The 54,668-nt window shown below is 44.2% G+C and overlaps 3 protein-coding genes and 1 pseudogene across 3 annotated transcripts; 3 read left to right on the top strand and 1 right to left on the bottom strand.

Moving 5' to 3' along the window:
* Positions 1-13,297: 13,297 nt before the first annotated feature.
* Positions 13,298-13,939, bottom strand: LOC124664374 (ubiquitin recognition factor in ER-associated degradation protein 1-like). The gene has a single exon (XM_047201909.1). The coding sequence runs from the start codon at positions 13,937-13,939 to the stop codon at positions 13,298-13,300; it is 642 nt and encodes a 213-aa protein (XP_047057865.1).
* Positions 13,940-14,697: 758 nt separating this feature from the next.
* On the top strand, positions 14,698-17,154 carry LOC124666063. The gene is made up of 5 exons (XM_047203408.1): positions 14,698-14,834; positions 14,913-15,052; positions 15,834-15,915; positions 16,002-16,084; positions 16,622-17,154. Exons 1-5 carry the CDS (start codon positions 14,790-14,792, stop codon positions 16,836-16,838), a joined length of 567 nt encoding a protein of 188 aa, XP_047059364.1. The 5' UTR covers positions 14,698-14,789; the 3' UTR covers positions 16,839-17,154.
* An 8,394-nt stretch (positions 17,155-25,548) lies between these two features.
* Positions 25,549-30,877, top strand: LOC124667488 (annotated as a pseudogene).
* Positions 30,878-35,959: 5,082 nt separating this feature from the next.
* Positions 35,960-43,777, top strand: LOC124664373. The gene is made up of 5 exons (XM_047201908.1): positions 35,960-37,060; positions 37,411-37,932; positions 38,198-38,890; positions 39,720-40,361; positions 41,534-43,777. The coding sequence occupies exons 1-5, from the start codon at positions 35,960-35,962 to the stop codon at positions 43,667-43,669; spliced, it is 5,094 nt and encodes a 1,697-aa protein (XP_047057864.1). The 3' UTR covers positions 43,670-43,777.
* The last annotated feature ends 10,891 nt before the right edge of the window (positions 43,778-54,668 follow it).

Genomic DNA, 54,668 nt, shown 5'->3' with positions numbered 1-54,668 from the left:
ATTCCCGCATGGCTTCCGCGCGCATATGGCATGTGATAGGTGGTGCGTAGGAGGTATCCTACCGCTGCGCGGAGGTCCCGCGCGATACTCGAAATGCGCACCATGTAGCTGCTTCACAAAAAAAAGCCCTTCCGGCACCCCGAAAATGGAAAAACCGTCGCCCGTGGTTCGGATTGGAAATCCGCGACCGGGGCCTTGCTTCCCATCCTAGGGCCCACGCACGTGCCAAATATGGCCTCGTTCCGACAAACTATGTGGTGAAACGGGCCGTTTCCTACTCATTTCCCCTAAAAGCCATAGAACTCCGGACGAGATAGCCCCTGTTCGTGAAGGGTTCTCCAAGATAATTGCCGTATCCCGAGTTCCGTCTTTGCAGTGGTTACTAGGACACATAAAATGACGCCACGCGGCTCCGCTCGATTTTTTGGCTCCGTTTGCTTTGCCAACCGCGCAAAACGGGGCCGCCGGGACATGCGGTATGGCCGCATCGGCGCGCGGTTGCACCCGTCCGCCAACGCGCGAAACGGAAAACATTTAGCACATAAAATGACACGTCCTAGACCTAAAACCATTTTTCCCTCCATTTATTGAGCGAAGGAAAGTGTCGCCCCAGCTCAAATCCGGCCGCTTCCGACGGATTCGGCGGGGCACCGCAGAAGCGGGTGGGATTCCCGCATGGCTTCCGCGCGCATATGGCATGTGATAGGTGGTGCGTAGGAGGTATCCTACCGCTGCGCGGAGGTCCCGCGCGATACCGAAATGCGCACCATGTAGCCGCTTCACAAAAAAGCCCTTCCGAGCACCCCGAAAATGGAAAAACCGTCGCCCGTGGTTCGGATTGGAAATCCGCGACCGGGGCCTTGCTTCCCATCCTAGGGCCCACGCACGTGCCAAATATGGCCTCGTTCCGACAAACTATGTGGTGAAACGGGCCGTTTCCTACTCATTTCCCCTAAAAGCCGTAGAACTCCGGACGAGATAGCCCTGTTCGTGAAGGGTTCTCCAAGATAATTGCCGTATCCCAGTTCCGTCTTTTGCAGTGGTTACTAGGACACATAAAATGACGCCACGCGGCTCCGCTCGATTTTTTGGCTCCGTTTGCTTTGCCAACTGCGCAAAACGGGGCCGTCGGGACATGCGGTATGGCCGTACCGGGCGCGCGGTTGCACCCGTCCGCCAACGCGCGAAACGGAAAACATTTAGCACATAAAATGACGCGTCCTAGACCTAAAACCATTTTTCCCTCCATTTATTGAGCGAAGGAAAGTGTCGCCCCAGTTCAAATCCGGTCAGTCTCCAGCGGATTCGGCGGGGCACCGCAGGAAGCGGGTGGGATTCCCAGATGGCTTCCGCACGCATATGGCATGTGATAGGTGGTGCGTAGGAGGTATCCTACCGCTGCGCGGAGGTCCCACGCGATACTGAAATGCGCACCATGTAGCTGCTTCACAAAAAAAAGCCCTTACGGCACCCCGAAAATGGAAAAACCGTCGCCCGTGGTTCGGATTGGAAATCCGCGACCGGGGCCTTGCTTCCCATCCTAGGGCCCACGCACGTGCCAAATATGGCCTCGTTCCGACAAACTATGTGGTGAAACGGGCCGTTTCCTACTCATTTCCCCTAAAAGCCATAGAACTCCGGACGAGATAGCCCTGTTCGTGAAGGGTTCTCCAAGATAATTGTCGTATCCCAGTTCCGTCTTTTGCAGTGGTTACTAGGACACATAAAATGACGCCACGCGGCTCCGCTCGATTTTTTGGCTCCGTTTGCTTTGCCAACTGCGCAAAACGGGGCCGCCGGGACATGCGGTATGGCCGCACGGGCGCGCGGTTGCACCCGTCCGCCAACGCGCGAAACGGAAAACATTTAGCACATAAAATGACGCGTCCTAGACCTAAAACCATTTTTCCCGCCATTTATTGAGCGAAGGAAAGTGTCGCCCCAGTTCAAATCCGGTCAGTTTCCAGCGGATTCGGCCGGGCACCGCAGGAAGCGGGTGGGATTCCCAGATGGCTTCCGCGTGCATATGGCATGTGATAGGTGGTGCGTAGGAGGTATCCTACCGCTGCGCGGAGGTCCCGCGCGATACCGAAATGCGCACCATGTAGCCGCTTCACAAAAAAAGCCCTTCCGGCACCCCGAAAATGGAAAAACCGTCGCCCGTGGTTCGGATTGGAAATCCGCGACCGGGGCCTTGCTTCCCATCCTAGGGCCCACGCACGTGCCAAATATGGCCTCGTTCCGACAAACTATGTGGTGAAACGGGCCGTTTCCTACTCATTTCCCCTAAAAGCCATAGAACTCCGGACGAGATAGCCCAGTTCGTGAAGGGTTCTCCAAGATAATTGCCATATCCCAGTTCCGTCTTTTGCAGTGGTTACTAGGACACATAAAATGACGTCACGCGGCTCCGCTCGATTTTCCGACGCTCCGCTGATCTGTATCTTCGGAAACCCTAGGGCGGGGACCCCGCAGATCTACCCCTGTAGCTTTCTCCGTGTGACGGTGTAACAATGGATTTTTTTATTTGCTTTGGTTTGTTTAGGACATATGTACATGGGAAGCCATAGGTTGGGCTTACTTTACCATATAATAGGCTCCATTTTAGCCGTACCAGGAGTTTCCATATACAGATCCTGGATTTTCACCAAGTGCTCGGCCCATGTCCGCGAAAATCGTCAATGCCGGTACATGCAAGGTTAGCCAAACCCTACATCACACTTGTGCACATATGCTACGGACATATGCAAGTTTTTAAGCGGTTCCGACGCTCCGCTGATCCGTATCTTCGGAAACCCTAGGGCGGGGACCCCGCGGATCTACCCCTATAGCTTTCTCCGTGTGACGGTGTAACAATGGATTTTTTTATTTGCTTTGGTTTGTTTAGGACATATGTACATGGGAAACTATAGGTTGGGCTTACTTTACCATAAAATAGGCTCCATTTTAGCCGTACTGAGAGTTTGCACATACAGCATCCCGGATTTTCACCAAGTGCTGGCCTATGTCTCGCGAAAATCGTCAACGCCGGTACATGCAAGGTTAGCCAAACCCTACATCACACTTGTGCACATATGCTACGGACATATGCAAGTTTTTAAGCGGTTCCGACGCTCCGCTGATCCGTATCTTCGGAAACCCTAGGGCGGGGACCCCGCAGATCTACCCCTATAGCTTTCTCCGTGTGACGGTGTAACAATGGATTTTTTTATTTGCTTTGGTTTGTTTAGGACATATGTACATGGGAAACCATAGGTTGGGCTTACCAGGAGTTTCCACATACAGATCCTGGATTTTACCCCTACAGTCTATAATCTGCCTGAGTTTTGGGACCATTCCCACCCTCGGATGCTCGATTTCTGACGACACACAATAATGATACACTTAAGAACTTGAGACCCACACACGTTACAAAGCACTTAAATAACTAGACCCACACACAAACCAAAACACTTAAAGAACTAGACCACACACAAACCAAAGCACTTAAAGAACTACACCCACACACGAAGCAAAGCACTTAAAAACTACACTACTAACACACAAACCAAAACACTTAAAAAAATAAACCCACACACGAACAAAGCACTTAACACTGGGTCGACACATGACCCGTTAGACACACGGACTCGACACACACACATACTAATCAGTTCTCGAAATCTTCGTCCTCGCTAGGGGTGTCCTCTCGAAGCGGTACTTGAGAGGTACGAAAACCACCGTTCATCATTTTCCCCCATGTCGACGCCTCTCCTTTGGCGTACTCCGCGTCATATTCGGCCCTCCTCTCGCCGCTTTCCCGCCCTCCTCTCTCTCCCCGTACGCCTCGCTTCTCCTTCCGGAATGCGCGCGTGGCCGCGACGTCTCCGGGATGGTCTCCGCGCCACCGTGCCATGAACCGCTCGTCCGCCTCGGTGGTATCAATCCGCCGCTGGCCATCTCCGAACCGCTGCGCTTCACCCTCCGAGCGAAGTAGCGGCTCGCAGAGAGACTCTCGGCTTCCGTCGAGACCCGACCTCCGGGAAGTTCAATTCGTGGCGCGACCGGCCAAACCTCCAAGCCGCAACGTCGTATGCGCGGGCAGCAGCCTCCTTCGTGTAGAAGGTGCCGAGCCACACACGCACACCACCGGCGGAGATTTCGGACGCGAAATGGCCCGCAGCCCGCCGGGCGAACGCCGATGAAGCCCGTGTTGCTACGGCGACGAGGAGCCATCTCGACGGCAGACTGAGCTCGGAGGATTCTGTGGTGTTTTTTGGATGAGAGAGTTGATGAGGAGAGAAATGTTGCTGGTGATGTTAGTGTTGAGAAGACATGGCTATATATAGGACGACGAGGGCTGAAACGGCGGAAATAATTGGCGGGAGAGAATGGGTGCGAGAAGAATGGCGGGAGGGAAGGAGCGGGGAAAAATGGCGGGAACCTGTGCCGACGGCCTGGCCGTCGGCCTACATAGGAAGTGGCGCGAAAAGAATGGCGCGAATAAGGGCGGGAAGAAGGAAAATTTGGCGGGGAAGCTGTGCCGACGGCCTGGCCGTCGGCCCACATCACGCCGTTTGCCACCTGCTGACGCCGTTGTCGGTGGCTGTCTGTGGCCCCACCATCTGTCCATGTGCCGACGGCTAGGCTACGTGCCGTCGGCACAGACTGGGTTTGTGCCGACGGCCAAAGTGTGCCGACGGCGGCCGTCGGTTCTGGTGGTTCTGTGCCGACGGCCAGGCTGTGCCGACGGCTACTTTGCTGGGCTGACGGCGAGCGAGGCTGTGCCGACGGCGACCGTCGGCACAGATTCTGGCCGTCGGCACGTCGGCGGGTTCCCGTAGTGGACCCAGCAAAGCGATAAGTCGGGACGAACGATCTATAGGTACGATGTCAGTACGTGATGATGCGACTTCTGCTGCAGCGACGCGCCGACGACGACGGCAGGCTCGCGTGGCCGATGAGCCACGAAGGAGGCGCGAAGCACAGGAGCTATGGACTGAACGCCATAGGCAGCGCTGAAGGGACGCCGTCGATCTCCTCGTGGCGCCATGAGCGGCAAAGTGCGGCACGCCGGCAGCTGCAAGCCCCAGCTCGCGAGAGCCCGGGCTCTTCCTGGTCGGCTTCCCTGGTGATCTCTCCGACTGACATCTCGGACCTCTCGTGGGCGGCCAGCTAGAAGCAGCTGCGAGATTGTAAACCATGACATCCGAAGACTTCACACTGAAAATTTCGGCGACGGCGGGAGCGGCGGCAGGCGCGGGTCGCGGTCCTCCGGCTTGCAGTGAAGACGGAAGGAAGCAGAACCACCTGGTTTTCATGCACTTAGTGCTGAAGCAGTAGCGAATGTTTTCAGCTGCCTCCAGCACAGTGAACGGCCGTCTGCCATCGATGCCGAGGTGGTTAATCACTTTGTGGCAAAGCCTTACTACTGACCTACCGTGTACTGTATGCTGGTTTTCTCATCTAGCATATAGTGCCCGATCCGCGGCGAGGAATCAAGGAGGAATACAGGCTTTGTTTTGATCGGTCGTGTGCACCCAACCTTCTGGTTTTCTCGTTTTTTAATCCCCTGGAAATCTCAGAGACATAAGTCAATCCACAACAGTAACATGAGCAACCTATCTAGATGTGCGAGGAATCTACAACGCACATGACGAGAGGATTAGCCGGACAGAAGTTGTTCCTGCAAATCATATTTAGTGATACTGATGATTTTGTGGAGTTCTGCAATTCTGCAGCAGTGATTCTGATGGTAGCTACAATAATGACAGATTAAAGTATGTATGAACTTTACCCGTAGAGTTGACTTTCCGCATGTTGACACAAGACTTGATTATATACATCTACATTTTTTTTAGAAATTTTTAATACTTTTGATGTTTTTTACTATTAGATATGTGTACATTTAGCGAAAAGTGTATTTGACACATGCCCACACACATATAAACATTTTGAAGGTACGGTAGAAATTTTAGAGAAAAATATGTTATATTTTAAGCTATACAAAAAAGACAAATTTCTGACAAATATATACATCTATACGTAGCCACAAATTTGTTTTTTTTCCTGTAGCTCAAAATACAATGCAATTTCTACCGAAACTTTGTATAAATATTCAGAACATGTGTATGTATTTATGGAATAAATATGTTGATTTTTTGAAACGCAGAAATACAGTTTTTAAATATTTTAAAAACTGAGAGCACTAGTGCTCATGTGCACCAAATTTGCTTCCTACATTTAGGATCTTATTTGGCCACACATAGGAACCAGTGGCCGGACCTAGCAATTTTTCAGAGCCTGGGCACACTACAAATAAAAGACTTCAGTTTGGTCGAGCTAGGAACTAGCGCAGTCGCTGGCTAGCCCAGACTTCTCTCGCGAGATGAGGAACCGATCAATGATTCAAGTTCGATCTACATTCATGAAACTGAGAAATGACCCAAAATTTTGTTATTTTGACAACCACAAATGTTCTATGGAATGAAGTGGGTCAAGTTGAGCTGCCAAGGAACATGCGAACAGGCATATGCTGACCATTTAATGTGAAACACATGTTTTTTAGCAAAATTTTACAGTTCCATTTAGATACTTCACACCGAGACCTTGCCGGAGTGCCCGCAAGCGCCGGCGTTGCTCATACGGTAAATCTTCCCCGGAACCAAACAAGTTTAATTTAGATGCGTAGAAGAATTATGTTTTTATCGATCATTAGCATTTAATAAAAATAAAATATAATTGTTTTGCTACAAAGATATGGTAAACTTTGGTGTATCCGTAGGTATTGTGCTAGTAAAATATGTAGTATGATATCAGGTTTCCATTTAATCATGGGCAGTAGTGGATGTGCTGAGAAGAATGAATGGGGGCGTCGGTGGAGTCGTAGGCAATTAGTATGAGATCTAAAAGATCATTGTGGGAGAGAAACTAATACAGGTGCTCATGAAATAGCCATGTATTACTCTAGTTCTCGTGATTTTTGTAACTATGTCGAGCCCCTGGCATTATTTTGCAAACTCTCCTAAACGAAGGAACTATTATTTAATCTTTATGAAGCTAGTCATGTCCTCCCCCAAAAAATAGCATATACACGAGTATCATTTTTTTAAATGGTGTATCATATACAATATAGTAGTAGATGATACTGCCCATTGTGGTCAGCCTGGGGAGGTCATCATTAAAATATGGGCAGCCTGGGGAGGTCGTTATCATTAAAATTCCACCTAAGTCTAGATATCACGAAACATGCAGCTAATCAGCTTCAGGCATGAGCATACGTAAAAAAAAAAAGCTTCAGGCCTGTGCAGCCAACCGTGTCACCCGAACAAGACGATTCAATTTCCCATTTTAGTAGAAAGGACATTAACTTACTTGTTTTTTCATGCAGATGGTCCAGTTGAAGAAGCTCACATGTGAGTGCGTGCGAGATCATTGCCGAATTTGGTTTCCTTTTATAAAGTAGTTACATAGTATGATATGATCTTGTAGTCATGGGAAGTAGTGGTTTTTTTTTTTTTTTTTTTTTTTTTGAACACACTGATTATATTAGAACTAAAGATCACAGTACATCATTACATGGCTCTCAAGAACAGAGCAAGAAATAGAAGTGCCTAGCTGCACGAAGTAAGTTAAAGATGGTCTACAGTGAGAAAGAACATGAAGAAACCGAAGATTGCCAATGGAGCCAATCAGCCATCGAGCATCCGTTGACAACTCGGATTCGAATATGCCGCATCCGCAATCTCCAAGGGCCTCTGTGCTCCATACCAGTTGATGCCCCGTGGGTGGCTCTCCCAACGGTCTATCTGGCGTATGCACTTGAGGTTGGATAGAGTTGAGCTGTAGATATTTGTGAACCATCACCGAGCTCAACCATAACATGTCCCTGCTGTTGAATCTGGGGATCAGCAACAGGCGTGTTGTCATCCACATCTGGTGAAAGAACCCGAACAGCAAGAGGACGGCTTCTTCAACATGAGCACCATCCGTCAAAGATAACATTGTGCAGCAATAAGTTGTAGAATAATCTTGCTCCATGGGACCATAGATCCTTTTCAGATTGATTGGATATAGATCAAAATGAACCAGCGAGCATTCCAGGATCCGTAAGGTTGAACTTGTCACTCTCCATAGATTTGCATTTTACTTGAGCTACTAGGAGAACACGATAAGAGCTGATTGAACTGGCAGAAGGTTGTGTAATAATCCTGCAATTCGACTTTTCTAGCCAGCTTTTCAACAAAAACAGATCCAAGTTGGTGCCCTGCTTCTCAATCTTAGCAACGTGATACTGGATTTGCAGCAACAAAAACAAGGTGCTACCAATTGCTACAAGCCCAATACCAATCTGAATGCTTGACAGAGGAGAAGGAACATCAAACCATGGAGTGATGCCTGACTTAATCCAATTATTGTTGTCCATGTGGTGAAGCTGGCTACTTTCTGCACTAGAAGGTGTCTTTCTTGAGACCTGGGCAGAGGTAGCAGAACGAGTGCAACTGCCACACTTGCCGCAACACAGAAATCCAGCAGCGTAGGGCCGCGAACACCACTCTCCGAGCTCCGGGACATGGGCCACCAGCCTCGTCACATGACACCAGCTGAGAAGGCAACAGCAGTGAAACAATGGGGCATCATCAGCACAGCGACGGTCACAGCAGTCCGGCATAGTAAGCACGCAGTTGAATCCGTCGGGAGTGGAGAATACCAAGGAGCCGGTGCAGGTCTCAACAGGAGACCGCAACAACATCGCTTCCTCCGACGAAATCCGATGGCAGCAGCTCTTAAAAATTCCCAAAATTGGCGCCATCTGGAGGATAAGCGAAAGATCCGGAGAGAGCACATCAGATCCGGGGATTAGAACTCCTTTCCAGACCTCCAAACCGGCCACCATGGCCAGAACAAGAAAGGGGATATGAGAAGGCCTGCAGACCCGATCTGGATTATTTAGAAACAGGATCGTACCTAAATAGCTACCTATACACATCCGGACCTCCCTCCCACTCGCCGCCGGCCACCTTGGCCGCCGGGGACGGGGGGGAGAGAGGCCGGAGCGGGGCAAGAAGAAGGGGGTCAAGGGTTTGTCGCCACAGGAGGGCAAGTCGCCACAGGGGCAAAGTCTAGACTTGGGGAAGTAGTGGTTGTTAGTCAGAAGGATGAATGAAGCACCAGAGCGTGGAATCCGCAGAAAATTAATATGAGATCCCTACTTGGTAACTTCCTCGCTACATGGTTGGGTAGCACATGATCCAAATTCTGCTAGCTGGTGACCTTGAGATGTGAGGGGTGAGGACTACGCACATGAAAATGCGCGGTAACACGGGTGAAGGCCAACAATTCCACGAAGCAGGGTGAAACACGTTGTAGACTGTCGGTCCGCGAGCTAGGTAGTGCACGAAGGGATTAAGAAAGGTGAGGGAGAAGTGGCCCCTGAAAAAAAAAGGTGAGAGTATGGCAGCGCAGACGAGCAAAAACGGGAACGCTACAGTGCATTGGTGAACGGTAAAGTGCAGGAATGCGGCACACAGATACACCGGGTGATGCTATGTGAAATGTAGAAACATATGAGCATATTTAATATGTTATTATTTCACAGCAATCGTGCGGGCATGCTGCTAGTAAACTAATAGTATAGTTTGTGAAAAACTACTCGGGATTTTTGTTAGAGGTTGCTTTAATCCTCGGAATTTTTGTAACTAGATCGATGAGCCCCCCGCTTTATTTTGGAAACTCTGTAACCAATGTAACTATTACTACTTGATTTAATAAAGCTAGCCATAGCCACCCTAAAAAAAATAGCACGTGGGATCGTGGTGGATGCGTGCTTGAGAGGTAGTTGTGTTCAACATTCAACAATACGCATTAGTCTAGATATCACGAAACTTACAGCTCATCAGAGCAAGAACAATAGTGTAGCTTGCAACTGGCTATAATAATTTGTCACATCATCTATAGTCAACTTAAAGTTAGCATCTATAATAGTAAGCTATACAAGTGTAGTACTTTTACAATACATGACCCACCTTTTAGTCTCACATAGTGCCTAGGAGCACGTGATAGAGTTGACTATTAGATAAGAGTCCACTTCTCTCTCCTAATCTCTCTCCTCCAACTAAGCAAATTTATAATATTTTATCTCTTATAGCTTATTGTACTTGCTCTCATGTTAAAGCTTGAGCAGCCAACACTATAAGAGCAAGTAGCAAGTACAGTAAGTCCTACTCAGCTGACTATAAGGATTAAAATAGTATATTATTTCTTAGTTGGAGGAGAGAGAGGAGGAGAGAGAATGAGAGTGGGCTCTTATGCAAGAGCCAGCTCTAGCACGTTCTCCTAGGTACTTTGTGAGAGTGAAAGGTGGGTCATACATTGATAAAGTACTACATTTTTATAGCCCACTATTATATAAGTTAGCTCTAAGTTGGCTATAGATGACATGGCACTTGGCTTATAGCCAGCAGCTGGCTATACTAAGAGCAATTCCAATAGTGTAGCCAGCTGCTTACAAGCCAAGTGCCATGTCATCTATAGCCAACTTAGAGCCAACCTATAAAATAGTGAGCTATAAAGATGTACTGTAGTACTTTATCAATATATAGCCCACCTTTCACTCTCACAAAGTGCCTAGGAGCACGTGCTAAAGCTGGCTCTTGCATAAGAGCCCACTCTTCTTCTTTCTCCTCCTCTCTCTCCTTCAACTAAGTAATAATATACTATTTTAATTCTTATAGCTAGCTGAGTAGGACTTGTTGTACTTGCTCTAACCAGAACAAGATGCGCGCTCCAATGCCAATTTGTGTCGAAAGGGACATTAATTTACTTGTTCGTGCATGCAAATGGTCCATTTTAAGAAGCTCACATGTGAGTGCGTACGGTCTTTGCAGAGTATGTACATTACCGGAGAAGTAAAGGTTGGCGTCCGCGTGTATAGCAAGGTGTCATATCCTGGCTAATCTCATGGAGTGGAGCAGACAACGCATTCATTCAAGATTTAAATAGTATTTAGCAGTTAATACAAGATCCCGGACGATCTGGGTGCGCACGTGATCCCGGGCCATCTCTAGTCTAGGCTAGCTATATAAGTTCGACATGGAGGGAAGGAGAGGCAAAGCAAGTAGATCCACCATATCTGCTAGCGGCGATCAAGCATATGGCCACCATGCATGTCAAGCTCGGCTTCCTCATCCTAGTCGTCGCCGCTGTCGCCGGCACCGGCACCGCGATCAGCCAGCAGGAGGAAGAGGGCACCATAATGATAGCAGGCACCGCCAACGGCGAGTGCGACTACAAGTTCAAGATCAATGGAAGATATCCAACAGTAGGTAAGGATGTGATATTCGGCGTGTACGACAAGTTCGGCGGCGGCTGGACCCGAACGGTGATTCTGACCCCTGCCGAGGCAGCGGGCGATTATCTCCCATTCGTTGTCGCCAGAGAGCCTTGCCTAGTAGACCCTTGCCGCCTCACCCTCAAAACTGCGAAGTTTGGGAGCACATTGCTACTTTTCAATGTCAGCATCCAAACCTTCGACTACTCGCAATACTCTGGTGCTGGTGTGCCCACACCTCCAATTTACGACACCACTTTCCGGGTCTATTGGTTCCTTGAGAGTGACAAGCTCTTCGAAGTCAACAAGTGCGGCCAGTAGATGGAGCAGTACTCCTATCTATATGTTTTTCTTCTTTCAGCCAGTAGCACGATACCATATGGTCGAGTATCACATTTTATTTCCATCACTTACCTGTTTTTGTTTCTCGTTGTATCGTTTTATTTCCTTCCAGATCCAGCGGTGTGTCGGTTTGTGTACTGAAAGATGAATAAATGACGCGGCAGCATATATGCAGCTGCTTTTGTCTAGCCAGTGTGTTTCTTCTTGCTCCGAGCAACCGTTACGCAAACGAATCTCATTGCAATGTCTCGTCATTATATTTCTTCTTCTTCACCAGTTGTTGAGAAACACGGCCCAACATTGCATCCATTCATCACTCGCCAAATTAACCCTCAAATTACATGCACCCAACAAGTAAATGTGGCTAATCAACTACCCGTTCAAAACAGGAGACTGCCGTGCCGAAACTGCCACGTCTCTCATGTCATGCATGGACAGCAAGTTTCTTAGAAATCTTAGAAAAATATGTGTACTCTCCAAGGTTGATATTTGAAATCATACCTATTAAGATGCCTAATTCAAATTCGAATAATAGTAAATATTCAAATGTGCCAATACACCTATGAACTTTCTTAATACCTAATAATAGTTCAAGAAATAACTTGGATAGATTCCAGAAGAATTCATATATTTAAAATCACTCAAACTAGATTTGAATTCAAACCAGGAATTTGAAACAGAAAAAAGGAGAAGAAAACAAGAAAGAAAAAGAAATAAAGAGACTTACCAAGCTATGCAAGCCAAAGCCGAACTTGCCCAGCAGCGGCACAACCCACGACTAGAGCCAACCCAGCCAACCATACAGATGCTTTTTTTTTTTTTTTTTTTGAGATCTACCATACAGATGCTTGTTTGTGTGTGTGAAGTACACTGTTTCTTGTTTAGCGTAGCACGAACAAAGGAGCAGCTTCTTCGGCCTGCCAGGATATCTCTTGTCCAAACTGTGTAATGTACACCATGAGGATGAAACTACAAGGATATATAATTTGAGTTTTTCTGTAGTTTCTCATTGGGTAGCTGCATTTGTGTACCCATAATGTTCGTCATCATTTATCTTCCATACATGTTAGTGTCTTTCTAAGCTTTGGAGTTTGGATGGTAACTGTGACATCAACTCGGCAAATTTGAAGCAGTCCTGAGGTTTTCTCTGGCATGTATCCATTATCCATAACTTACTTGAAAGTAAAAATAAGTAAAATACAATCCTCCTTTACAATAACACGAAAATATACAATTTTATACACTTCATTTGAATAAATAATTAAATATCTCATATTTGATTTTTGATTTTCAGCATTTCAGACACGGTAATCTCAACCAAGTGGAAAATACAGATTTCCTAAATGTTGATTATCATATTGGTTCACATTCAGCAAATGAAACTGAATAGTTTTCTCAACCCTTGCGCAATGTAGTAGCTTATCTGTTCCAAAATTTCACCAAAAATTCTCCAAGATTTCACTACATATATAATTCAGGTTGAGTCATCGTAAATAAAACATATAGGTATGTTGGGGGGAGACCTAAAGATCTTGTTACTCTGCATCCCGTTCTCAGAAGGTTCTCAAAGAATCAGTCAAAAATTAAGACAAAACTAGCTCCTCCAAAATTTCAAAGTCAGGCCGGTAGGGCAACTCTTCCATAGCTTCAGTCTCGCAGAGAGTACTTCCGCCCGGTGAACCGTCCGTCCTCCTTGCCCTTGTCGCCGTCACCAGTCTTCTTCCCCACCATGCCGGCGGCCGGCACCGACGCGCCGGCGCCGAACCGAAGCCCATTCTTAGTACCCTTGCCCTTGGCCGCCGCGGGCACGACCGGAGGGGCCGGATCCACGGGCTTGCCGTCCATCCGCACCGCGGCGCCGGAGAACCGCCGGGCGCCGACCATGTCCGCGGGGGGCTCGAAGTCGACGGTGGCGACCTCGCCAGGGCCGACGCTGAACTCCTTGGTGGACATCCACGCGCGCGCCGGCGCCGGGGGCTCCACGTAGTCGAGCGGCGGGAGGAAGTCGACCTCGCAGTCGGTCTCGAGGGTGGACACGGCGAGGGCGGGCCTGGCCTCGACAACATCTAACAGGTACCGCGCGTCGCCCTCGGTGACGGTCACGGTGTCGCCGACGGTCACGCAGCTGTACCTGGCGAAGTTGTACTCGAGGAGCTCCTTGGGGTGCTTGACCGTGAGGAAGGCGGAGGTGTGCGGCCGCAGCTTGAGGTGGGTCGCCTTGGGGAGCGACGTGCAGGTGAGGAGCACGAGGTCGTCGGCGTCGTGGTGGAGGAGGCCGAGGCGCGCCATGGTGTGGGTGGGCACGTGCACGAAGCCCTCGTCGGCGACGAACTCCTGCACGCCGACGTGGGAGGCGAGCTGGGGGTTGGCGGCGTTGCGGATCGCGAAGACCAGCGGGTACTCCACCTCGACCGAGCCGAGGCGGTCCAGCGCCGACTGCGGCATGACGACCCGGTTGCCGTGGTCGTAGTCGGCCGCGGTGCCCCGGCCGAGCAGCGCCATGGGCCGGCACCGCAGGTACTGCGCGTAGACGTTGCGCGAGCGTTGGGACTGGAGGTACGCCTCCCAGTCCATGAAATCGTCATTCTTCTTCAGGTTCGACGATGAATCAACTGCTGCTGCTGGTTCACCCTGCAAACGCGAGTTGAGCGAAGCACGTCAGTTTTCGCCGATCCGAAGCAAGAACACGCGCGCGCGCGCGCCATGGAATCACGAGAGAAGCGAAGCAACCGCGCGTACGTACCATTGCTGTAGATCAACAAGCGCTCAGAAGAAGACGTACAGGAGGCCGATCGATCGTCGACGATGATTTCGATTGATTGATGAAGAATCGATCGATCTGTGCTCTGCTTATATTCACGATGTTCCGTGGGTGCCACGATCGGCTCCGTACGAGTCGGCAACGAACTGTAAACTGCGCCGACTACTTGACTGGGTCGGACTAGCCGGGCCCACCTGGCGGTGACGTGCCTCTATGACGTGCGGGCCCGCTTCGTCAGTCTAGAAACCGGACTCCAGTCTACTCCTCTCCGCGTGCTCCCCTGTTCCGTCCGGTCTCCCCGCCGCCGCCTCCTCTAAACCCTAACCCTAGATTAGGAGAAGAAGAAGGTTGGAACCAGCGGCGACCGGCGGCGGCGCGATGTCGGAGAAGAAGGGGCTCTCGAGCACGCTGCGGAACCTCAAGGTGAGGAATCGATCCCTCCGACCCGGCCGCTTCCTCTCGCGCGGCCTCTGACTGACTGACGGGGTGTTTCTTCTGCAGTTTATGCAGCGGGCGGCGGTCGCGCAGAAGCTCGAGGAGAAGGCGGATGCGGCGGTGGAGATGGAGGAGGCGGAGGTGGTGCTGCCGCCCGCGGCGAACGGCGGTGGGGCCGGGTCGTCGGCCCAGGTCGCCAAGAAGTGGTAAGGGTGTTGAGTTACTCTGTTCCTCTCGGTTGCAGCTGTTCTCTCCGTGTTCGTGTGCTTGACTCTATGCTAGCAATCCAGCCTTTGCAATCCTTGTGGCACCATAGTTTATGGCCCCTGCAACACTGAACGGAAATTAGTCAACTGGTGTAGAGAACATAGATTGACTGTATGACAGCAATGCAGTTTTCGCAATTTTTGTTATATGCTGTGCTATGGCTTAGTTTCTGACCCCTCTGAAGCTCGAAGGATCGATGTAGGTTGCGCTGCTTCTGGTTGAAAAATGTTTGGTAGGCACGAAAAACACACAGAAACTCCCGTGGACAGAAGTTCACTTAGACAAGCACCACACACAGTGTTATAACTTATAAGCAATGTTTTACATACTGGGCTACGGCAAATAGCGGCAACCCCAGAAAACGGCTATTGCGGGGCCAAAACGGAGCTACATGGGGCTATTATGCACTATTGTACATAGATTTCATTTGGTGGCAACATGCTCGAAACGCTATAGCTTCCTATTTAAAACAATTGTTATAAGTGTGACCAGAAAGATGCTTAGCTAATGTATTAGGGTGACTAGAAAGACGCTTACAAGCACCACATGTTTGTTAAAGTGTTGTCTGTCTATCTTTTGAACTACATCCATCTTATGTTGCATTGGTTGTTCTGCCAGAGGGATTTTTTCTTCCAGTTTACTCTGAAAAATATTGTTGAAGAAGTACTAGCTTTGATTAATCAGTTGCTGCAGAGTTGATGAACTAGTTTCTCTTTTCAGTGTAGTGGTCATGGAGGGTAATCCACATCCAGGAGCTGTAAAGGGCCGAATGTCATTCCAAAACTTCAATCCATCCATTGATGTGAGTTCTGTTGGTTCTGTTGCATGTCTTTGTGCCAGTTATTTCCTTTAGATCTCTGTTTTCCTTACACAAGCCTAGACCTGTAGAAACTAAATGACGAGGCAAGTGGCCGCCCAACACAATCAGCTTCACCTAGTAATTCTCATGAAGACATGGAAAATACCAGCAGGTTAGCAATTGAGTCAATTGGCTTAACTCCTTTTATCTATTGAGCTACATTTGCAGTGCAATATGTCACAAGATACCATTTTAGCTATTCTTCAGGATTGATACCTCACAAATATTAAGTAGTTATTTAGTTACCATCCGTTTTCAAAGGAACTGTGTAGAACTGTATATTGTCATGGTGTAGTGAAGGATGATTACATTTTACTTTTTCGTTTCATTAAGTTATGGGTTCATGGAATTAAAAAATGTAGGAGTTTCATACATATTGGGAAAAGTTTTCATTTACTTATGACCTCAGGTCAATTCTTTCGGTTCAAACTACTGATAATTAAGAATTAGATTCAGCTTGATCTCTTGAATCCTGCCAGTACGCCATATAAAGAGCTGTGCCATGGACAGCATATTCACCAGAGCACTTGCATTTACACATATAGCTGTATGCATCTACCTTTCTTTGACATGTAATTTTGATGTTTCTCAACGACTTAAAAGTGTGAAATGAATTTCCATATGACTCCAATTTGTAACGGAACTGCAGAACTGATGACGTATCAGCAGCATCAAGATTCAGAGACTTTAATATTGACACTTCAGAAAGCATATCCCTGAGCGAACTAAAGAGAAAAGAGCCTGAGCTTGAGATGGAAACACCACCATCTCAAAAGCCGCGGAAGACCTCAGTTTTTGGGAATCGCAAGTCGAACAAGCGGGGGAAGCTCGACTATAACCTCCTCAGACAAGGGAAATCGAAATGAGCTGCAAGTTAGCGTAAGCTAGACTAGCTCCTGTACTCTATATGTACTCTGTATCTGATCAGATCTGTTTGATGTTCCCTAGATATTTTCTGTAGTAGCATGTAGCCAGGTTGAACCTGCAGTGCTATATCTGTTATAGAATTTGACCTAGTGAGAAGCCTATTTCTGCATTGCATACCTTGGGAAGGTTATGTCGTTGGCATTTTGGTCTTCTTTTTGGTGGTATTTTTACTACATTATTATTTTGCTGCAAGGTGTAAGCTTCTGTAACAGCTGTGACCATTACATGTTTGGTAATTTGTTTGGTATGTCAGTGCATTATTGGCGGTGCAATTGTGTTTTGTCTGAAATTTCCACTGAATCTTTGTGAGAACGGAAACACTGCTGTCTCGAAAACTGTTGAAGACCACTTGTTAATGGTGGGGCCATGTCCGAAGAGTTGAACACGCGTGAGAAGCTTGACTGGAACCTTTTTCAGACAACGGAAATCGAAATGAGGCTCAAGTTAGCTTGTGTGTTTCCTGTATCTGATCAGCTCTGTGTTATGTTCTCTTATGTATGTTATTAACTTTGTGAGGCGCCTACTGCTGCCTAACATGGCTTACCTGTGGAGGTTATGCGTTGGCCATTTCTCTCTTCCTTTTTCGTGGTATTGTAAATTGTAATCAGGTTGCTGTAAGATGTAAGGTTCTGCCACAGCGGTAAGTATAGTTTAAGTAGCTACCTGCCGGAGTTCTTCTCAGTTCAGCTTTGGTGTATATCCCTGTTTGTACTGCCTTTTACTATTGCGGAATGTTTGATGTCGATGTAGCAGTAATTAAGTGATTTTGTGCACATTCATGCGTTTTTTTTGGCAAGGTTTTTGTTCTCTGGTGGTACTTTAGTTAGTTGCTTCCTTTTAAAAAGAAACATCCGCTTAAGTCAAATAGCCAAACAAAATGTTAGTAACATTTTTTTCCCTTTCATTTTTCTAGAGTTATATTGAAATCTTTTCAAAAACAAAAAGTAAAAAAGAGGGGTTCAATTCGTTAGGTGTGGATATATAGGGCCGCAATCCACCGGCGATCCCAACAAATTTCAGGGAGGGGCGCCCGCGTATTACATGGGTGCTCCTCCCTTTCCACATTTCCCCCTCATCTCGTTGCGCTGTGGCTGGTCGCGCGGGTCGCCTCCTGGTGTTTAGCAGCAGCATCGCTTCGGCTTTGGGTCCGTTCACAGCGGGAGCAGGATGCCCACGAAGGCTAGAGAGCTAGGCCAGCTTAGTTCAGTTTCCTGAAGGAGAACGCTCTCATCGTCACAGCTTAGAGATAATACCATCTCAAAAGCTTCGAGAGTTTTTCTTAAGCTAATCTTTTCTCAAAAGCTTCGAGATTATACCAGCATTCTAGTCAGATGGCAGTGCAAAGTTTACATGTCTAGTAATTGTTTCTAACACGGCTCATGATACGAGTACCATAACACTGGCACTAACCAACAAGGTGGCGGCGAGGAGCGCGTCACCAGCGTTCGATGGACGACAAGCCCGTGGAGCGGTGAAGATAGGCACCGGTGAAAATTTTGTACGTGGTCGACAAAATGTTTTTTGTAATGGGTTCATATACCAATCAGTGAGCATCCGAAAAAACTCAAATTTTTAATAACTCTCCCATTAGCATTTGAGCACCGACCGCGTTGCCTTGCGCTCGCCGGCGGCAAGTCCAGCTTGACAAGGGCCCAAGAGTCTAGGAACTTTGCTCCGGTATTGCATGAAACCTATTGGAATCACCACCAGAAAAACACGAGAAGGATAAAGTGATGGAGATGAGATATCACATGAGAGAAACATGTGAGATAGAAATGAGAACTCGCCAAAAAATCTTAAAAATGACAAGTCAAGAGATCTTAAATGGTAGCAAAACATTGCATTCCGGAAAAGCAAAAAAAAAAAAATCGACTATGTTCATTTAAGCTACACATAGCTAAGATCGAGGGGGTCCTAGGGAATTTTGCAACCAAGTAATATGAATTTCCCGTATTGAGTTAATTACTAATTTATTCCATCTTAGTTTAGTAATTTGTTCAGTAGATCTTTTATCGGCTCTTGGGTCTTTATTTTGCTGGCACTACATACATTATCTCATGTAGGTATAGAAATATCAATCAATTTGACTGATGAAGAAAATGTAGATTTTAAAATAGGATACTTGCAAGTTGATGAAAGTGAATACTCTCAATAACCACCTAATCCGTTAGGCCCGCCAACAGGTTTCTAGTTTTATTACTCGACAGTGTAAACCTAGTTCCAGTTCTCTTCGACTTACTTGTCCAACTAAAATTTGATCCATATTATAAAAACACAATAATTCATAATTTCTCGAATCCTACAACTTAGCTAGGTCTTCCGCCCTTTATGAGTTCACTCTCTTATGCGCATTGGATAGTGCCGATCCAAGCAAAAATTGAATGAAAGACGAACTAAAGTATTTACAATTTATACCAAACTTTTATATATATATTTGAATTTGTTTTTTTAATTATATTTTAGCACAATTTTTCTACCATTTATTAAACATATTCATATAAATAGAAATGTTGCTAAATGTTAGTTGTAGTATTATTCATTATAAATTATAGTGTATGTATTAAAATAAACTTTGCCATACTTTAAATCTAAATATTTATTAATAGGAAAATATATTTCTTGAATTATTTTTAACTATTTCATAAACTATGTAGGGTACTCTTATTTATGGTAAAGATCGCTAGAGCTTACGACCTAATAGATATCTTTCTAATGGTCTCTAGTATATGCCTAGGTTAACCATATTTACGAAAATATGTGAGTGTGGCATTTTGTAGCTTGGGCTACATGTAGCCCGTTTTTTAAATTTTTTGAAAATGGCATTTCATTGTTTAAAGAATTATGAACAAAAAATTTAGAGGCCGACAAACATGTACTTTACCACTCTGAAAAAAAGCAATACGAAAGACTCGGTATTTTGGGCTGTAAAAAATTCACAAATCCGTGGATTTAGAAAAAAGAACAGTACAGATTTTGAAACCTCCAACATTTGTCAGAATTTGTTATTTTTGTGTAGCCTATAATATAATGTATTTCATCCTTAGATTTTGCACAATGGTATAGTGTATCATTGGCTACATCGTGATTTTTTTTTCAGAATTTCCGAAACTCGAAATGTTGAATTCGAAATTTGTAAAAAAACACGATGTATATCTCACGCTACACTTAGGCTTTCCGTGAAATAATTTTGTTTACAACAATAAAAATCATTTTGAAAGTTACGAATATATGCTCACCTGCAGAGCTCGCTCGCCAAGAGGACGACGAAGCCTCCCCAAACCCCTCCCCTCCTACCTACGGTGACGTGACCCCTCTCATTTTAATGTCAAAGAAATGTCCATGTATGTCATTACTAGAGGTCCCCGTCCACCCTCCGGAGGTTGCTACTATTAAGTTCAAGCCCCCACCCTGTGGAGATGGCCAATGGCCGGGGTGAGGGATGGATCTCTAGCGCCATGGTGCGGATGGACGACGCGCGCGTGGAGCCCCTCTGATGGGCCCGTGATGGCGGATGCTTCCACGAAGGGGAGAACATTTAAGAATGGATTCGGTTCATCGTCGGTGTCGAGAAGGACAAGGAGGCCTGACGGTTCACCGGGTGAATGGAAGAGTTTTCCTACTTGTCGGTGAAGTTCTGGCGGAGTGTAGCTTATGAGTTCCTACGACGGTTTGTTACCGAATTTTGATCGATTTTTCAAAATAAAGAGAGCATATGCTCTCATGTGCCAAAACATCGCTCCCAACAATTAAAAAGAGGGGTTCTATTTGTTGGGTGCGGATATATAGGGCCGAAATTTTTGGGAGCAGCGTCCCTATATTTGTTCTGCCATATATAGGGCGAAAAATCCCTGGTCTTTAGCAGCAGCGTCGCTTCAGGCTTTGGCTCCATTCCCAGGGCGAGCAGAAGCCCACGAAGGCTAGAGAGCTAGGCCTGCTTAGTTAATCTTTTTTAGTTTAAAAAGCCTGAGGCAGGACGCTCTCACCATCACGATATAGAGATTAGAGTACCATGCAAGTTGCAAGGTAGACCTTGTAAGTTTGGACGATACCTCATGCTATGCGAGTCCTAAATCTTTCAACTTATGTAGCAGTAATTCTCCAATTTTTTATAAAATATGCAGAGCGCGCAGGTCCTAAGCAGGTTTGAGCAGTCATTGACTGGTGTCATTTTCCAAAATTGAAAGAATTAGGACCCGCATAAGGCATTTTCCAAAATTATAGGAACTCCGGTACATTATACTCCAGAGATTATATATACCAACAGATGGGCAGTGCGGAATTAAAATGAGGGCTCCATGCACTTTCAGATTTCCTTGTTGACATTGCAAAGCTTCTAAGAACAAATAAACTCTATCCTCTGGAATATTAATTGGAACGAGGCTAGACTTGCCATAATTTACCTTGAGACCAATAGGACGATCAAATTTTAGCAACAAGTTTTTTTGGTAAATTGAGTGCAAGTCAAGGGAAAAGGTCTTGTCTGTGACTCATAACTTGATAGATAATAGTATATAGAAAGTCAGCTACTAGCACAAAAAGCAAAGGAGAGAAAGGATCTCATTGCCTAACTCATCTCTTAGAGTGGAAAATACCTAGACACACCATTAAGTAGAACAACATAAGTAGCAGAAGATAGGATTTGTTTGATCCAGTGACACCATTTCTGACCAAAACCCATATGTTGTAGGACTCAAAGAATGCAATTATGCTCTACTTTATCAAAGCCTTTTCAAAGTGACACTGATGCATATATTCATAGCCCCGGTCCTGTATGGTTTTTGATTTGACAAACCCATATTGATTCTCATGGATCAATTACATGATAACTTTTTGAAGCCTATTTGCAAGTAGCTTACTAATAAGCTAATTATTTCTTGAGAAGAGTATATTAGCAAGATGATTTTTTGGTTCATAGCAAAGTGCGTAGTACCACTCGCGTTGCCATATTCTATATCTTCCATGCTTGAGCAGATAAGTTGTTTTGTACACATGCATGATGCTAAGGTTTCAATCCGGGATAGCAAAATCTCCTAGAAGCCACTCAAGTACCCAACCAATGGTTACACAAGTCTTTCTTGTGCAATCGTTGAATTTTACGTACATGACTAAAAGTCTAAAACGTGGTATACCTTGGCAACAAAGGGACGCCCCACATGCACAAAATGGCAACTTACTATTATGAAACAATCGGCAACAGATAAAACACAAATCATTAACCTCTCTCCCATGCATTTGAGAACCGATAGTGTTGCCTTGCGATTGCTGATGACAATTACAACTTGACATGTGGGTCCAAGAGTGTAGGAACATTGCTGTGATGTCACCACCAAGAAAACGCGGGAAGGATCAAGATGAGAGCACATGAGAGACACGTGTGAGATAGAAACAAGAACTCGCCACAAAATCTTTAAGAATGACAAATCAAGAGATGTGTTGTTAATGTTTGCAAAATATTGCATATCAAAAAAAAATTATATCAACTATGCTCATTTGAGTTAAACCGAGACAAGATCGAGAAGGTCCTAGCGGATTTTTTCAAACAAGGGAATTGCATATATTGAGTTAATTAATATTTTAGTCCATTTTAGTTCACTAACTTATTGAGTAGACCTTATCAGCTCTTGGGTCTTGATTTTGTTGGCGCTATATATAGACATTGTCCTATGGAGGTGTAGTTAACTTGGTCAGTTTGACGGATGAAATAAACTAATAAATAATGTTGATTCAAAAATGAGCTTCTTGCAATTGATGAAAGTGAATACGGCCCACCTGGTGTGCAGTCTCGTGAATTGTTGCTATAAACCTAACTCCACTCCTCTTCGACTCGACTTGTCTAACTAAAATTAAATCTATATTATTAAAATGAAGCAAATTATGATTTCTCAAATCCTTAAACTTAGCTGGTTCCACCTCTCCTCTAAAGCGAATTCTCTTCTGCAATGGACATGGTCGGTCCATGCAAAAATTGAACCCAAGACGAACTAATGTAATTACAATTTATATTGAACATTTTTATTTTTTTAGAATATATTTTGCATGCTACGGAGTACAATATTTGAGCATAATTTCTATTATTTGTTAAACATATTTATATACATAGCAGTGTTGTTAAATGTTAGTTGTAATATTCTTAATTATAATTTCGTAGCGTACATATTAAAATAAATTTTGAGTTGCTTTAAACCTCAATCTTTTTTTAATAGGAAGAAGATATTTTTTGAATTATGTTTTAAGCGTTTCATGAACTAGACAGGCACACTTATTGATGGTAAAGATACCTAACGCGTATGAACTAATAGATATATGTCTAATGGTTTCTAGTATATGCCTAGGTTATCCATATTTAGGGAAATTTCTAGTTTAGTGTATACAATGAAATGTTGGCATAATTTTTTGTTGGTTTCTTACCAAATTTAAAGGGCACAATAACAATGAGTTAGCAATGCGTGCATTCTTTGAAGTTGGTATCGAGATAGAAATATTACAATAATAAAAATTAATTAAAAAGTTTTGGTCACCTACAATGTGCATTGCTCACCTGCGCCGCCCTCTCGTCTGCCACTCGCCACTTCCCCTTCCTCGCGCACCACCGCTGCCATGGCCCCCCTTCCGGTTTCGTGGGCGTGTGCGCCCGCCCGAACGGCACATTCTACGCACAGATCCACGCCAATGGCGGTCGCCTCATCGTTGGCACCTTCCCACCATGGAGCAGGCGGCGCGCGCCTACGACGCGGTGGCATGGCGCCTCGGGCTAAACTGCCAGCATCTCAATTACAAGGACTGTGCCTCGCTCGAGGAGACGGAGTTCTTGGCCAGTTTCGACAACCTCATCACCGTCGAGCAGCACCACCACCGCGAGCAGCTTCAACGTCGTCTCGCCTCGCCGTTGTGGAGGCGGATGAACGTGCCATGGAGGCGTGGGCCTCACAATTTTCACAATACAATGAATTTCAACAGCATATGCCAAGTCATCATCATATCCCCGCAAAAATTTCATCATTTCAGAATTTGCACCTTTGAATGTTTAATAAGAACCAACAACTAGGTTTGAAGTCGCGGATGAATATGTGTGAATACAAGGGGTTTTGAGTCAATGACTCTTCCCTTCTCTGCTTCCCACGCACAAACACAAATACAGAGCGAGCTCGCTCGCCAAGAGGACGACGAAGCGCAGACCCAAACCCTCTTGGCGAAGGAGAAACATGTGAGATAGAAAGAAGAACTCGCGAAAATATCTTTAAAACGTCAAATCAAGAGATATGTTGTCAATGGTAGCAAAATGTTGCATTGCGGATAAAGATAAATATATATCGACTATGTTCATTTAACCTATGCAGAGACAAGATCGAGAGGGTTCTAGCGAATTTTCCAACCAAGTAATATGAATTTCATATATTGAATTAATTAATATTTTAGTCCATTTTAGTTCAGTATGTTATTCGTTAAACCTTAGTGACTCTTGGGTCTTGATTTTGTTGGAAGCACAAGCATTATACTATGTAGGTGTAGTTATCTCAATCAAATTGGAGGATGAAAAATGGTTGGTTTCAAAATGAGATACTTACAAGTTGATGAAATTGACTATTCTTAATAACCAGCTAACCCGTTAACCTCACCAATAGATTTGCAACCTAAACCTAACTCCACCTCACTTCGACTTGACTTGCCCAACTAAAATTCAATCCATATTATAAATATTGAGAATCCTACAACTTAGCTAGTTACACCGCACTTTCCTCGAGACCTCTATTCTGCGCATTAGACATTGTGGGTCCAAGCAAGAATTGAACGCAAGGTGAACTAAACTATTTGCAATTTATACCAAACTTTTATATTTTTTAGAATTTTTTTCATGCTAAATTATTTGGGAAAAACTTTTCTATTATTTATTAAACATATTTATATACACAAAAATGTCTCTAAATGTTAGTTGCAGTATTTTTCATTATAAATTATAATGTCTATATTCAAATCAACTTTGCCACGATTTAAATCTCAGTATTTCTTGATAGGAAAAAATATATTTCGTGAATTATGTTTTAACTATTTCATAAACTATGCAGGGTACACTTACTTATGGTAAAGATCGCTAGAGCGACCTAATAGCTAGATATGTCTCCATAGGTTTCTAGTATATGCGTAGGTTAACCATATTTACGAAAACTTCTAGTGTATACATCGAAATGTTGGCACGATTTTTTGTTGGTTTCTTAGGTAGTATATGTCTTAAAATTTAAAGGCTCCAGTAATGAGTTCGCACTACCTGCATTTTCTGAACTAACTTGATAAGTTTGTTTACAACAATACAAATCATTTAAAAAGTTACGGGTGTATGCTCACCTGCAATGTGTTTGTTATCATCTAGAGCATACGAGTGTTTCTGAAATAGAAAGTCTTTCACCAGATGAAACTTGGAAGCTAGGTTCACATGGATATAGATTGAAAACATTTCAAATAATTCTAGAATGGAATCGACAAAAATTCAGGAGAAAATAACGTGGGAATACAAGGGGTTTTCAGTCAATGACCCTTCCTTCTTCGCACAGACACAAATACAGAGCTCGCTCGCGAAGAGGACGACGAAGCCTCCCCAAACCCCTCCCCCTGCGCCGCCGCGAGTCCCTCTCGCCGCCGCCGCCGCCCGGCGAGATGATGCCGGTCCACCGCCCGCCGCGGCAGACCGACTTCGCCCGCTTCCCGGGCTCCACCCCCATCGTCATCGACAACGGCGCCTCCACCTTCCGCATCGGGTACGCTCCCTCTCCCCCCCTCCGCCGCGCGGAACCCTAACCCTAACTCGGCGGCTGGCTGCGTGCAGGTGGGCCGGCGAGGCGGAGCCGCGCCTCGCGTTCCGGAACATCGTGCAGAGGCCCCGCCACCGCAGCTCCGGTACGTCACGCCTATACGAATCTCAACTTGTGTTGCTCTGGTCCGGTGGTTGCGCGATGTGAATGTGTTTGGATTGCTTCATTCGTGTAATGGCGCTGCTTGCTGTGCGGTTTCAGTTCAGGAGTTCGTACTGCCGCCCCGTTGGCAATTGGGTGCTGTCCATGATGCTCCGTTTTGTGGCGATGCAGCTAAAATTAGGCAATATCATCTGAATTCTCTGGCACAGTAGGCTCTTAGTTCTCGGTAGGGCGATAGTGGTGATACTTCGGCTTACTTGCCCGAGTGATTCTGAAAATGTTTTCAAGTCAGATGTCTGTAGAAACATATCCGTCATTCTGCACTGCACTGCAATATTCATTGTTATCTGAATATACAAACAAAATGGGGCAGGGCTTTAATTATTTGAATCCAATCTCTTCTGCTTGCTTCATTTGATGGGCTTGCAAGAGCATTGGAGAAAATTCTCATATTTAAACCGATTGCAACTAAGATGAGGCACAGCAGTTAAATTGTTCGGCGCTATAGATACTTGGTGTTTCTTACAATGATTTTGATTGTACTTCGATTTACTTTGTCTGTGGGGGATTCTGAAATATGTTTCCAAGTCAGATGCCTGTAGAATTATCTTTGTGATTGTAGGAGTGCGCTGCAATGTTCATTGTTATCTGAATATAAAAAAAGGGGCATCGGTATATTTGAATCCCTTGTGCTTTTATGAGTTGATGGACTTGTTTAGAGGACCAGAGAAAATTCTCGTAAGTCAAACTGAATGCAGTTTTGTTTTTGATGCAGCAGGTGAAACTGTGACAGTGGTTGGAGACGCCGATCCAGCTCTAATGAAGTATTTTGACTGCACACGGACATCGATTCGCTCTCCGTTTGATGATGATGTTGTCTTTCAGTTCGAGTACATGGAATATGTACGTCACTCCTGTGAATTCGTCTTAATTTTAATTGCCTGCAAGATCTGCAAATGTTTTATTATGCATTTTTTTAGGCTTCAAATAGATAAACTGGGCGGTCAGTCTGGTGTGGAATCCTTTGTCCAGAATACACTATTATTATTGTTTGCACATTTTAGGCATGGGAAACTCGCAGGTCTTGGCTATTGCTTGATACCAATCATATTATAAAGGGTTAATATGAGTGTAAAAATATTAGAATGGTGCATATTCAACCCGATGTGTGTCCCTTGTGGTTCCGAGTTGATAAGGGACTTCAAGAAGGAGTACTTCAGTAACAAACAAGTCTTTGTACCTTGTTAACCTTTTTTGATCTGGTATTATTTCAATGTTGCAGATTCTCGATTATGGTTTTGATCGTTTGGGTGCCACTTCAGAGGTAAATATGTTTGTAACGACACCTGCCTCTATCATTTGCCTATCATAGTAGTCTCACAGTTCTTGTTCCCAGTGGAATGTGTGAAGTGAACTAATGGTGGGGATTAGGGACTAGGAAATTCTCACCAGAAATATATTTTAGCATAGGAGGTTCTTATATAGTTGGTTGATTTCGTACTCACATGAAGCGCTTTAAGAATAGTTTAGCTCTCGATATTTTCAAATCAAACAGTGTATTTTTCTCGAGAGCGTAAGGCAAACAGCGTCTTAAGCGCTTCAAGAAAGTACTCACTGAGCATATGCGAGGTGAACAGGAAGAGGGTACTACCTAGTGGAATTGAAGCAACTCCATTTTTGGTAGACATCCAGCATGGACTATTGTCTCAACTAATGAAATTATAAAGTAAAATCCTACACATTGGTTCACTACTTCAGTTAGTCTCGTAGTTTTAAATCTGACACTTCTTGGCTTGACACATGTGTAACATATATTTGCATGTATCTTTGAACTTCACAACTTTGTGCCTTTTTCATAGAAACTATTATTTTGTTTAAATAACCTTACAGTGGTGCTCTTCAGGTGGACCATCCTATTCTTATGACAGAGTGTGAGTGCAATCCATCCTTTTCTCGAGCACGGATGTCAGAACTTCTTTTCGAGACATATGGTGTTCCATCTGTTGGTAATGTGTTTGATGACCTTTATGTGCCATTGTTGTGAACTGCATATGTTAGTATATTACTAACAATCTTGATGTAAAAACGTAATGCTAATGCTTTCTTTTACTATCTCTGTTTCAGCTTTTGGTATCGATGATGCTTTTAGTTACAAGTACAATCAGAAGCTTGGAAACTGTGGAGAAGATGGGTTGGCTATTTCGTGTGAATTTGGAACATGCCATGTTGTTCCAGTAAGTTTGTGTCCTCAAGACATGCTTTTGTTCAACTCTGCTTTATACAAATGATTTTGACATTCTATTTCGCTCATTTTGTTGGATACCACCAAATGAGTACAGTTGCATCTGTTTAGGAGGAAACACCATTGACTGTTTAAATACTGAATTTCTAATAGGATAACATTAACCTTGCTAAAAAGAAAAAGATACCATCTATAGATTATTTGTTGATCTTGCTGTCCCCTTTTCTGCTCCATCCCCATATCTTATTTGTTGATCTGTTTTCAGTTCTTAAAAGGTCAGCCTGTGTTGGGGGCATGCTGCCGAACAAATGTTGGTGGATCTCACATTACTGATTTCCTGAGGCAGCTTCTCTCTCTTAAATATCCCTATCATGCGTACGTATGAGCACATTTTTCTGAAGCACTTTGTATTGTTTCTTTTCCCTACTATGTCCATTTCTAAGAGTACCAATTTTGCCTTTGCAGGGCAAGCGTTTCATGGGATAAGGCTGAAGAGCTGAAGAAGGAACATTGTTATGTAGCTCATGATTATATGTCAGAGTTGCAGATATTCAAAGTAAATATACTGTATCATTTATTTGTTTTCTTATCAGTTTTCAAAATTATCAGATTTCAGCTTCCATTGTGTTTTATAGAATGGACAATGCATTTATCTCAGTTGATAATCTTTGTTTCTAAAAGTATATTTATAACAGTTATATGAACATTGTTGCAACACCATAACTGATCACTTAAGTTTGCAGAACAACAAGGAAGAAGCTGAAGAGAAGACTAGGTATTGGCAGCTACCATGGGTACCCCCACCCAAAGATGAACCGCCATCTGAGGAAGAACTTGCAAGGAAAGCAGCTATTAAGGAAAAGTCTGGTCAACGTTTGCGAGACATGGCTGCTGCAAAGAGGTCTCAGAAGATAGAGGGTCTGGAAAAAAACTTTCTGAACTGGAGGATATAATGGAACAACTTGATGATTCTGATGAAATTGAAGAAACGGCTATTCTGTCTAGAACTGGGTATCTTTCCCAGCAGGAAGTCAAGTCTAATATTCTGAAAGTAACACAGTCCCTAAGAAAAGCAAAGGGGGAGTCCAATGGCAACGAGGAGAACGCAGATGCTTCAGGAGCTGATAAGTACCCACTTGTATCTGTCCCTGATGAGATGCTGACACCAGAGCAGGTGCGTATTTTTGATAAACTGTCATCTGTCTCTATTATGTGGTCAACTATGGGATTCCGTTTAATGTGCCATTGGGATCATCTTTCACCTTTGTTCTGTTAGGATAAACTGAATCTCCTAATGTGAGAGACTTTCAACCACTAACCATTCCCGTGTTCCACTTTTGTATATTTTACCAGTTAAAGGAAAAGAAGAAACAGATACTGCTTAAAACCACAACAGAGGGCCGGATACGTGCCAAGCAGAGGCGTGCTGAGGAGGCAGCATTGAGGGAGAAGCAAGAAGAAGAGAGGCGAACGTAAGTTGTGACATTCTCAATGTGGAAATTTTCAGCACATATGCTTCTCATACTTGAGTCTTGTTCACTACAGTATAAATTCTAGGAGAAAAGTATATTCCGCATTTTGTAATACAAACTAGTCGTACCATTTTGAAGGGAATAATAGTGTTTACCATAATAGCAAACTTGTAGGCACATATAAAAGATGAGACTAAGGGGTGAGAAAACCCCTAGCTACAATATGCTCTTCCTCCAAATTTGTATGGCTTCTCTGCAACCTGTCTGTTACAGAAGATCAATTTACGGGCTGATAGGTTCTACTTGTACAATCTGGTTAATACTATGGATATGGTACTCTCTAGTTTCTATAGCCTGGGGCAGTCTTGTATGCTGCTTTTGTGATCTGTTTCCACTCTTAACTATACAGGGAGAACCCAGAGTTATACTTCGACGAGCTCCGTGCCCGATACTTGGAACTTTCCGAGAAAGTCGACCAGAGGAAGCGACAGAAGGTTAATGGCAACAACAACAATTCATCTGGTGCTGTAGGCCGCGGTGAGCGTCTAAATGCGGCCCAGAAAGAAAGAATGCGGCTGCTCACCACCGCTGCATTTGACAGAGGGAAAGGCGAGGACACTTTTGGAATGAGAGACGAAGATTGGTTGGTCTACAATAAGATGAGCAAAGAGAATGAGGAAGACAATGATGGGGACGACGACGAATCAGAACTCGCTCGAATCGCATCGAAGATCCAGGTAAGGCCCCACTCTCGAGCTTTCCTATTCATGATGCTGTCCATTTTGTCGAATTAAGTGTGAAGTAAAGCTAGTTATGTCTTAAATAATCACATGGCGCTTCCCCATGCAGGAGGTGGATCCTACATTCGTGAACCAGCATGAAGCAGCCGAACCTGCTGCAGACCCTCACAAAGTTCGGCCCCTCACGGCGGAAGACTTCAAGATTGCCATTGGCACCGAGCGGTTCCGCTGCCCTGAGGTGCTGTTCCAGCCAGGCATGATCGGGGTCGACCAGGCGGGTATCGATGAGATGGTCAGCATCTCCCTGAGGAGGCTGGCGGAGGACGAGTCTGTGAAGGAGCGCCTCTGCCAGTCCATCCTCGTCACTGGCGGCAGCTCCCTGTTCCCCGGCATGATCCCTCGGCTCGAGGCGGGGATCCGGCAGTTCCGGCCCTACCTCGCCCCGCTGAAGCTCGTCAGGGCCTCCGACCCCATCCTGGACGCGTGGCGCGGCGCCGCCGCCTTTGCGGCCTCCCGCGAGTTCGCGAGGCAGACGTTCACGTTGGAGGATTACAGAGAGCACGGCGAGAGCCTGTTCCATCGGTACAATATTGTGTACACGTTGTAGCAGCGTTCTGTCTGCTGTGACGCGCTAACGTAGAGATGCTTGCTCTTGCATGTGAACGCACGTGTTTTTACTGTGGAATTGTTATTATCATACAATCTTCTGAAGATGGCAGTTTTATAGAAATACTGATACTGATCACTATTACAGTTAGTATCTTGGTCAATATGCTTAATGAATTAAAGTGCAATTTTACATGTATATGTTGTTTTAACGGAGAACTATCTCATGTTCTAGAGCCAGTGCGTACTACTCATTCTCGACAACCAAGCTCCTCCATCGAGATATGGGGTTAATAAGTGTTTATCTGTCTCCATCAACCTAATAATGAACGGCGGCCGGGGAGAGATCTTCTCCCCCAACCTAATCCATGCCATGTTTTGTTGCCTGACCTGGGATTGCAACTCTTTGCGCTTATCAGTTTTTTTTTCGTCGCATCCTTCATTAGCAAATCCATTGCGAACTCGGGGTAACTCGGGGTTTAAGGGAAAAGTGTGTCGAACCCACTGTGTAGGTAGCTGCTGCAGCAACGTAGAAAGACAGAAACAGTATCGTAAATTTTCTGTGCATATATCCCATTGAAATGTACCCACAAAACGTAAAGAAGTAAAGTTTCAGCTGCTCTTGTGCCACATGTGAAGCCACTACTCTCCGGGACCGCGAAGCACGCTCATCGTGCTAGATTCTTCAAGTCGTAATGTTTAATATTTTGCAATGTGAATGCACACCATCTTATGTTACTACCAGTAATTGCACAATTTTCTATACGGTAATGCACACCATCTTATGTTACTACCAGTAATTGCACAATTTTCTATACGGTAGTACTACCTACATCCATAAAAAGATGTCAAGGTTTTGTCTAAATTTAGATAAATTTACTACATCATTTGAATTTAGATAAATCCTCGATATCTTTTTATGGATGGAGGGAGTATATAAATCCACAACTTGCACCTAACACTTGTATCAGTACCAAATGCCACGCCATCTTGCCGTATGAAATGGAGTGTGCCAGTGTTGCATCTTTTCTTTTGAATGTTCAACGCGGGGGGGGGGGGGGGGAACGGGTCCCACCTGAATATATTTCATTCAAAGTTGCCTATGAGACTTTTCAGCCTCTACAAGATAGGGTTCAAGTGAACCGAAGTTTTACAGGGGATACAAGAGAAGAGAAAGAAAGAGGAAAATAACACACCCAACAACACACAGAAGCAAGAAAGACAAGGAGGTCACTCCAAGAAAACCTCGGAGACAGTTGACCGATGAGAAAACCCATCGCGGCGCAAGCATAGCGATCACAAGAAAGAGTCAGCGACACGGCAGCAGGAGGGACATCACAGCTTGAGGCATCCCGGGGTAATCGAACGGCCATGGTCAGCCGAGACCCAGCCACGGCACTGCACCGTCGACGTGGTCGAAAGGCAACGCGCATCTGAGACCACTCGGCGCGCCGACACCACCTGCGTCGGGGGAGTGGCCAAGGGGGGCGCGCGGCCGAGATGACGCCACGACGCCTGTGTGCCTACCAGCTGGAGTCGAAGGGCATCACAGAACAGAGACACACCAAGAGCACTCGCGCACGGAGCACCCTCACCGCACGTGGGGGTCACCGCCGTAGTCGAACGGCATAGCACCACCGAGAGCAACCCCAACCCCACCTGGGTCCGATATACTCGAAGGGTGGGCAAGCCGAGAGCACGAGCGAAGACCACCCGCGCCAGCCACGCCAGAGAGCTCCGACAAGAACCCGCTGCAAGAGCATACCAACCAGCATGGAGAAACCAACACCACCACTGCCACGGCTCGCCTCGGTAGAACGCGACCGCACCCATGGCTGCCAACTGCAGAACCAAGGGGCACACCAGTACAGAGGGAGCAGCGCCCTCTAAAACCGATGGCAAGACAGAGGAGGCTCAAAACTCGGCCCCGACGGCTCCCCTCGTGGGGAGCAAGTCGCCACCATGGTCGCCACAGCAAAACCACGGCACTTGTCAGCCCCAACGGCACCCCGCTGAGCATGATGACCGAGTACAGAGGTGAACAACCCGCGCAACCACCAGAGAGCACACCACCGACCACCAGTGGCAAGCACACCATGGGCAGCCACCCACCGCCCAGCACCACGCCGGTCGGTAAAGTGGGCCAGCCCAGACCACCTAGCCGGGAGGCATCAGGAGCCCGGGGAGATGCCCGGAACCACGCCGGGAAGCACAGCTTGGGAGCAACCGGCCCCAAAGCTTGGGAGAACCGGCCCCAAAGCACCACCAACCAGCCAGCCACCACCACCAACGCCGACCAGGGCCAGAGCCGGCCACCACCACCCGCGGAGAGAGGCGCCAGGGCTGGCCCATGCGGGCCCAGATCGGGCCCGCCAAACCACCGATCCTAGGAACCGTGACGGCCGCCGCCACCAGGGACCGCCAGGACCGCCGCCGCCGCTGCTGGCCGCCACACCGTCGCCGCAGCAATGGCGCCGCCGCGCTCCAGGCCACGCGACGCCCAGGCCCGGCGTTTTCGGCCCGCACTGAGCACACCACGCGAGGGGGGAGGGGCCCCGCCGCCGCCCACAGCCGGCCTTTGGCCGACGGCGCCATCCGGGCGGCGGCGAGGGGAGGGAGAGGTCGGGGGAGGGGCGAGAGGGGGCGGCGGCGGGGGGAGGGGGGCGCTCTCCTGTCGCCCGCGGGAGCGACGAGGGAGATGCGATTTTTTCTTGGTGTGTCTTCACACTGACACTATTGACGACCTGCTCATGCTTTCCAGTGTTGCATCTTGACCTAATCAACCGACTAAAAAGATGTGAGAACACCTTCTGTCGTATAGAGACGTGCAAACTATAGACAATTAAGTAGGTCGGCTTTTCTAACAAAGTATTCATGTGCAAACTTTTCACAATTAGTCTCGATTGCCAAGTTATATAATTTGTCCATGTTGCGTACAATAATTTGTCAGTAAAAACAATATAAGACCTCTCTACGTCTTTTGGGTCTAGAGAGCATGGGATATAGTATTAGAGCTTCACCAGATCGAGATCAGGTCCAACTATGGATCTTCTGAAAGATGCAAACATTATATAAATTATCAAGTTGTGCATCATTGTTGAAATAGTTCTGTCAGCGGAAGAGCTCCTCCGGTGCCTTCTTGGATGGTTCATCGTTTTTTAGAATGTTAGTTTTACCAAATGTATAGCTAGGTTAACTTTAAATGTACTTTTCTCAATTGTTTTGCGTCCAGACATAAACTAGGCATAACAACCAAAGCCGGCCGCCGAAATCTTACAAGTAACTTTGCAAAAGTAATCCAATACACTTAATGAGAGTGGCACATATATATCACAAATAATAGGAAAAATCATTCAATACCCTAGGTTTTCAGGAATTCGGAAAATGGTTATTTCTGGTAGAGAAGTTTCAAAACCATAAATCCATGCGTGCATTTACCTAATTGTGTGCTGCCAAAAAATGCTCAATATACGATATATACTACCCCATGCCTGCGTGTAGTATTGGCCGTACTTCCAAACACACATCGTGTGTCCAATAAGGAGCAATCATGTGGTTGTATTCTTTTTTAAAAATCCTCTGCATTACAATGATGCAAAACAAACTTTTTTATTATATTATTCAACAAAATCCGATAAGACAAATACAAAAGTTAACCCAAAGCCACTATTCGAGGCTACCAACGGATCTTCATGGGTTCAAGAAAGTGCTACCATTAAATTTAGGGTCCCACTAAGTTTGACTATCGAACCAACTATTAGTTATGAAATTGGCCAACCGATCATCACAAATTCAAGAATATCTATCTAAAATCACTACTATTTGGATGAATCATAAATAGTACAGTACAAAAGTTGGCATTCTATGACTATAAAAATAATTTTTCATTGTCAATACTCAGAAATCTTATGTTTTAATATTGTGCAAAGTAACATATAACCTTACCCGCAGTGAGGAATCAGCAGATACGAAGCCAAAAAGAGAAGAACGAAAACCTATTAAACTATTTTCTTTCCTTAAGTTCAAAATAACTTGGTCCTTGGCACGGCGACCCAAACGTGGGAGTGGCTGAATCCACAACCCCGAAGTATTCTCACGCATACCAAGGTCTTCCTTGTAGTCTATCTAACTAATCACACCGTGATGTTTAACCCAACAGATTTTGAATTCGGGAACTATTCATAATAGATTTTTCTTTTTTGTTTCTCGATGTATGTTTCGAATTTTGATCTGAAATTTTTAGGGATTATCTTAAAATGTGCTATGAACATGCATGATTTTTTTCAGATTTTTTTACAATGTTTAAATTTAGATTTAGGACGCATGTCACACGGTGACATGCAACATGTCACCTGATCTGTATCCGAGCTAGCTTTGCGTCCAGATCTAGTTGCCTACTGAAAATCAACGATGATAGCTGGACAACACATGTGCACACACCAGAGCGCCGATTCGCTAGACCTAGAAAGTCCATACCTACACTTATTAACTACTGCATGCAATAATAGTTTTACTGTATGCGAGAAAAAAGAACATGCATTAGGAGAGAGAAGACGGTAAATGAGAAATATATTATATTGTCTAACAATTTTAAAAAACTTATTGATCTTATAATCCCTAACTGAAGAAGTACTCGCCATGGTTTGCAAGATCACCCACATCCCTGCCATATTTGCCTGCAGGCCGGGAGACGCCACATATATCACATTTTAATCCAATGTGTTCACGCGAGACAAGTGTGGTACAGATGCCTCAGTTCGCAGGGTAGAAGCCTGTTACCTTACCACGACCGACTGATCATCTCGAGAGTTGGTGGATCGAAGGATAGAGCTCGATTCCACACTAAGGGCAACACGCGTTTTGATTATTGGGAGATCCTTATTTAACTTAGTAAATATACAACTAATACGAGCACTTGATTCGCCAACCAGCTCCCAGCTGTCTTGTTTGCCTATACAAATAATAAAATGGCTAGCTGGCTGTCTGCATCTAGCTATCAAACTAGCTGCTACATAACCCCATCTTCGTCAATCGGTCTGCGCACGCACAACAGTTTCTACAAAGCGTGTATCCACGACATAACCAGACAAGGCAATGGCGGAGTTCGCGCTTGGGTTGACCAAGTCGGCGGTGGAGGGGACGCTGAGCAGGGTGAAGTTGGCGATCGAGGAGGATGCCAAGCTCAAGATCCGGGTGCAGAATGATCTGCTGTTCATCACTGGCGAGTTTCAGATGATGCGATCGTTCCTCAACGCCGCGAACGCTGAGCGGACGAGGAACGACGTGGTGCAGACATGGGTGAGGCAGGTGCGAGACCTTGCCTTCGACGTGGAGGACTGCGTGGAGTTCGTCGTCCACCTCGATAAGGGGTCTCCATGGACCAACTGGTTCTGGCGCGTGCTGCCATCCTGCATCGCGCAGCCGCTGCCCCTGGATGAGGCGGTCGCAGAGATAAAACAGCTCAAGGCCAGGGTGGAGGATATAAGTCAGAGGAACACGCGATACAACCTTATCAGCGACTCCGGCTCCAGCTCCAAGCATCCAGTTAGCGTCTCCTCTGTGGTGTCGGAGCTTATGCCAGCCTCCACTGAAGTAGGCGAAACAGCAGATCCATTCAACACCCTATGCAAGGTGTGGGAGTCTACTGGGAAGCTACGTGACATGGGTGACCTATGTAAGCTGATCAACAATGATGGGGACGACCTTGAGGTGATCTCTCTATGGCAAAGTCCAGGAGCTGGTCATCTTGGGGTGAATCACGTCATCAGGCAGGCGTACAATCACCCAGAAATTAACAGGAATTTCAAAAGCATGGCCTGTATAAAGCTGTTGCATCCTTTTAACCCGGAGGAGTTCCTCAAGACCTTGCTCAGTCAGGTCTTTGCAAGCTCTCACCACCAAGCAAATATAGGTGTTGTGGACTTCCGGAAAAAGATGAAAGCAGCGGTGGCCATAGAAGACGAGCTCATGCAGCAAATGTGCAAACAAAGGTATCTTGTTATTGTGGAAGAACTATCCACCGTGGCAGAGTGGGATGCCATCAGAATGTACCTGCCCAATAGTAAAAATGGCAGCCGGATTGTCGTGGCGACACAAGAGTTGGGACTTGCACTCTCCTGCACGGGCGACCCTTATCAAGTATCAATCCTCAGACAACTCTCCAATGGTCAATCTCTTTGTGCCTTCTTCAACAAGGTAAGAGGTTTTTTTACTTCGTCAAGTGCATGGTTTATTTTATACTCAATAGCACTTCCTCCTTTCAAAAGTATATATGCTGCATATAGTTTTTGGTCTAAATTAATCTTTGTAACGGTTGACTAATCATAAAGAAAAAATATAAATATCTACAATACAAATCAATATTATTGAAACAATCATGTAGTATATTTCATAAAAAAATCTTCTACATTTGGCCAAACTTTGTAAATTTCGACTTTGATGCAGTACAGTATATTTTAGTAAAGAGAACGTACTACTCATTAGGATTGTTGGAATTTGATGTAGTACTCGCCTCCTGGTTTACTCATTCCGTTTCAACCTTGCAGGTCAGCGGACGTCGCAGTGATATGAGTGAACTTATTTTGCAATTAAGACGTCCTGGTGTGGTCTCAGTCTGGAACGATAATTCTCTTGTTGATAAAGTGTACACATGCATTACACATAAGTCAAAGGAAATAGACGGAGTTGGGTTTAAACGACACGTCAGGGTGGATTTACCTAACAATCTCCATTTTATGGATTTCTGTCGACGCCTACTTTTAAGTTTTCACTCAGATGATTTTCAGGCCAAGGAAATTAGAGAGGTTTTTATAAGGGGAGACGGGGAAATAATCGAACGGTGTCGTAGGTTTCTGCGTGAAAATGAGTGCCTCATTGTTATTGGTGGTCTGAACTGCACAACTTCCTGGAACTGCATAAAAGGAACATTTTTATCCGAGCCAATTAAAAGTTGTATCCTAGCCCTTGCAGATGGACATCCGATGGCCATATATTGTGTTGATGAGGAATGTCAATTATTCAATGCCGAAGATTTGGATGCGGACACTGTACTTCGTCGTTCGGTGAAGGTATGCATGCATGTTTCCTTCAGCATAATGATATAGTATTATAGTATAGTACTGTAACTTACAAGTTGCCCAGGGACGTCTTAATATAAATTTTCTCGATAGTGTAGAATCAATTGTATTGAATTGAATATGGCACATGTAGAACAAAACACACATTCATGTGGAAATCGATAGATATCTTAGTGTCAATCGTCAACCCTAGCCTATTACTAGTCCGACTAGTCTAAGCTCAATTAAGGGAAATTTATATATCTTGTGGCTGCAGGATTACGACTACTACCGATTTGAGGGCAGGGAGGAATCCAGCATGGGTTGCCTTTTCCCCAACAGAAGGAAAAGAGCAAGTGACTGGATCAACAAATTTCAGCATATGGTTCCTCTGGATAGAGTTTGTGGTCGGCTTCTGGATAGAGTAAGAGATGGTGGTGTGATTTCCTTGTGGGGGACCCCCGGTGATGGGAGATCGGCTATTGCTAGGAGAATTTATTACAAGCAATTGCTTTTTGAACGTGAAAACGGCATGCCCCCACCGCCTGCAGGATACAATCAAGAAAATCCTGACCTTGGATTCATAAATTTTAGCTGGATTGAGGTCCCGAATCCGTTTGATCTGACAGACTTGTGTTGGCGATTAATTTTGGATTTCTATTCCGATAATATGGATAAGGAAAGAGTAGCTGTGGATATGATGTACCGAGAACCAGACCCGATTCAACGGTGTCGTAGTATTCTGCGTGAATTCAAATGCTTGGTTGTTGTTCGTGGTCTACAGTCCACTGATGACTGGGACAAAATGAGAGATGCTTTATTGTCGGATGGGCCTATCAGTGGATGTATCATTGTCATTACAAACGAAGAAAGTGTCGCCAAATATTGCGTACATAAAGATGGTCAAGTGTTCATCTCACAACTAAGGAAAGATCGTCGAGTTCTCAGTCGCACTGGGGACTTAGTAAGGGTACGTTACTCTAAGATGCTTCTCCCTATATTTTTACTGTAAAGCTTCACCCTTATTAAGCTGCTCTCTTAATATAACCTACCACCTCTGTCCACTAATATAAGATGTTATTACTTTACGGGTGGAGATTTTTGGCTCCTAGGCTCCAGTGATGTCCTTGTTTTAAATTTTTTGAAAATTATTATGAGTTGAAAAAAATAAAAAAATTCGGATGTAGCCAATGATGTATCCATAAAGGTGCAATTTGAAATACTTTGTATTCAAGCTACACAAAATTGATAAAATTGTGGATCTGCTTATGCATATTTTAAAATCTCCAAATTTTATCATATTTTGTCATTTTTGTGTAGCCTACAATATAAAGAATTTTGTATTACGATTTTGCACGCATGAAGGTAACAACATTGACTATATCCAGATTTTTTGCAATTTTTTTTATGAAATTTATAAATATGATTGTTTTTATGAAAGGGAGCACTGTCCAGATTTTTCCCAATTTTTTTTAAATTTATAAATATGATTTTTTTATGAAAGGGAGCACTTGAGCTCGAGAGCCAAAGACACTTTCTGGTTACTACAATCAATATTTTCAGTTGTTCATATATCTAAATATCTCAAATTATCATGTGCAATGCACATGTGCAATGCCGAGTTACTAATTAAGCACTGCCCTTATAGTCAGATCAGAATGCATAAGTGACAAGGTTACAATGCATGACAAACAAAATGTTGTCCACGCTCACGCATGTGTACCAGTCTTTTTGCTAGTTGTAAATTGTGTATGTATTTAATCCATCATCTAAAAAGTTTTTATCTTAATTACTTGCAGAAGCCCTCTGCCTATGTTGGTTCTCAAAATCACAGGAGATGCATTTTCTCCACTAGAATGGAAGAGGCACGTGATTGGTTCAACAAATTTGAACTTATCGGGCATGACAATGAGTCGCGGAGCATCTTGGAGCAGTTACAACAGCATGACTCCTGTGTGATATCCGTGTGGGGGATTGCAGGTGCGGGGAAATCATATGTAGTCCGAAGCATTTACTACTCGAACATGATTGGCATTGAGAGCAATTACAACGGCTGTCTGGGGAAAGCCACAAAGTATAGTTGGGTGGATGTGCCCCATCCGTTCAATTTGTCAGACTTATCTAGGCGTTTGCTTATGGATCTTCATTCGGATGACCTTGCCGCAAAAGAAACTGTGATAATTGGTATGATGGAAGGGCAGGATCCAATTCAAGAGTGTCGTAAGTTACTGCATCAATACATATGCTTTTTTGTTATTCGTGGACTGCGCTCCATAGATGATTGGGATTTGATGAAAGCTTCCCTGTTACCCGAGCGTGTTAAAGGTTGTATACTTGTCATTACAAATGACAAAAGTGTCGCCACTCATTGTGCACAAAAAGATGGAGTGATCAATGTTAAAGGTCTAGATGCTAATGAAACTGATGATCTATTCCGAAAGGTACCGTGATTACTAACAAGCATTTCTTTTTATTCCGAAAGGTACCGTGATTACTATCTAGTACAAGAAAGCTAGCAAATTCTCAGGTTTCATATCCATCTGTGCCCAAACATATATCCAACAACAGGAAGAAATTATATAGAAATGTTACTCTATAATAAATATACGAATGAGAACTAATCACTGGCTTGGCGGCTTGTGGTCAGGATGTTGAGCAAGCCCACTCGGGTGCTAAACAGGGTGCTATCCGCCGGAAAAATCGCCGGAGATGTCTCACCTACCAAACAACGTATAGCCAAGGGAGGCATTCCCCGTTGGTCAATGTTTATAATAAATACATAAATAAAAGTTAATTTCTGCATCAATATTACTTGTGTTGTCAAGGTTGTGTTGTATTCAGACTGACCATATGGATGAAACTCATACGACCACCAAGGAATTATGCTATCAATACTGATATGCGTCACTAACTATACATGACATCAATTCATCTATACTACCTAGCATCGAATTGTATATTTAGTATGTGCTAGGAACATAGTTGTATTGTATTACGACTCTTTGTATTTCCTTTTAGAGCTGTCTTTCCTACTATATCTCATACATGTACCTGTATACATACGGGCCTAAGGTCATGGGAATAGATTAAGTTGCTTCCCTCATAACAGAGTATCAGAGTTGGATCTCATCTTTTTATGATGTTATGAGCTAAAATTCCCAGATAGAATCAGGATTTCAGCCTAAATCAAGTGTGGAAGTACCTCCATTTTGTAATGTAAGACTGGCTATACTTGATTAAACTCGTGGTTCGAAGTCGAAGTACTTTATGTATAAATTGATATTTTTGGCAAATAGTACATTTAGTGAAGTAGTCGCTTTGATTATGCCATATATCAAATTGCATAAATGTGGTTCTTGATATCTTTTAAAATATTAAAATGGGGTACTTCTGACTTTCATACATTATTATTACAATATTCTTGAAATACTGAATGTACCCTCGAGGGGCAAGAGCACGTGCTCTAAAATAGAAAAGCTTTGAATGTTGAGAAATTTAAGAGTAACTTCACACACAAATGTTTGCATTATTTGAATCCATGCAAATTAATGTAACAAGTTTTCCAAATCGGTATGTATGTATTTTCAGAATTTAACTTATTTGTTTGTTGCAGATAATTCAGGATGACGGGCTATTGCTTTCTAACAAGGTGGTTGAGTTCTCAAAACTTATCCTCGCCAAGTGTGGAGGCCTTCCTAGAGTAATTACAGCTATGGGAAAATACTGCAAAAACCTTAGGTGGTTCTGGGAAGTAGATAGCGAATTATTAAATAAACCAAAAGAAAATTTGTTGCACAATATTGATGGTGGCTTTATGACGTGGTTGGAGACGGATCAAAGTTTCCGTGATTTAAGAAGTCTATTTTGTTGGATGCAGTCCTACTTTGATGCTTGCTCGGATTCTCTCAAGCCATGTATCTTTTATCTCTCTGTCTTTCCTGCAAGCCAAAACATTAGACGGAAGCGTCTGTTAAAGCGGTGGATTGCTGAGGGTTACTCCAGGGACACATCAGGTAGTAGTGCGCTGGAAAATGGGGAAAGGTTGTTTTCTGAGCTTGTTGGCTTGAGCATAATCCATCAGTCGGCCGAGGTGTGCCAAGTCAATGGTTTTTTCCATGAATACATTATTTCCCGGCCAATGGAGGATAACCTTGTGTTTGCATTGAAGGGGTGCTGCAGCCTCAACGCTCAACGTGCTGGACAACACCTCGCCATAAGCAACAACTGGGATAGAGATGAGATTGTATTTCGGAGCCTGGACTTGTCACGGCTGCGGTCATTGACAGTGTTTGGGAAGTGGAAGTCATTCTTCATCTCTGCCGATGTCAATATGAGATTGCTCCGGGTGCTAGATCTGGAGGATACCACAGGTATAAAAGATGGTGACATCGAGCAAATCGGGAAGCTACTACCACGTCTCAAGTTCCTCTCCCTTAGAGGGTGTATGGAAATCAACCTTCTGCCGGATTCAATAGGTGACATGAGGCAGCTCCAAACTCTAGATATAAAAAACACCTCCATCGTCACCCTGCCAGTGACTATCATCAAGCTGGAGAAGCTACAATACATCCATGCTGGCACAACTCACGAAACACGTGATTTAGGTGATGGCATGGTTGTGATGCAACCACTAGTTGGTGAAGATCAGCCATCTACAACAATAGAAGACGGGAGCAGTAATGGCGCCGCCACAAGTCTACCTCCAGCAGAAGCAACCAGCAGTCTACGAGCAGCAGAAGGAACCACCAGTCTACCGCCGGAAGAGGCAACCACGAGTCTAACATTAGCAGAAGCAACCACGAGTCTAGCACCAGTAGAAGCAAAAACACCATGGAGCAGCTGGCAATGTGCCCTGGCTCCGAGCTGGTTGTCCAAATTAAGCAAACATGCACTTGTTGGTGGCACTGATAACAAAGGTGTTAAGCTCATTCCTGCTGCTGCAAAGGGAATTCGAAACCTGACAGCCTTGCATACTCTTGGTGTTGTCAATGTTGGTAGTACTTCAGGTGGAAATACCGTCCTCAGAGAGCTCAGGAAGCTTACACAGTTGCGCAAGCTAAGATTGTCTGGGATCAACCTGAAAAACTGGGAGCTTTTTTGCTCTGCCATCTCTGGTCGCGGCTATCTTGAGTCATTGTCAGTACGACTCGATGAGTGTCCAAGAAGTGCTGTTGTATTTGCTAATTTCAGTAACATCCTTGAGCCACCCAAGACTCTTAAAACCCTTAAGGTGTATGGGAAGAACATACACATATCACCAGACTGGATCAAGCAGCTTCACAATCTCACAAAGGTGGACCTTGATTTGACCTTATCAACGCAAGAAGACATATTCTGCACTATGGAATTGCCACGTCCAGATATCTTTCGCCGTGCTTGCGTGAGGCCGATTACAGAGGGTGAGCTCACTTTTGGTTTAGATCGGGAACTTGATTATGGCGAGGCCTACTTCGCCCTCCGCAGCATCCAGATTCTCAAGATTGATTGCAGATACACTTTAGCGTGTAATTTTGGATCTGATGTAACTATTGAGGTAGTGGTGGTTCACTGCTCTACTGTTGGTTCGTCTTGGGATCTTTCCGGGCTAGAAAAATTATGTGGCCTTAAGGAAGTCTGGCTTACAGGTTCATATAGCGACGAACTGAAGCAACACTTGCAGCAGAAAGTTGCCCAGCACCAGAAGAAACCTGTCCTGAAGCTGGAGGCCCAACCACGTTCTCGTTCCGTTTGCTACAACTGTTGTGTGTGACCACCAAACAGTCTTCAAAATCAAAAGGACCTACTACTTGTCATTTCCATATAATGCTGAAATACATGCTAGTTGCTTTTTCTTCTGCTTTCTTATTAATCTGATGTATTATCTCTATGCAGTGTGTGCCCTGCACATATTTGTATGTTACCAGGACATAAATAAAAGGTAGAATTTGCAGCTAGATCAAGTGCAACACCGCCTGATCCCTCTTCCTCCGGTACATTTCCCACTACAGCTGCAGTGCATACATGGCGTTGCTTCTATTTTTGCATGTTTGTTTGTTTGATTCAGGTGAAGAAGTTTGCAACCAACAAGGAACGGGGTGTAAGCAGATGCAGGTAGCGTTGTGTGTATGTGTTCCACAATGATTCAAGCGTGCCTGGATTGAGAAATGTGGGCTTAACAGAAACTGAAGGTTTGGATTACCGTGCCTTTGCATCTTAGATACTTGCAGTCTAATCGCTGAACAGGTGAAGAAAAGCACAACTCGATAGCTTCAGCCTTGTGTGGTTTCAGTGTTGGCAGTACGTACAAAATAAGTTGATAAACAAGACAATACGAAGAAAAACACAAGTGCGCCTACGCTGGCAGTAAGAAGATATCCCTGACCCCCTAGGTCGTGGTGGCATCGTTCAGACACACTAAGACCGGGGGATTCAGCAGGCACAACATCAATCATGGACACATACGGAGAACACTATCGATGATTCGTATGTATGCTGAACCAAGGCTGCGAAAGCGTACCGGTGTGGTGGGAGGCGTCCTTGGCATTGGCCTTGCAGGCGACGCGGCGGCTAGCGGAGGTGGAGTGGCAATGGCGGTGCTGTCAGCCGCCGGTTCTGTCCGCCGAGGAGAAAGCAGGGGTGCCGGTGAAGGAGTCGGCACGGCGGAAGCCGGAGGGGCTTTGGGTATCTGGCGCTGGAGGCTCCCGTGGAGGGTGATATCGCCGGCGACGGCGCTAGATGGGAAGGGGCGAACCGAATCTCCCCGTTTTCGCCTCCAGCTGCAGCAGTTGTACTTTTTTCCTAGAAAAATGGAAGGCGTACCAGTAATTTTATTACCCGTACAACTCACAACCAAAATATAAATATGTATATAGTTAAATTATATTTTTCGAGAATATACACCTAGAAAGTGTATCAATCACGTAGAAAAAAAAGCCAAGATGGCCGGTACAATGTTCAAAGGCACCACTATACAAAGATAACGCCACACGACTAACAACACTACCCACACGACTAACTGACAAGGACATGCCTTGCAGGGTCACCCGCAAATAATGGCAAGGAGGCGATGCACAAAGCTTTTAGGCCACGTCACATCCGAATGATGGAACTCCACGAGGTCAACTCCAACTCCGTTAACCCAAGTCAATGCAACCGTCCACCCATAAGCGCCTAAGGGTCGGCGAGAAAACAGAGGTACCAAACCAGACCGGAGGTGGCAACGACCATGAAGTGTCGGCGATGTTGTACATTGCGCCCCGAAAGCCCACACTCTAGGCGGCAGCCGACAACGGCTCCAGCAGGTGCACCGAGAGCTCCAAGAACCACATAGACGACGCCTCCAAGAGGGGAACGACACGGCTGCGTCGCCGCATATTCCGATGACCGGAACTAGGGTTTCCCCTGGTGGTCGGGGAGGGGAAGGATGGACAGTGCCATGGGCATGCCTCCAAGAACATGACAGCGCACTTGGGCATCGCCGCCATTGATACGTCCAATTTGCATCACTATTTTATATCATAATTTGCTGTTATTCATTGATATATTTCATATTGGGACACAATACTTATGTTATTTCATCTATTTTGCATGTTTCATGATTATTTGGAGATCGCGCACCGGAGCCGGGATTCTCGCTGGAAAAGCACCGTCAGGATGCAATATTTCGGAAGATCAACTGTGGAAAGAAATTTCACCAAAAAATCCTATTTTTCCAGATGACGAAGGAAGCCAGAAGGGAGAGCCAGCTGGACCCAAGGTGGGCCCAGACCATAGGGCGGCGCGGCCCATGGCCTGGCCGCGCCACCTTGTGGTGTGGGGCCCCCACAGCCCCTTTCGCCTCCTTTTCTTCGCGAAACCCTTCGTCCCGAAGACCTAAGCCACAGAGGGATCCTCACGAAGGGTTACGGCCGCCTCTCGCGGGGCGGAGAACACCGAGAGAAAAGAGCTCTCCGGCGGGCAGGAATCCGCCGGGGAAATTCCCTCCCGGAGGGGGAAATCGACGCCATCGTCACCGCCATCGAGCTGGACATCATCTCCATCGCCATCACCATCATCTTCATCATCATCACCGCCATCTCCACCGCTGGACATCGTCACCGCTGTAGCAATTTGGGTTTGATCTTGATTGTTTGATAGGGAAACTCTCCCGGTATTGATTTCTACTTGTTATTGATGCTATTGAGTGAAACCATTGAACCAAGGTTTATGTTCAGATTGTTATTCATCATCATATCACCTCTGATCATGTTCCATATGATGTCTCGTGAGTAGTTCGTTTAGTTCTTGAGGACATGGGTGAAGTCTAAATGTTAGTAGTGAATTATGGTTGAGTAATATTCAATGTTATGATATTTAAGTTGTGGTGTCATTCTTCTAGTGGTGTCGTGTGAACGTCGACTACACGACACTTCACCATTTATGGGTCTAGGGGAATGCATCTTGTACTCGTTTGCCAATTGCGGGGTTGCCGGGAGTGACAGAAACCTAAACCCCCGTTGGTATATCGATGCAGGAGGGATCGCAGGATCTCAGAGTTTAAGGCTGTGGTTAGATTTATCTTAATTACTTTCCTGTAGTTGCGGATGCTTGCAAGGGGTATAATCACAAGTATGTATTAGTCCTAGGAAGGGCGGTACATTAGCATAGGTTCACCCACACAACACTTATCAAAACAATAGCGAAAGCACTAGACTAAAATCCCGTGTGTCCTCAAGAACGTTTGGTCATTATAAGTAAACTAACCGGCTTGTCCTTTGTGCTAAAAAGGATTGGGCCACTCGCTGCAATTATTACTCTCGCACTTTACTTACTTGTACTTTATTCATCTGTTACATCAAAACCCCCGAATACTTGTCTCGTGAGCATTTACAGTGAATCCTTCATCGAAACTGCTTGTCAACACCTTCTGCTCCTCGTTGGGATCGACATTCTTACTTATCGAAGATACTACGATACACCCCCTATGCTTGTGGGTCATAAAGACTATTTTTTGGCGCTGTTGCCGGGGAGTGAAGCGCTATTGGTAAGTGGAATTGGTAAGGAAAACCTTTACTGTTTGTGCTGATTTTATTTCGCCCGCTCGCTATAAGTCATTATGGAGAGATCTTCTCTTCAATTTCTATTTGGGAAATCTACTACTACTGCAACGGTAGTGGATGAGGCGCCAGGTGAGGAAGTAATACCATATAAAATACCTATGAAAATTATTGAACGTGTTATGGATAACCGCTTATGAAGGGGATGGAACCGTCCATCCTAGTGATCATTTACTCGTTTTTGCATGAATTATGCGGGTTATTCAAATGTGCAGGTATTGCTATGAATGAAGTTAGAAAGAAACTATTCTCTATCTCGCTGTCTGGTAAAGCGGCGCATTGGTATAAATTGCTGAAGAATGGTGATTCTCTTGATTGGGAGGACATTGTGCCTTTATTTTATTCCAAATTTTATCCTCCAAGTGAAATTCACAAAGATCGGAACCGCATATATAATTTCTGGCCTCATGATGGAGAAAGTATTGCCCAATCTTGGGGGAGATTGAAGTCTTTAATGCTCAAACGCCCCATTCATGAGCTTCCTGGTAATGTTATTATTAATAATTTCTATGCAAGACTTTCTTTTCAAGACAAGACCTTGCTGGATACTTCTTGTTCTGGATCATTTACACGCAACAAAGAAGAGTTTAAAAGGGACCTTCTTGATCGGATCCAAGAAAATACCGAAGGTTGGGAGAACGACAAGGATAGAGAATCAGGTATAATTTATGATTATAAATGCATTGAAGCTTTTATGGATACTGATAAATTTCGTAATATGAGTGCTACATATGATCTTGATTCTCAAGTTGCTGCAAATCTTTATAAAGCTTTTGCCTCTCATTATGATTTTCCTAAGAAGAATTTTGACAAGTATCATGAACCGTATAAAGATAAAATTGATTCATCTATTAATAAGTGTGTTGTAGTTGAAACTCGCCGATCATGTTATTCCTGAAGCTTATATTGAAAAACTCCTTTTCCTGCTAAAATGAAGGAGTACTCTGTTATAAATAGTGCGGTTCATAAAAGTGAAAAGAAACCTATAGAACCCGAAGAACAAATAAAAGTTGAACTCCGTCGTTGCAATAGTTAAAGATCCGTGATCGAAAATGTGGAGGATGGTCATATTATTTTCTCGTGAAGATGCTTCTAATATTGTTTCACATCCTAATAAACCCAAACAAGTTAGTGTTCCTATGCTATCTGTTAGAATTGGTGATCATTGCTATTATGGTTTATGTGATATTGGTGCAAGTGTTAGTGCTATACCTTATGAGCTTTACACGGAGATTATGCACGAAATTGATTCTTGTGAACTTGAAGATATTGATTATCGAAAAGTTAATAAGGTTACTAAAAAAGATCATTACCCTTTACCATTTATTGATCAAATGCTAGAAAGGTTGTCTAAAAATACTCATTTTTGTTTTCTTGATGGTTATTCTGGGTTTTCGCAAATTGTCAGTTAAAACTAAAGATCAAGAGAAAACCACTTTTACTTGTCCCTATGGAACTTATGCTTATAGGCGTATGCCTTTTGGTTTATGTAATGCTCCCGCTACTTTTCAAAGATGCATGTCCGCTATTTTTCATGGCTTTTGTGAGAGTATTGTGGAAGTATTCATGGATGATTTTTCCGTCTATGGGAATTCTTTTGATAGTTGCTTGCGAAACCTTGATAAAGTTTTGCAGAGATGTGAAGAAACTAACCTTGTTCTTAATTGGGAGAAATGCCACTTTATGGTTAATGAAGGAATTGTATTGGGACATAAAATTTCGAGAGAGGTATTGAAGTTGATAGAGCTAAAGTTGAAGCAATTGAGAAGATGCCCTATCCGAGGGATGTTAAAGGTATTCGTAGTGTTCTTGGTCATGCTAGGTTTTATAGGAGATTTATTAAAGATTTCTCCAAGATTTCAAAGCCTCTTACTAATCTTCTTCAAAAAGATGTACCTTTTGTTTTTGATGATGATTGTAAGGAAGCTTTTGAAACTCTAAAGAAAGCCTTAACAACTCGCTCCCGTAGTTGAACCTCCTGATTGGAACTTACCTTTTGAAATTATGTGTGATGCTAGTGATTTTGCTGTAGGCGCTGTTCTTGGACAGCGAGTAGATAAAAAATTAAATGTTATTCATTATGCTTGTAAAATTCTTGATGCTGCTCAAAGAAATTATGCTACTACTGAAAAAGAATTGTTGGCTGTAGTCTTTGCTTGTGATAAATTTAGATCTTATATTGTTGATTCAAAAGTTACAATTCATACTGATCATGCTGCAATTAGATACCTTATGACAAAGAAAGATGCTAAGCCGAGGCTTATTAGATGGGTACTTCTTTTGCAAGAATTTGATTTACATATTGTAGATAGGAAAGGTGCTGATAATCCCGTTGCCGATAATTTGTCTAGATTGGAAAATATTGCTTATGATCCTCGTTCCCGTTAATGATAGTTTTCCAAATGAACAATTGGCTGTAATAAAGGTGAGCTCGCGAGATAGATCCTTGGTATGCCGATTATGCTAACTTTATTGTTTCCAAGTACTTGCCTCCAACCTTTTCAGCTCAAGCAGAGGAGGAAATTCTTTTATGACTTGAGGCACTATTTCTGGGATGACCCACACTTATATAAAGAAGGAGTGGATGGTATTCTGCGAAGGTATGTTCCCGAATATGAACAACAAGAGATATTGAGTAAATGTCATGGTAGTGCTTATGGAGGACATCACGCCGGAGATAGAACCGCGCAAAAGGTTCTACAATCAGGTTTTTATTGGCCAACTCTCTTCAAAGATGCAAGGAAGTTTATTTTATCTTGTGATGAATGTCAAAGGGTTGGTAATATCTCCGTACGCAATGAAATGCCTATGAATTATACTCTTGTTATTGAACCGTTTGATTGTTGGGGATTTGACTTCATGGGGCCTTTCCCCTCTTCAGAAGGTAACACTCATATACTTGTTGCTGTTGATTATGTTACTAAATGGGTGGAAGCCATACCTACAAAAAGTGCTGACGGTGAGACCTCTTTAAAAATGCTTTTAGATATTATTTTTCCTAGATTTGGAGTACCTAGATATATTATGACTGATGGAGGTTCTCATTTTATTCATGGAGGTTTTAGAAAAACTCTTGCTAGGTATGGTATTAATCATAGAATTGCTTCCTGATGCGTGTAGTTGACACGTCCGTTGGGAACCCCAAGAGGAAGGTGTGATGCGCACAGCGGCAAGTTTCCCTCAGTAAGAAACCAAGGTTTAATCGAACCAAGAGGAGTCAAGAAGCACGTTGAAGGTTGATGGCGGCGGGATGTAGTGCGGCGCAACACCGTAGATTCCGGCGCCAACGTGGAACCTCGCACAACACAACCAAAGTACTTTGCCCCAACGAAACAAGTGAGGTTATCAATCTCACCGGCTTGCTGTAACAAAGGATTAACCGAATTGTGTGGAAGATGATTGTTTGCAGAGAAAACAAGAAAAACAAGTATTGCAAGCAGATTTGTATTTCAAGCATTAAAGAATGGACCGGGGTCCACAGCTCACTAGAGGTGTCTCTCCCATAAGATAAAAGCATGTTGGGTGAACAAATTACGATACGGGCAATTGACAAATAGAGAGGGCATAACAATGCACATACATGACATGATAAGTATAGTGAGATTTAATTGGGCATTACGAAAAAGTACATAGACCGCCATCCAACCGCATCTATGCCTAAAAAGTCCACCTTCAGAGTTATCGTCCGAACCCCTTCCAGTATTAAGTTGCAAAGCAACATGCACAATTGCATTAAGTATGGTGTGTAATGTAATCAACAACTACATCCTCGGACATAGCGCCAATGTTTTATCCCTAGTGGCAACAAGACAAAGACAACCTTAGAACTTTCGTCACTCGTCCCAGTGTCAATGCAGCATGAACCCACTATCGAGCATAAATACTCCCTCTTGGAGTTAAAAGCAAAAACTTGGCCAGAGCCTCTACTAGTAACTGGAGAGCATGCAAGATCATAAACAACACATATGTAATAACTTGATAATTAACATAACATGGTATTCTCTATCCATCGGATCCCGACAAACACAACATAGAGTATTACAGTATAGATGATCTTGATCATGTTAGGCAGCTCACAAGATCCAACAATGAAGCACAATGAGGAGAAGACAACCATCTAGCTACCGCTATGGACCCATAGTCCAGGGGTGAACTACTCACTCATCACTCCGGAGGCGACCATGGCGGTGTAGAGTCCTCCGGGAGATGAATCCCCTCTCCGGCAGGATGCCGGAGGAGATCTCCAGAATCCCCCGAGATGGGATCGGTGGCCGCGGCGTCTCAGTAAGATTTTCCGTATCGTGGTTTTTTCGCATCAAGGGTTTCGCGACGGAGGCTTTAAGTAGGCGGAAGGGCAGAGTCGGGGGGCTGACGAGGGGCCCACACCACAGGGCGGCGTGGGCCCCCCCTTGGCCGCGCCGCCATGTGGTCTGGCCACCTCGTGGCCCCACTTCGTATGCTCTTCGGTCTTCTAGAAGGTTCGTGGCGAAATAGGCCCCTGGGTCTTTGTTTCGTCCAATTCCGAGAATATTTTGTTACTAGGATTTCTGAAACCAAAAACAGCAGTAAAACAGAACCGGCACTTCGGCATCTTGTTAATAGGTTAGTTCCGTAAAATGCACGAATATGACATAAAGTGTGCATAAAACATGTAGGTATCATCAATAATATGGCATAGAACATAAGAAATTATCGATACGTCGGAGACGTATCAAGCATCCCCAAGCTTAGTTTCGCTCGTCCCGAGCAGGTAAAACGATAACAAAGATAATTTCTGAAGTGACATGCCATCATAACCTTGATCATACTATTTGTAAACATATGTAGTTGATGCAGAGATCAAAACAATGGTAATGACATGAGTAAACAAGTGAATCATAAAGCAAAGACTTTTCATGAATAGTACTTCAAGACAAGCATTAATAAGTCTTGCATAAGAGTTAACTCATAAAGCAATAAATCAAAGTAAAGGTATTGAAGCAACACAAAGGAAGATTAAGTTTCAGCGGTTGCTTTCAACTTGTAACATGTATATCTCATGGATAATTGTCAACATAGAGTAATATAACAAGTACAATATGCAAATATGTAGGAATCAATGCACAATTCACACAAGTGTTTGCTTCTTGAGGTGGAGAGAGATAGGTGAACCGACTCAACATAAAAGTAAAGAGAATGGTCCTTCAAAGAGGAAAGCATCGATTGCTATATTTGTGCTAGAGATTTTATTTTGAAAACATGAAACAATTTTGTCAACGGTAGTAATAAAGCATATGAGTTATGTAAATTATATCTTACAAGTTGCAAGTCTCATGCATAGTATACTAATAGTGCCCGCACCTTGTCCTAATTAGTTTGGACTACCAGATCTTTGCAATGCACATGTTTTAACCAAGTGTCACAATGGGGCACCTCCATGCCGCCTGCACAAAGGTCTAAGGAGAAAGCTCGCATTTTGGATTTCTCGCTTTTGATTATTCTCAACTTAGACATCCATACCGGGACAACATGGACAACAGATAATGGACTCCTCTTTAATGCATAAGCATGTGGCAACAATTATTATTCTCATATGAGATTGAGGATATATGTCCAAGACTGAAACTTCCACCATGAATCATGGCTTTAGTTAGCGGCCCAAAGTTCTTCTCTAACAATATGCATGCTCCAACCATAAAGGTGGTAGATCTCTCTTACTTCATACAAGACGGACATGCATAGCAACTCACATGATATTCAACAAAGAATAGTTGATGGCGTCCCCGTAAGCATGGTTATCGCACAACAAGCAACTTAATAAGAGATAAAGTGCATAAGTACATATTCAATACCACAATAGTTTTTAAGCTATTTGTCCCATGAGCTATATATTTCAAAGGTGAATGATGGAATTTTAAAGGTAGCACTCAAGCAATTTACTTTGGAATGGCGGATAAATACCATGTAGTAGGTAGGTATGGTGGACACAAACGGCATAGTGGTTGGCTCAAGTATTTTGGATGCATGAGAAGTATTCCCTCTCGATACAAGGTTTAGGCTAGCAAGGTTATTTGAAACAAACACAAGGATGAACGGTACAAGCAAAACTCACATAAAAGACATATTGTAAACATTATAAGACTCCATACCGTCTTCCTTGTTGTTCAAAACTCAATACTAGATATTATCTAGACTCTAGAGAAACCAAATATGCAAACCAAATTAGCAAGCTCTAAGTGTTTCTTCATTAATGGGTGCAAAGTATATGATGCAAGAGCTTAAACATGAGCACAACAATTGCCAAGTATCAAATTATCCAAGACATTTTAGAGTTACTACATGTAGTATTTTCCAATTCCAACCATATAACAATTTAACGAAGAAGAAACTTCGCCATGAATACTATGAGTAGAGCCTAAGGACATATTTGTCCATATGCTACAACGGAGCGTGTCTCTCTCCCATAAAGTGAATGCTAGGATCCATTTTATTCAAACAAAACAAAAAACAAAAACAAACCGACGCTCCAAGCAAAGTGCATAAGATGTGACGGAATAAAAATATAGTTTCAGGGGAGAAACCTGATAATGTTGTCGATGAAGAAGGGGATGCCTTGGGCATCCCCAAGCTTAGATGCTTGAGTCTTCTTAGAATATGCAGGGGTGAACCACCGGGGCATCCCCAAGCTTAGAGCTTTCACTCTCCTTGATCATATTGCATCATACTCCTCTCTTGATCCTTGAAAACTTCCTCCACACCAAACTCGAAACAACTCATTAGAGGGTTAGTGCATAATAAAAATTCACATGTTCAGAGGTGACACAATCATTCTTAACACTTCTGGACATTGCATAAAGCTACTGGACATTAATGGATCAAAGAAATTCATCCAACATAGCAAAAGAGGCAATGCAAAATAAAAGACAGAATCTGTCAAAACAGAACAGTCCGTAAAGATGGATTTTATTAGGCCACCAGACTTGCTCAAATGAAAATGCTCAAATTGAATGAAAGTTGCGTACATATCTGAGGATCATGCACGTAAATTGGCTTAATTTTCTGAGCTTCCTACAGGGAGGTAGACCCAGATTCGTGACAGCAAAGAAATTTGTAACTGCGCAGTAATCCAAATCTAGTACTTACTTTACTATCAAAGACTTTACTTGGCACAACAAAACTCAAAACTAAGATAAGGAGAGGTTGCTACAGTAGTAAACAACTTCCAAGACACAAATATAAAACAAAAATACTGTAGTAAAAACATGGGTTGTCTCCCATAAGCGCTTTTCTTAACGCCTTCAGCCTAGGCGCGTAAAGTGTAACTCAAGTGTTATCAAAGGGTGGTGCACCTACAGCGGGGTTTGGAGTTTTCTCAACCATGCATAGTATATTGGATACATAAGTTTCAGCGTGTCCCTTTTCATTAGTCTTGGGCTTGCTACTCTCATCGAACAAATTTTCAGGAACAAGCCAAGCATAGTTATTTTCTAGTGCATCATTCATAGCTAGGAGTTTACATGGTATTGGTGCTTTGATCTCCCCACCATCATTAGCATTATTAGTGTACCTTATCCTATCCATATCCATTTTTTCAAGGAGACCAACAAAATTAGTATGAGAACCAAGCATATTAAATTTAGCGAAGACCTTTCTAGCCTCTCTTGCTAGACCACCAAATTCTCTAAGAAGGGTTTC

This window comes from Lolium rigidum, chromosome 6, assembly GCF_022539505.1.
Source record: "Lolium rigidum isolate FL_2022 chromosome 6, APGP_CSIRO_Lrig_0.1, whole genome shotgun sequence".
NCBI lineage: Eukaryota > Viridiplantae > Streptophyta > Magnoliopsida > Poales > Poaceae > Lolium > Lolium rigidum.
The sequence above is the reverse complement of the archived record's forward strand: the minus strand, read 5'-3'. Positions and strand labels throughout refer to the sequence as shown.

Excerpts from the sequence above, each read along its gene's own strand:
- LOC124664374 (XM_047201909.1), bottom strand. The coding sequence starts at position 13,939 with ATGGCGCGCCTCGGCCTCCTCCACCACGACGCCGACGACCTCGTGCTC.
- LOC124666063 (XM_047203408.1), top strand. The coding sequence starts at position 14,790 with ATGTCGGAGAAGAAGGGGCTCTCGAGCACGCTGCGGAACCTCAAG. Across the intron at positions 14,835-14,912 it reads GCACGCTGCGGAACCTCAAG|TTTATGCAGCGGGCGGCGGT; the intron begins GTGAGGAATCGA and ends TTTCTTCTGCAG. Across the intron at positions 16,085-16,621 it reads GACATGGAAAATACCAGCAG|AACTGATGACGTATCAGCAG; the intron begins GTTAGCAATTGA and ends ACGGAACTGCAG.
- LOC124664373 (XM_047201908.1), top strand. The coding sequence starts at position 35,960 with ATGGCGGAGTTCGCGCTTGGGTTGACCAAGTCGGCGGTGGAGGGGACG. Across the intron at positions 37,933-38,197 it reads TACTTCGTCGTTCGGTGAAG|GATTACGACTACTACCGATT; the intron begins GTATGCATGCAT and ends TTGTGGCTGCAG. Across the intron at positions 40,362-41,533 it reads CTGATGATCTATTCCGAAAG|ATAATTCAGGATGACGGGCT; the intron begins GTACCGTGATTA and ends TGTTTGTTGCAG.